The sequence below is a fragment of the Notamacropus eugenii genome, chromosome 4, assembly GCF_028372415.1.
Source record: "Notamacropus eugenii isolate mMacEug1 chromosome 4, mMacEug1.pri_v2, whole genome shotgun sequence".
NCBI classification, from domain to species: domain Eukaryota; kingdom Metazoa; phylum Chordata; class Mammalia; order Diprotodontia; family Macropodidae; genus Notamacropus; species Notamacropus eugenii.
In genome coordinates this window covers 31,323,379-31,395,467 of record NC_092875.1, presented here as the reverse complement: position 1 = coordinate 31,395,467, position 72,089 = coordinate 31,323,379, and the positions used below count along the sequence as shown (strand labels likewise).

The 72,089-nt window shown below is 39.8% G+C and overlaps 1 long non-coding RNA gene across 2 annotated transcripts; it reads right to left on the bottom strand.

The window, feature by feature from the left end:
- Nucleotides 1-31,165: 31,165 nt before the first annotated feature.
- On the bottom strand, nucleotides 31,166-58,376 carry LOC140498069 (uncharacterized). Of its 2 annotated transcripts, none has more exons than XR_011964997.1 (3): nucleotides 58,181-58,376; nucleotides 57,323-57,437; nucleotides 31,166-32,340 (listed from the first exon to the last, which is right to left on the bottom strand). It is a non-coding gene; the product is annotated as an uncharacterized lncRNA (long non-coding RNA). The 2 variants fall into 2 exon arrangements; XR_011964996.1 differs by having other exon boundaries at nucleotides 31,166-31,884.
- Between the last annotated feature and the right edge of the window lie 13,713 nt (nucleotides 58,377-72,089).

Here is a 72,089-nt window from a genome sequence, read left to right as displayed (position 1 = left end):
TAATGACTTGTCCAAGAATACACAGCAAATAAGGAAAAGAAATAGGATTCCAACCTAGACTTTCTCCCTCAGAGGCCAGTACTCTTTCTGTACACCCAAGTGAAGAATCATATTCCAGCTTGTTGGAGGCAGAGCCAAGATATTAGAGTAACAGGGAGAAAATAAAGCCAAGCTCTCCCCATACTCCTCTAAGCAGATATAGTAAATGCACCAGAATGAATCCTATTGGAGAAATACAGAAATAACGCACAGTAAGTCATTTTCCAACCCAGGTTTGCATAGGGAGACAGAGAGGGATGCAAATGTTTGGGACAAGGTCTGACCAGTAGAGCAGCCCAGTAAAGGGAGGAACTGGGTACTAGGGCAAGAGAAAGTGCCAGACCTATGCCAGGGCAGCAAAGCTTTGATCTGGGGAGGAAGCAAGTGCCAACTGGCAGCTTTGTTACTCACTCTCTAGGACCTAAATCACAGAATCTTTAATCCGGGGGTGGCATTCCAGATTGAGGAGGGATGGAAGGCCTTGTGCTGTATACCAAGAGAAGAACAAGGTAGAAGCAAGCAACAGTAGAGTCCCTCACATCCTAGCAGCAGAGCAGGGTCACAGATCTATCTACTAACCCACCCTGAAATTTGCAGAAGAATAACCAGGGTGGGAATCTCAGTCCAAAGGGAAACCTGAACTTGTGTCCCTCTGAACCAGCAGAGTGGCCCAGCTCTCAGACAGTGACTGAGTCCAGAAGCATCTACCATTGCTCAGACTCAAACCCAGGTCAAGAACTTGCAGAGCTCAGATCATGGAGACAATCAGACTTGATCTTGGACCAGACCATTTGAAGACCACTGAAAGCTTGAAGGTCCTGAGGGTGAGCTGTCCCTGAGATTCTGGCACAATACAACACTCAAGACCTCCCAAGAAGGCAGCTACAGAATTATGTCAGACCTTCTTTCCAGAAATGCGCAGGGCCCAGCCTTAACCTCAAGTCTCATCTCAAGAAGTAGACTGGAAGAATGAGTAAACAAATAAAATAGTCTCATCATAAAAAGTCTATTGTAATGACAGGGACACCAAAGACACAAATTCAGACTCCAAAACATCTACGAGCAAAACCTTAAAGAAAACCAAAGCTTGTGCACAAATTGAATTAGAATTCTTGGAAGAGATGAAGCAAGAATTGGTTTTTTTTAAGGATTATAAATGGTTTCATTTCCTCAGATCTTCAGACCATTTCCTCTCAGAGATTCTCCCACTCTCCATTCCTCCTACTTTTCATTCTCTCTCATTCTTGCTCATCCTTAATCTCTCCTCTCTCTCTCCCTCTTTTTCTTTCTCTCTGTGTATCTTTGTCTTCTCTTTTCCTCTCTTCTCTTTATTCCTGTCATTTTCTACTTCCTCTCCTCTCCACCCATCTCCTCTCATCTCTCCTCTTTCCCCTCTTCTCCTCATCTCTGCATTTCTCTCTTCTCTGCTGTCCTTTCCTCACCCCTCATTCCTATCTTCCTTCCTCTCTCCCTCCCTTTCCCTTTCCTCTCTTTCCTTCTTCTCCCTTCCGCTTTTCTTATTCTTTTCTTCTGGACCTGTGGGGTTTCATCAGTTACGGAGAACTTCCAGAGTAGAAATCCCCTCTGCTTGTGCAGATAGGTCATTATTTTGTAACTTTAAACATGAGAAAGTTCCTTGTGGCACTGATAGTAAAGGAATTGTTCCAGAGTGATAGACAGTTTGTACTTGACCCCAGCTCCTCCAAACTCTGAGGCCAGTTCTGTATACCTTAGGGGTTCAAATCCTGCCTCTGACCCTTATTATCTGAGTGATCTTGAGCAGGGCACATTGGTTACTTGGGCCTCAGTTTCCTTATCTGTAAAATAAAAGGGTTGGATTAAATGGCCTCCAAGATTCTTGCTTCAGATTAGGCCTCTATGATTCCCAGTTCCACACACAGAAATAAATAAACATACTTCTGTAGCTCCCCACATGGAAACTTGGGACAAATCTCTATGGCTACCAGGAAATATTCTGGGTTTACCCTCTCCTGTTCCCAGACAAACATATGCAACATGGCTCTATCCTGCAGGCACATCCCCCCACATGCAGCATCTTGGATCCCCTCTCCCCACCCCCCACCTCTTTCCTTTCCCAGCATTCCAGTCTGCTGGGGTTGCCCCTGTCTTTCTCCATGATTTAAGCCTTGGAGAAGGAATGGGGAAGGATTTGTTTTGACGTTTAAAGGCAATCCAGGTAATTAATCGCTTTGGCTGAGTCCCCCTCTCCCTCCATATATCTGCACAACAGTATCTATTTTTGACGTAGCTGACACGCCATTTCCTTTGGCAGTCCTAGGGAAGCTCATCTTTAAATTAAACTTGTCTCCCCAAGCCCTCAGATCTGCAGCCCTGGATAGAGGCTGGAGAATGGGGAGAAGGACTGGAGACTTTGGTAGGATGTGCCTCTGGTGATGTATGTACAAAGGGCCCTGTTACTGTGATCTGGGACCAAGACCCTCTCCAGAGCATTAACTCATGACAGAGGATGTCCCGTAGGTAGCTAATCACCTTTAATGTGCAGATTTAGGGGCCACTTTAAAGAGAGGGAGATAAGCAGGTCAGAGAAACAAGATACACACACCCAGTATACAATGTATGTGCATGTATACATTGCATACATACACATATACATCCATATATGCATACATCCATATGTACATATATACATAAATATTTTTGTAATTTCTCTACTGATGGGCTGAAAATAAACATGACTTGGAGAACAAAGGAATTGCAAGGCCCACCCAATGCCTATTGGGAGGAGGCAAAGACAAAAGACCAGATCCTTGAAAAGACCCCCAACCCAGTAATTTCAGGGCTTAGGTTGTACCAAAAGTATCAGAGAAGCTTAAGAAAGCAGTGTCCTGAGGCAGCTAGGTGGCACAGTGGATAGACCGCACATCCTGGAGTCAGGAGGACTTGGGCTCAAATCCAACCTCAGATAGCTAGTAATAGCTGTGTGACCCTGGACAAGTCCCTTAATCCTGATTGGGGGGAAAGAAAGCAGCATCCGGAACACAAAAGCTGCTGACCCAACTGAGTTGAGAAAATAATCCAATGTCATAGATTTAGGGCAAGGAAGGGCCTCAAAAACCATCTAGTTCACCATCATTTCATGGATGTAGAAACTGAGGTTGAAAGAGAAAAAATGGCTTGACTCATGGTCATGCAGGCAGACTCCAACATGGGCTCTCTAACTCCTGAGGAGTGGAGGAGACATGGCATGTCATACAGACACATGGTTGGGAGAAAAAAAGGGTTAGCATTGGAAGGGGAAAGGGGAAAGGAACAAGGCTGTGTTAAGTCCCCACTATGTGCCAAGCATTGTGCTATGCACTACAAGTGTTATCATACTATTCTTGGAGATCACAGGATCATAAATTTTTGAGCTAGAAGCGAGCCTGAAGGTCATCGACCGTATTCCCCTCATTTCACAGATGAGGAAACTGAAACCCAGAAACATTGACTTGCCAAGGGTCAAACATCTAGTGAAAGCCCAAGGATCTGAAGCCACCAGATATTCCTGACTCCAAATATAAAGATCAATAGACTTTTCTCATGCTCCTAGGATCAATAGTCTAAGGGTTTCCAGGGATTCAAGAATAAGCCCATTGTCTAGTTATCTGTCCATATATCTATATTCTGTCTATTTGTTAATTTATTTGTTTTTTTTCTTAAGACTGAATCTCTTCATCTCACCCAGGTTGAAATTTCAGTGGCTGCTCAGATACCACTCCTGATCTGCTCTTTTTGCCCTGGGCCACCCCTCCTTGGGCAAGTAAGTGTTTCTCCACGCTGGAATGCTCACTGAATTGGTAGCAGACAGCAGAGACATCCAAAGGGCTCTTTGCAGCTTAGAGCATTTGAGATCTCCAGATCCATCAGCCTTGGACTTCCTTGGAACAGAGATAGCGGCTATGTGCCACCATACCTGGCAAATCCACTTTTGAAAGAAAAGGGGGAAAAAGAAACCTTCATTTTATGTCTTTTGTTTTTGTAATGTCCTTCATTTCTAAATAGAACCCTTCCTCTCCCTTTCCCTCTGTATTCTTGACTTAATAAAGTTTGTTCCCTTTCCTTTACCCCTTCCAATGCTAAGCTGACTTTTATTTATTCTGACAATATTCCCTGCCTCATCTACTTCTCTGGAGTCAAAGAACCTGTGTTTGAATGTGCCTCTTGCCTTTACTCCTTGCATAATTGTGAGCTCACCCTGAGAAAGAAAGAAAGAAAGGAAGGAAGGAAGGAAGGAAGGAAGGAAGGAAGGAAGGAAGGAAGGAAGGAAGGAAGGAAGGAAAGAAGGAAGGAAAGAAAGAAAGAAGGAAAGAAAAAAGAAAGAAAGAAAGAAAGAATGAAAAAGAAAGAAAGAACAAAGAAAGAAAGAGAGAGGAAGAAAGAGAGAGAAAGAAAGAGAGAGAGAAAGAAAGAAGGAAAGGAGGAAGGAAGGAACGAACGAAAGGAAGGAAAGAAAAGAAGGAAGGAAGAAAAAAAAGAAAGAGAGAGAAGGGGAGGGAAGGAAGGAGGGCAGGCAGGAAGGAAGGTTCAGCAAAACCAACTGATGTCTCAGCCATGCCTGACAAACGTACAGAGAATTCCATACCCATGGTCCCTCATTTCTGTAAAGAAGGGAGAAAAGTGCATTTTCTTAACTCTTCTCCAAAGAGCCCCCCAACATAAAAAAACCTCTTGAGTCCCTATTTGGCCACCAAACTAGAGCTGGAAGAGACCTCAAGGACCATACTCCAATCCCCTCATTTTATAGGGGGAGAAACTGAGTCTCAGGGGGAGAAAGTGACTTGCCTGTGGTCTTCCAGTTAGTAAGGGGTAGAGAATGAGCACAGCTCCTTCTAATTGCATTTATATTATAGAACATTGCTTCCTCACAGAGGATTTTTCTAACAGTTTTAATTATCTAGAGCTTAACCTCCCAGTGACCCAGGCAATTATCTAAGACTCTGTTACTGATGATAGGCCCATATGCATTGGTGAAGGAAGCTTCCACACTGGGAGCTCCACACATTGCCAAATCACAAACTCAAACCCTGAGACTGATCCCTTCCCGCTCCCCCTCCAAATAGTAATTGTGTGCAGTACATTATTCTGGCTCTTAGGGAACAGAAGAAGATAGCCCAGGCATAGTCCCTGTCCTCAAGGATTTTACAGTTTAGTATGAAATCTGCCCTCACCCCAATTTCTACCCACTAATTCTATTTCTGTCCTCCGGAGCCACCCAGACGGAGTCTGCTTTCTCTTTCATGTGACAGCCCTTTAAATACTTGAAGACAGCAATCACATCTCACCTCCATCTCCTCTTCTCCCGGCTAAACATCCTCACTTTTTTTTTTTGCAGCGGGGCCTCCTATCATGCAGTTCTCTCATCGTCCTTGCTTGGCCAGCTCTGTATTCTGGAGAGTTTTGTCAATGGCCTCCCTCCAAAGAGATGCCTAAAAGGGTGCTCAATGGGTGAGCTCATCCATTTAGAGCTGCAAGACCTTAGGGGACTGCTAGAGCCCCATCCCTTTACAGATGAGAAAGCTGAGAGCCAAGGATTCTATGGGACTTATCCAAGGTCACCTATGCAGGAAGCATAGGAATGTGACTGAGAGTATTTAGTAATGGGGAGTTCTCATGACACCCTCTCAAGGGGAGGATTCTGAGGCTTTTTTGAATTCACAATCATAGGTTAGTGGCTAGGGAGTTTGAGAAATTTAAATCTAGCTCCTCTGACTCCACACTGCCTCCTAAAGAAAGAGGTTTGTTTTAAAAAGTTATTTTTTAACATCACAGCTGTCCAACAATGAAACAGTAAGCATATAAGCATTTTGAGTTTCTCATGAAAGGAAGCAATTCATGTAGGAAGTGGTTAGATTTCACCTAATATCTATGGAGCAGTCTTTCATCTTTCTGGGGGCAGTAAAGTGGTCTTCACATGCTCACCACCACACCATCCATATGTGGAACCATCAGTTACAACAAATGGAGAAGTTTTGAATGCTGCGGATAAGTTCACTTACCTTGGTAGTGTACTTTCCAGGGATGTACACATTGACAATGAGGTTGATGCATGTATTGCCAGAGTTAGCTCAGTGTTTGGGAGGCTCTGAAGAAAAGTTTGGGAGAGAAGAGGTATTAGACTGACTACCAAACTGAAGGTCTACAGAGCCGTTGTGCTGACCTTATTGTTGTATGCTTGTGAAACATGGACAGTCTTCCAGCGCCATGCCAGGAAACTGAATCGCTTCCATTTGAACTGTCTTAGGAAGATTCTGAGGATCACCTGGCAGAATAAGGTACCAGACACTAAAGTCCTTGCTTGATCTGAACTGCCAGTCATTCAAACTATGCTTCAGAGAGTGCAGCTCTGATGAGCTGGTCATGCTGTTCAAATGCAAAACATATGCTTGCCAAAAAGACTATTTTATGGAGAACTTGCCTGGAGCAGGCAATCACAAAGTGGTCAGAAGAAGCGATAGAAGGACACTCAAGGTGTCTCTCAAGAACTTTGGATTTGATTGTGCGACATGGGGGACACTGGCACAGGACTTCTCAGCATGGTATGCTCACATCAGAAAGGGTGCTGTGCTCTATGGGAAAAGGAAACAGCACAAAGGAAATGTAGGATGCACAGATTTGGAGTATCCACCTCAGATGTTCACATGGACTACCTGTGCCCAGTCTGCGGTAGAGCATTCCAAGCTCATATTCATCTGATCAGACAGTCGGGCACATTGAAACTTGACTTTATCATGGTGATGTCATTTTGGTCCTCTTTGAGAATAAAGGTATCTATTACAATAGATTAAGTGCCAGGCCTGGCATCACAGGAAGATCTGAGTTCAAATACAGCCTCAGACATTTACTAGCTGTGTCACTTTACTTCTCTCTGCCTCAGTTTCCTCAGGGTTGTTATGAAGATCAAGTGGGATAATAATTATAAAGTGTTAGCACAGTGCTTGGCACACAGTAAGTACTATAGAAATGTTAGCTATTATTTTTACTATTATTTCTGCGCTTCATTTCCTCCAACTGAAAAATGAGATTCTCTTTCCTTCCTAAAGGACAAATCTACATGAAAGCAGTTGAAAATCAACTGAATTTGATGCTTAATGAGTTTAGGCAATATGATATCTCAGTGGATAGAGAGCTGGACCCAGGGCCAGTAAGACCTGAGTTCCCATGCAGACTTCCACATTTTACTAGCTGTATGAATCTGGACAAGGCACTTCACCACTCTCCGTGCCTCAGTTTCTTCATCTGTAAAATGGAAATAATCATACTACCCACCTCCCAGGATAAAAGGGGATCATATTTGTAAAGTGCTTTTTAAACCTCATAGCACTGTATAGATATTATCTGTTATTATTATCATCATTAACACTACTATGTGGAAGGAAAGGGGTGGGGAAGTAGAGCTGGATAGGACCTGGAGCTAAAAAGACCTGAGTTCAATCCTTGCTTCTGGATTGTACATAAACTATGTGGTCTTGAGCAAATCACTGAATTTCTCATTTAAAGGCAACTCTTTATAAGGTACAGGACAAGTTTCTGATCTGTATCAATGGAGGGGGTTACCATAGAAGGAATTTCATACACGCACACACACACACACACACACACACACACACACACACACACACACCGACGTCAAAATACAAGGTATTATGTTAGGTGTTGTTATTTATTTTAAATAAAAATTTAAATTTTAAATAAAATTTTAAATAAACTTTCATTTAAATTTACTTTGAATAAATTAGCAAATTTAATAATTTAATGATAAATGAACTTAACAATTAGTTTAAATTTAATAATTAGAATCCAATTATTAATTTATTTTCAAATTTAAATAAAATTTCAAATAAAGATTAAGGCAAGATGGGGTCTTGCATTCAAGGAGCTAACATATTATTGTAAACTCACTGCATTTAGAATCCTAGGTTTGTAATAATAGTAAACACTATCATTAATCATACCCAGCACTTCAACGTTTGCTAAGCATTTTACAAATATTATCTAATTTCATTCTCACAAAAACCTTGGAGGTAAGTGCTGTTAGTATTCCTATTTTAGAGATGAGGAAACTGAGGCAGAGGTTATGTGAATTGCCCAGGGTCACACAGCTAGTCAGCGTTTGAGGCTGGATTTGGTCTTAGCTTAGATCTTCCTGACTCAAGGTCCAGGGTTCTGAGCACCATGGCACCACCTAGTGGTCTCTAGGGCACCTAGTCCCGTCTCTAAATGGAGGGGACCAAAATGGCTTGCTCTGTTGCATTCCCCGGGGGGTTCATCTCCATCACTGTCCATGTCCTTGGTGGGAAAGAGAGAAGAGAGAACTAAGACAAAACAAAGGGGCAGACCACAAGGAATTTGGTCCTGCTTCTCTAAGAGAGTTGAGTACAAACAAGTCTGCTCTACTACAGACCCACTGTTTTTGTGAACTTTGAGTGAGTCAGAGAATTCAAGACTGTCTTCGAGGCATTCTGAGAAAGGAAACCCTCTGGGCAAAATTGGAAACACTACTGAAAGCATCTAATTATTGGATGCTCTCACAACACCCTTTCAAGGAGAGGATTCTGAGTCTTTACCAGAATTCACAACCACAGCTTAGCTGGCTGCTAGGGAGGGAGGGTATCCCTATGAGCAAAAAGGCAGGATTTCTCCCATCTCCAGTTCCATGACTGTTCTCATCCTCTCTGCCCTCGAGAGAGTTACCTCTGGGCCTCAATTTACTTCTCTTTAATCTGGGATTCATTCCATATTTAGTTACATTTTAAAATACCTACTATGCTACAAAAATATCCCTGTATTTATACTTTCCATGCCTAGTCAGTGACTTAGAGCAGAATGTAGTGACATGCTCAGAACTAAGCCTGGAGTCAGGAAAACTTGAGTTCAAATGTGACCTCATATACGTAGCTGTGTGACCTTGGGAAAGTTACATCGGTCTACCTCAGTCTCCTCATCTGTAAAATGGGAATTGTTGTAGCACCTACTTCTCTGAGGGTTTTGTGAGGATAAAATGAAATGATACTATAAAATGCCTTGCAAAGCTTAAAGCTCTCTTTATATGTTAGCTGTCATTATTATTAATGCTTCTACTCCTGCTATGGCTATACCAACACAAGTCCTATAACTCCCATCACCTTCATTTTTACTAGGTCTTGCGTCCATTGGGTTCATTTCATTTTTGCGACTCAGCCAGTCACATACATTTGGTATAAAGGCTCATTTGTCCTGGCTTATCCTCCGGGCCTGAAACGTTCTCCCTCCTTTCTGCCCTCTACCTCTTACAACTGTCACAACCCCCAGGAGCAGGTGAGACAAAGACTAGAGCATTTCTTCATCTTTGTACCCCAGTATCCAACATAGTGTATGGCACATCGTAGTTGCTTAAAAAGTGCTCATTGTTGAGTTATGATACATTGGGGAAAGCACTGGTTTTGGAGTCAGGATATGGGTTCAAACTCTGCCCCTAACTGTTCCTAACCTGTGGTAGACCTTGGATACAGCACTTAACCTCTAAGGTCCTCAGTTTCCTCCTGTGTAAAATGAGGAGGTTGGACTAACTAGTCTTTGAGGTGTCTTCCAGCTCTCAATCTCTGATCTTATAAGTCTATGTGATGTTGGGCAGGTCCCTTGACTTCTCTGTGCCTCAATTTCCTTATTTGTAAAACAGCTTTTGTTATTCAGTTGTATCCAACTATGTGGAGTCATTTTTCAGTCATGTCTGACTCTTTGTGACCTCATTTGGGAGTTTCTTTATAAAGATAATGGGGTGGTTTGCTATCCTTCTCCAGCTCATTTTACAGACAAAGAAACTGAGGCAAACAGGGTGAAGCAACTTGCCCAGAGTCACACAGCTAGTAATCATCTGAGGCTAGATTTAAACTTAAATCTTCCTGACTCCAGGTTCCAGGTTCTATCCACTGCAGCACCTAGATGTCCCCATCTAGTACATGACTCTACATTTTTGATCCTACATAAGATCTCTGTGTCTCTTTGATGATAGAGTCCCAAACTAGATGAACTTGTTCTGTCTAGAAGCTCTTAAAACTGTCCTGGAAAGACAAAATCTCCCAACAGTCCAGAGAATCTTCCTCTTTTTCTTCTTTCTCTACATCACATATTTGGCACAATTCTCCTTAGTTGAGGCAATATTTACCAGAAGCGATCAAGGCATTCCTTAGAGCTAGATGTGTCCAAATATTAGGCAGTCTCTTTGAACCAAGCCCTGACCCACCCCAACAAACCACAGATTTTAAAACTGAGCCTGACAGAATACTCAGAGGACCTGATCCTGGAGTAGAAGGTCAGGGGAGAGGAGGGAAGGGAAAGAGAAGGATGCAGGGATGAGGCCCAGGCTCTGCCAGCTCTCCTCCTCCCTAAAAAAACCTTTAGATAGATGAGTATCTCATGCTTTGTTCTCTACTTTGGCCTCCTAGAATGTGAGCCAAAGCCTAAAAGTTCCCTTTATCATACTCTGAAGGTCTCTATCATTAAAAAAAAAAAATCATTTGATTCACCAACAAGAATTTACTGAGTACATATTATGTGCTTATTGAGGATATAGAGATAAAAATGAGTCCCTCCCATAAGGAATTTTGTTGTTGATATCATTATCAGCCATGTTTGACTCTCCATGACCTCATTTCTTGGCAAAGATACTGAAGTAATCTGCCATTTCTTTCTCTAACTTGACAGATGAGGAAACTGAGGCAGAGTTAAGTGACTTGCCTAGGGTCACACAGCTAGTGTCTGAAGTTAGATCTGAACTCAGGTCCTCCTGATTCTGGGTCTTGTGGGGTGGGGGATCAGGAGAAGCTTTATGTAGAAGGTGAGACTGAAGCTGAGAAAGTGGAGGTGAGGAGTGAGAGCATTCTGGCAAATGATGAACTGTCATATATGAAGAAGTGGAGACACAAGTTTGGGGCAGAACATAAGAGTGTGAAGGAAAGTAACGAACGTGGAAAGGCAGGCTGGATCCCTACTGTGAGGGGCTTTCAATGACAAAAAAAAGAGGAATTTGTAATTGATCCTCTAGACAATAGGGAGCCATTGGAGTTTCTTGAGCACCAGGGTGTCATGCATAGACCTACGCTTTAGGATTCCCAGTATTTTTCTGGTAGAATATAGAAATACAGGCTTGCAAAGAGGTTTCAGTAAATAAACATTTCTGCAAACAAAGGTGGATCAAGGAGAAGAGAGGAAGAAAAATATCCCCTTCCTGAATAAGGAAAGAAAAATCAAAGTATTTGGGGTCAGAATGTCTTGCTCTCCGAAGAATGGATTTATCTTTTCACAGATTCTTTCAGGAATTCTCAGCTAACCTCAGTGCCATTTTTAATCCCCCGAAACTGGTTTTACTTTTTTCCAAGATGGATGTTGGAGCCCGAGTTAAAACCAGGGGTCATTTATCTTCCTGCGGGTATTTTGGTCCTAGCCGAGTTATGAAGATGTGATCCTGCCATTGGAAATGTACCCCTATCCAGGACTAACTTATCAGGCCCCTGTGGTTACTTGATAACCCAAAAGAGGCAACCTCCAAGGTGCAGAAATCCACCGGGGACGCATGAGGAGAAAATTAGAAAATAAAGCAGAACCTTTGGCAACTGAAGAAAGAAGGGGAAGAAAAGCCCTCTTCTTCATGCAAGTTGCTTCCCTTCCTTTCCCTTCCCTTCCCTTCCTTTCCCTTTCCTTCCCTTCTCTTCCCTTTCCTCTTTTTATTTCTCCTTTACCCCCTTGTTTTCCCTCTTTCTTTCCTTTCCTTTCCTTTCCTTTCCTTTCCTTTCCTTTCCTTTCCTTTCCTTTCCTTTCCTTTCCTTTCCTTTCCTTTCCTTTCCTCTTTTTATTTCTCCTTTTCCCCTTTGTTTTCCCTCTTTCCTTTCCTTTCCTTTCTTTTTCTTCCCTTCCCTTCCCTTTCACCTTTTTATTTCTCATTTTCCCCCTTGTTTTCCTTCTTTCTTTCCTTTCCTTTTTTTTCTGTGCCTCACCTGCTTTAACAAACTTTGTTTTCAAATTCCTAAAGTTTCATCCCAGCTAAGTTTAACACCTTTGGAAATCTCCCTTCTCCACTAGCACCTGAGAACAGAAGGTGATTCTAGGGGCCTTCTCCCCTACACACACAGACCCCCAACACTGAAAGTCATCTTAAAGCTAATGATTGATTCTCAGCAGCACCCCACCCCACCCCAATCATTTACAGAGAAGAGATTCATTTATCTTCCAAGTCTGGGAAGAAGATTTGGGTCTTGACTTGTCCATTAGCAGACTGCTTGGTAAAAGTGCTTCTGAGTTTGGAATTGGGAAGTTCTGAGCCCTAAATCCTGTCTTGAATGCTGACTAGCTGTGTGACCAGGGGCAATTCACTTAACCTTCTTAACCTGTTTCCTCATTGGTGAAATGGGGATGGTAGTTACATGACCTAACCCTCAAGGTAATTGGGAAACTCATGGGATATAAGACATAAAGTAGTTTGTCGATTCTGTAATAATTGCAGTTTTCCTTCTTTCCTTTCCTCCCTCCCCCTCTCCTTTTCTTCTTCCCTTCCTTTCTCTAACCTTCCTCCCTCTTTACCTGCCTTCCTTCCTTCCTTTCTTCCATCCTTCCTTCCTACCTTCCTTCTCCTTCCCTTTCTTCCTCTCTGCCTCTTTCCCTCCCTTTCTTCTTTCCTTCCTCTTTTCTATTCCTTCCTTTAATTTCCCTTCCCCTCCTCTTTCCTTACTCCCTTTTCCTTCCTTCCATCCCCTTTCTTAGAGGACTAGACTTGGAGTCGGGAAAAACTAGCATCTGAATCTTACCTCTGTCACCCAGTAGATAAACAACAGGTAAGTCATTCTATCTCTCTGAGGCTTAATTTCCTCATCTGTAAAATGGGTACAATAAGCCCTCTAATACCAACTGTGCAGGATTGTTGTAAGGTCCTAATGAGCTCCTCACTATAAAGCACTTTACAAACTTTATAACTCTGTATGCCAATTATAATTATTTGCCTAAATTGAATGGCTTGGCTGAGTGATATTAAAGTCTGAAAGCCTCTGCTCCCTGGGAGGTGAGGCCAGGGGTACCTATTGGCTTTGGAATTCCGGGCTAATTCTTCATCGATGACTATTGTCAGGTTTAACCTTTAGGATTTAGAAGCCATTAGCATCCTCTGATCTCCTGTCATCAATCATCAGTCTGTCCATACACATTGACCTTGGGATTTTGAGTCTGTTTCAGAGAGGCCAAAGGGCAGGAGGCCTAGCTGTCTCATACGCCTGGTGGATAATTGACTTTGGATGCCTCATAAACATTTGTTACAATTTCTAATTAATTATGAACAATTACTGAAGACTCATGTTACTCATTGTATGATCTTTGGCAATGTAGTAGGGGTTTAGTGTTATTAAATTCCTTTGGCATGAGGAAAATAAACCAAGAGCCTTGTTTGAAGCCAAGCGGGAGCCTTTGAGAGGAAATGAATGACCAGTGATGTCTGGCTCCCCAGTGAAACAGAATCACCAGGATTGGAAGGACTGAACAGCAAAGACAACCCGCCATACCTGATTTAGAACCAGGTCTGTTCCTTCCCTCCTCTGACCTTGACAAGCTCTATAAACCAGATTATTTGGAAAGGCCATGTGGCAGAATGGGAAAACAATGGCTGGCCAGTGGAGTCCTGGGTGACCTTGGGCAAGGCTCCTCTCCTCTCTAATTTTCAAGTCCCCCATTTGTAAAAGAGGAGGCTGAACAAAGAACTGGAAACCAAGTGGGTGAATGAATGAGTGAAGAATTTAAGTGCTGTGCTAAGTCTTGGGGATTCAAAGGGGGGAAAAAAGCTAGATAGTCCCTGCACTCAAGGAGAGTACATTCTATCAGAAATGGACAATAAAGTGACATTGAATAATATATAATTAACAATTCTGACTGCAGTAAAAAATGAGGAAATGTGCCTCTTTCCTTTTGTTAGAGAAGTGGGGGACGATGGATATGAAATATTTCATATACAGTAAAAGAGAGTAGATGTATTGGTTGGTTTTGCTTAATTTTTTCTCCTGTGCAGCAAGGGAGGAGGGCAGCTCAATGGCCCAGTGGAGAAAGTACTAGGTCTGGAGTCAGAAAGACTCATCTCTATGAGCTTAAATCTGTCCTCAAACACTTACTAGCTGTGTGACCCTGGGCAAGTCACTTTACTCTGTTTGCCTCTGTTTCATCATCTGTAAAATGAGATAGAGAAGTAAAGGACAAACTCCTTCAGTGTATTTGCCAAGAAAACCTCAGATGGGATTGTGGAAAGTTGGACACAATTGGAAAATAACTGAAAAACTACAAAGGAGGGGAAGGATTATCTCTGAAAATGATTTATGTAAAAAGGCATCAATTAATGCTATTAATTTTATATGATAAATGTAACTATGTAAATATGTTTATATATAAACACAAATAAATATAAATCATATAATACTAATTAAAATAAAACTAAAAATACTAACAGAAAAGAGTGGGATGGGAATAGTTGCTCTCTTTCCCTTTTCCCTGCACTGTAATTCTCTGACACAGTTAGATGTGTGTTCCATCCATCCATGGTAGGCTGCCTATGAGCTCAGTCAATGAGGCAAATTTTTGACTCCAGCCCACAGCCCCAAGCATCTCTTCTCCAGCTGAGATCTCCCATAAACCAGGAGTCCTTCACCAGTCTGGGGGCTTTTTAAAGATTGCAGCCCTTCCCTGAAGGTCAGCTTGAATCTATCTAAGGAGGAAAAAAAAAACTTAACTAGAAGATGTACAAAAGAGTAAATTCTCAAGTCTTGGAACAGACTGGAAACGTGTATTGTGTCACTACCCTCTAGTGGCCAAAACTGGAATGGACCTCACCAGAGATTTCAGTAACAAGCTATTTACATGACATTTGGAAAAGAGGCTGGCTAAATGTGTGGAAGTCAAAGGCTGGCCATTCCTCTCTACATGAGATCCTTCTTGACTCAATAAAACACAGAAATTCATAATATTGCCCCAAATGTCTTCTGAGTCCTGTGTTTATTCAAAGAGAAATTCTCCCCCTCTTTCAGTGATCCCAGAGCCCTATACCAGAATGTCAGAGAATAGCAGGCTCCATAAGGACTTAATACAACTCACTCATCTTTAGGAGATGACCTTAGCCCAGAGAGGGAAAGCAATTGGCTCACAAGCACACAGCCAGCTAATATGAGAGCAAGGCTAGAACCCAGATCTCCAATGTTCCAATCTGGGATACTTCAATGATTCCTCATACAATCCATGTTGTTGAGGTGAAGCTGTCAGTAAGAATGAAGGAAGCCACTGTGGCAAGGTAAGGACCAGCCATGAGGGAAATTTATACACTTAAAATAACATTGTAGAGAAAAACAATTTTGAAAGAGTTTAGAACTCTGGTCAATATGATGATAAACCATAAATCCAGAAGACTGAAAATAAAACACACCATTCACCTCTTGTCAAAGAGACAATAGTCTTTAAATGCCCAGGGAAGTATGCATTTTTGTGTATGCTCAGTGTGGGAATTGTCATTTTTTCCCTCAACCAGGGTGTTGTTTTCCCTTGCTTTGAATTTCTAAAGCAGAGGTGTAAGACCCTTGGTGATACCAGAATTAGATTTGCACATCACTTAAGCTCTCATTGCCTCCAGGAAACTTCCTAAGACTTTAAGTTACAAAGCATTTACCAGAATGTATATCCCAGGACCTGCCTGCTGGACCAATGAAACCACACACGTCGTTTCCCCGACAACCCTGTCTCCCCAACCTAGACATCTAGGTGGCACAGTGGATATAGTGCTGGGTTTGGAGTCAGGAAAACCTGAGTTCCAATTCCACTTCACTTACTACTTGTGTGAAGTTGAGCAAATCACTTAACCTCTCTGCCTCAGTTTCCTCAAACCATAAAATGGAGATAATAATGCCGTCTACTTCCTCTTACTGTGAGGATCAAATGAGATATTTGTAAATTGCTTAGTCCAGTGCCTGGCATACAGTAGATACTTCTTAAATGCTTGTTCCTTCCCCCTCTACTCTCTACCCCCAACATTCCAGGCAGGCACTATTATAGGTTCTAGTCAGAGAGTCAACAAACATTAAGTTCTCACTATACACACAGCACTTTAATACAACGTCAGAAAACAAAGCAGTCCCTACCTTCAAGCACCTTATATTCAAGCTCCTTCTTTTCTATGTTGGGTCAATTCTAGAGGATGGAGAGTCTGAATGGCTCAGTGGATCCCCTGAGGAGGATTTGCAGAAGACAGTGAATAAGAGACAGAAGGCTTGGATGGGTTATGATGTGTACCAAAGCAGAGAGTGTCAACATCTGGGAGATCACAAAGTGAAGATCGAGGTTTAAATTGTATCTCAGATACTTCCTAGCTGTGCATCCCTGGAAAACTGCTTAACCTTTTCCAGCCTCAGTTTCCTCATCCATAAAATAGGGATAATAATAGTATTGTTGTGAGTATAAAATGAGGCAGTATTTGTAAAGCACTCTGCAAACCTTTAAGTACTGTATGAATGTTACCTACTGGCATTATTATTGTAATTGCTATCATCATTATTATTTGCAATCCTTGAGGGCAGGGATCTAGTCTAATTCTTAACCATATCATCTCCCCCAATATGCAAGCACATTGGTTTGTTCATAGTAGACACTCAGATGTTATCTTAAGAATTGAATATCCTCCTCCCACCACCATACATTCTAGGTTCCTTTTTTAAAAAATGTATTTTATTTTCAGTTCACAGAACAAAACAAGCATTTGTGTAACAGTACAATAAAAAAAAAAGATGATTGATTGCACATGAAACTGCTAATCTACCATGTACAACATACTATTTCCTCCAAACAGACAGCTTTGACCTCACAACCCCAGCCATTCTGAAATTCCCTAGTTTGACTTCATCAGCAGTCAGTCCTATTGAACCTCCCCAGAACTGAGGCATAATTCACAGAATCACAGAATCTCAAAGTTGGAAGATATCTCAGTGGTCAGATAGCTCAAATAATAACTAGAAAGGAGTCTCTGCTACAACATATATAACAAGCAGATATGACAAATTGTTGGGAAAGTTATAAAGAAGATACTTTTTTTTGGATGTGATCTGAACTAGAAAACCAAAAGGGATCCTTCCAACCCTGAAATTCTGTAATTCTTATTACAGGATTCTTTTTTAAAATAAATATATTTATTTTTACATACATTTATAATCTTTCCCTCCCTCTAATACTCCACCCAACTGAACAATAAAAAGAAAAACAAAACTTTACTTATAATTCTGCATAGTCCAGAAAAAAAATGACAATTCCCACACTGAGCATACACAAAAATGTATAATTCCCTGGGCATTTAAAGACTATTGGCTCTTTGACAAGAGGTGAATGATGTGTTTTATTTCCAGTCTTCTGGATTTATTGTTTATCATCATGTTGACCAGAGTTTCTAAAGTCTTTCAAAATTGTTTTTCTCTACAATGTTATTTTAAGTGTATAAAATTCCCTCATGGTTTTTCTCTCTTCACTCTGCATCAATTCATAGAATTCTTCCCAGTTAATCTTATGATGACAGTATTCCATTGCATTCATGTACTATAATTTATTTAGCCATTCTCCAATTCTTTGCCTATAAAGAGCTGTTATGTTTATTTTTGTACCTGTGGGTCCTTTTCCTCTTTCTTGGATCTCTTTCAGGTATAGCCTTAATAGTGGTAGTATTTGAGTTAAAGGATATGCACAGTTTTGTAACTTTGGGGGCATAGTTGCAAACTGCTTTGCAGAAAGGCTGGGCTAAATCTCAGTTCAATCAAGACCATACCAACATATCCCCCAATCCCTCTGGCATTTGTTATTTTCCTCTTTTGTCTTCTTTGTTGGTCACATGGATGTGAGATGAAACCTCACTTTTCATATCTCTAATTATAATTTCTTTGGAACATTTTTATATGATTGTTGATAGCTTGGATTTCTTTCTTTGAAAACTACCTATTCATAGTCTTGGAACATTTATCTATTGAAAAGTATTTGATTCTTAATCTTATAAATCTGAATAATTTTCTTATATATTTTAGTCATAAACCCTTTCGTAGAGAAACTTACTGCCAAGACTTTACCCCTTTTACTTTTCTTGTCTGTCTTCTAACTTTAACTACATTAGATTTGTCTGTGCAAAAACTTTCCAATTTTATACAATTAAAATTATCTACTTTATCTTTTATTATTATATGCATCATTTATTTAGTCATAAACTCTCCCTTTATCTATAGATCTGAAAGGTAATTTCTTCCTTGCTCCCCTGATTAGTTTATGATAAGACCTTATATATTTATAGGTCACGTATCAAGTTGGAGTTTACCTTGGTATATGGTGTAAAGTCTTGGTCAAAACCTAATTTCTTCCAGATTGCTTCCCAATTTTTCCAGCAGTTTTTTTTTTCTTTTACCAAATACTGAGTTCTCCCCCCAGTATTTGGGGTAAGTTTGTGTGATCTTGACTCTCTCTCCTTAGTACTTGAAATCTTCAGGTTTTATCTGCTTGTAGTATTCTTTCTTTCACCTGGAAGCTCTGGATTTTAGTTATAAAATTCATGAGAGTTTACATTTGGGAGTTTCTTTCAGGAGATGACTATTGGACTTTTTTTCTATTTTCTCCTTGACCTCTGGTTCTAAAAATTCTGGGAAGTTTTCATCGATATTTTTTTTAAATATAGCATCCAGACATTTTTGGTCATAAATTTTGGACAGTCCAATAATATTTACATTATTTCTCCTTAAACTATTTTTAGGTCAGATTTTAAAATAATATTTCTCATGTTTTCTTTTGTTTTTCTTTCAATATTTTTGTTTAATATTTCTTGTTGTCTTTATTAAGTCAGTGTTTTCTGTCTGGTCCACTTAATTTTCAGGGCATTTAGTTCTGGGGTGCACTTTTCCACTCTCTCTCGAGGCTGAATTCCTCCTTGCCATTTTTTCCCCTGTCATTTGCATTGCTTCCTACATTTATTCCAGTTATTCCTATGATCTTTGTGATCAGGATATTTTTTTCCTTCAAGGCTTTATCAGTGTCAGAGGGAAACAGAGGAAGAACTAGAAAGAGAGGAGGGAGGGAAAGAGAGAAGGGGAGAGAAAGGAAAGGAGAAAGACAGATGGAGACAGAGAAAAGAGATGGAAATGGCAAGAGAAGAAGAAGAAGAAGAAGAAGAAGAAGAAGAAGAAGAAGAAGAAGAAGGAGGAGGAGGAGGAGGAGGAGGAGGAGGAGGAGGAGGAGGAGAAGAAAAAGAAGGAGGAGGAGGAGGAAGAGGACAAGGAGAAGAAGAGGAAGAGGAAGAAGAAGAAGAAGAAAAAGAAGAAGAAAAAGGAGGAGGAGGAAGAGGACAAGGAGAAGAGAAAGAGGAAGAAGAAGAAGAAGAAGAAGAAGAAGAAGAAGAAAAAGGAGGAGGAGGAAGAGGACAAGGAGAAGAGGAAGAGGAAGAAGAAGAAGAAGAAGAAGAAGAAGAAGAAGAAGAAGAAGAAGAAGAAGAAAAAGGAGGAGGAGGAAGAGGACAAGGAGAAGAGGAAGAGGAAGAAGAAGAAGAAGAAGAAGAAGAAGAAGAAGAAGAAGAAAAAGGAGGAGGAGGAAGAGGACAAGGAGAAGAGGAAGAAGAAGAAGAAGAAGAAGAAGAAGAAGAAGAAGAAGAAAAAGGAGGAGGAGGAAGAGGACAAGGAGAAGAGGAAGAGGAAGAAGAAGAAGAAGAAGAAGAAGAAGAAAAAGGAGGAGGAGGAAGAGGACAAGGAGAAGAGGAAGAGGAAGAAGAAGAAGAAGAAGAAGAAGAAGAAGAAGAAGAAGAAGAAGGAGAAGGAGGAGGAGGAGGAGGAGGAAGAGGACAAGGAGAAGAAGAAGAGGAAGAGGAAGAAGAAGAAGAGGAAGAGGAAGAGGAAGGGGAAGGGGAAGGGGAAGGGAAAAGGGAAGGGGAAGGGGAAGAGGAGAGTAGAGGAGAGTTCCATCAGTACGCCTTCATGCCCTGTTACCAGGCTTGTAATCGGCTTCCCAAATTCTTTATCCATCTCTGTTTTTGTCTATTACTTGTCTTCAGGAAGACCAGGTTTTGTATCCCATCTCAGACATTATTAGCCACGTAATCATGGGCAAATTGCATAGCCTCTCTGAGCCTCAGTTTTCCCATTTGTAAAATGTGAATTTAATCACTTAGTGCCTACCTCAGGAGGTTATTGTGAAGATCACATGAGAAAATATATACAAAATACTTTTAAACCTTGAAATGTTTAAACAATAAGATAATAATTAGTTCTAGAGCTGGAAGAAAACTTATCTGTCATCTAAGCATTATAAGATTTTAGAGTTGGTGCTGAAAGGAAACTCAAAGATCTAGTTCAACACTTTCATTTCACAGATGAGGAAACTGAGGTCAAAGAAATTAAATAGCTTCCCTGAATAACACAGGTGGACTATTGTAAGAAATTTGGGTGATGTAAAAAAACAAAAGATTAATAAAATTTATTTGAAAAAATAACGAATTAGATGGATATGAAAACTATGGAGAAAGAGTCAAAAAGATTTCCAGACTGATTTGATGTGGCTCATGAACAATGGGGACAGGATTCAGTGGAAAATTCAATACAATTAAAAAAGCATCCAACAAGGTGGCTTGTTGAATTACTGGTTATACTGCATGTAAAGACATTTTTAAAAAACAGTCCCTGCCTTCTAATAACTGAGGTTACTAGAAGGAAGTTTATGCCCTCAATAGAAATTGGTATAAAGTGGACTTGGGCCTCCTCACAAGTGGCATTGATGCAGAAATCTTGGAGGACCCAGATATTTGCCTGGTGAACATCCCCTAAGTTCTGTCCGTCTTACACTTGACCTGGGACAAACTGCCGAAAGTTATTGAGTTCCCGTGACATTGAACTAGTGTATGCTGACTTGGCCATAGAGTGACAGAAAGTTTATCTTTATCCCTGAACTAAAACATCTCTCTGTGGTGTTACAAATTTTGTAAACTGGTAAATTCAATGATTTTGTGTTATGTGACTGTGTTTATTTGTTTGTTTATTTTTTTAAATGGGGTGGGAGTGGAGACCCAGGCAGAAAAAAAAATACATTAAACATTTTGAAGAAGAAAAACTATAAAAATAAATAAATCAGATGATCTTTTAACAGTTTTTCATCTTTCTTGTCCTCTCCGTAAACAAGATTTCATGCTGCTGACCACCCTTCCCCTCCTAGATATCCTCCTTCAGTTTTCTTGACACTGCTCTTTCCTAGTTGTCCTCCAACCTGTCTGGTCATTTCTTCTCAGTTCCTTTTGTGTCCCATCTCCATAGTTGTGTGCACCCCACAGATCTTTACTGAGCTCTTTTCATTTCTGTTTATATCCTGTCTCTTCATGAACTAATCAACTCGCATAGGTTCAATTTTCATCTCCATGAGAGCTCCCCTATCTGTACAGACAGACTTTATCTTTCCTCTCAGCTCTAAACCTATAATACCCAGTGCTATATCTTTAGATGCCCCATGGGAATCTCAAACTCACCATGTCTAAAACTTGTTCATTAGTATCCCCCTAAACTTATTCTTCTTCCCGATTTCCCTCTTCCTGTCTAGGACAGTCACTTATGCTCTCAACCTTGGCGTCATTCCCAGATCTTTACTCTCATCACCTACATCCAATCAGTTGCCAAGTCTTGTTTACTTTCCCTCTGCACAATGATGTCAATCTCAAATAGAAATGGAAGCCACTAAATTGTCCCTCGGAACCCCTGCGGGCTGTATATGGACTTAGTTTTAACATGTGCTCTGATCTATGCTTTATTGTATTTTTATTTATTTTGCTAAATATTTTCCAGCTAGATTTTAATATGATTCAGACTGCACTCAGGGACATTGTAGCCAGTGCCCTTTTTTGTCACCTCCATATCATCCTTTATATCCATTCATAGAGAGACAATTAGATAAAATGAAAAAAAAGCCCTGGCTCTGGAACCAGAGCACCCGAGTTCAAATCTCACTTTGATATTTACTGCTCACATTACCTTGGCAAGTTATCTCACCAACCTAAACTCGTTTCCTCCTCTATAACAAAGGAGCTGGACCAGATGAGTTGTAATGTCCCTTTTACATGCAGATCTAGGGATGTGTATATAAATACACGGGGAGATAAGTAATTAGATTGGAGGATAAATAGAGGGAAGGATGAATAGATAGATAAATAGATGGACAGATGAATACATAGAAATACACATAGATGATGAATGTGTGGGTATGTAGACAGACAGAAAGACAAATAAATGAATAGATAAATGGATGAATGGATAGACAGAAAGAAAGATAGACAGGTGGGTTGATAATTAGGTAGATATGTGGATAAATAGACAGTTAGGTAGATAAATAGATTAGATAGACAGATAGACACACAGATAGATGATAGATAGATAGATAGATAGATAGATAGATAGATAGATAGATAGATAGATAGATAGATAGATGATAGATAGATAGATGGATAGATAGATAGATAGGAAGGAAGGAAGGAAGGAAGGAAGGAAGGAAGGAAGGAAGGAAGGAAGGAGAAAAGAAAGAACAGGCATTTATTAAGCATTTACTATGTGCTGGACACTGTGCCGAGTGCTTGAGCATACATATACAGGCAAGATAGTCCCTGCCCTCAAAGAGCTTACATTCTATTGAAAGAGGATAATATATAAGGGGATGTTGAAAAGTGGAGGAAGGGAGAGAGGGAGGGGAACAGATATGACCATGAAGTGGCATAGAGACCTGGGGCTGGCAGGATAGGCAAAAACTCATGTGACGGAGAAAAGATGTCCAATAGGCAATTGGGAATGTGAAACTAGAGGTCAAGAGAGAGGCTAGGGATGGACACATAGATCTGAGAATCATCTACATAGAGATGATGACAATTCACAGGAGCTGATGAGATCTCTAAGTAAAACTGTCTAGTAGGAAAAGAGAAGAGGGGCAAGGACAAAGCCTTGGTGGAAACCCACCATTAAAGGTCAAGATTAAGGAATTGTCAGACAGGTAGGAGAACCAAATGAGAGGAGAGTCCTGAAAATCTAGATAGAAAAGAATATCAAGAGGAAAAGAGTGGCCAGTAGTATCAAAGACATCAAGATGGATAAAGACTGAGAAAAGACTATTAGATGTGGCAATGAAGAAATCATTGATAACTTTGGAGAGAGCCCCTTAAGGAAAAGGAAAGCTAGAATACAGAGAGTTAAGAACAGAGGGAGGGGAAAGGAAGTGAAGATATGGAGTCTAGATGACCACATCAAGGAGGTTGCCATGGAAGGGAGAAGAAATACAGGATGACAGCTATTGAGGAAGGGCAGATCAAGTGAGAGTTTTTGTTGGTAGATGGCAGAGAAGCAATTAGGAGACAGGGAGAAGTAAAAGATTAGTGACAAAATAGGGATGATAGAAGATGGAATGGAATGGTATCACTTGTGCACATACAGGTGGGGTTGGCTTAGCAAGGAGAAAGGACACCTCTTTATGTAAAACTGTAGTGAAAGAGAAGAAAATAGTGGAAATATTTGAGCGATGTAAGACGAGAGAAAAGGGGGAAAGATGGAGCTCTTGGCAAATAGCCCCATTTTATTTTCATTGAAATAAGAGGCAAGGTTCTCAACTGAGACGATGGGAGAAAGGGAGCTATGGAAGGTTTGAGGAGGAATGAAAAGGTTTGTGTGGTCATTAAGATAGTAAATTAGTTAGGGAGATAGATGGATTCTCTTGTAACAAGGGTCCGGGTGAGATGGTGTTGATTCAGTCAGCGGTCAGCGTGGTTTCATGATATTCTCCACTTCCTTCAGCAATAGGTGAGTAGGAGGGAAGGCAGTGGATGATGGGAATTATCCAAGTTTGATAGGTCAAGATATTGATAGGATAAAAGGATAAGGGACTGTGAAAGAATCTATGATTGTATCCTCTAAAAGAAACCAGTTGGAGTCTTCCAGTCCTTCTGTTTTATTTTATTTTATTTTATTTTGCCTTTTCCCTATTTATAGGGTGGAGTAGAGCCCAGGAGAGGGTACTTGGTCTGTAAGAAGCTGAAGGGACCCTGCGTTATGAGTTACATGAGTAAAGACACAGAGATTTGCTGTATAATACTGAATATGTGAAGGAGAGTTGTATAAGATAAGGCTAGACCGGCCCTGAATGTCAGTACTTTGTGCTGAATTGATTCAGTAGGCAATGGAGAACCACTGACAGTATTATAATGGGAACATTAGGAAAATTACACCAAAAGTACTGTGAAAGATATTTTCAAGAAGGAATGAACTGGAAATCCAAAAATCATTTAAGAGATAATTATAGTGTCCTAGAGGAAACTGGGTGCAGTGGTGGTGCAGCTCTGTGGGGCGGTGAATAGAAAGCCAGATCTGGATTCAGGAAGACTCATCTTCCTGAGTTCAAATCCAGCCTCAGATACTTACGAGTTGTGTGACTCTGGGCAAGTCACTTAACCTTGTTTGCCTCAGTTTCCCCATATGTAAAATGAGTTGGAGAAGGAAATGACAAACCACTCCAATATCCCTGCCAAGAAAACCCCAAATGGGGTCACACAGAGTCAGACATGACTAAATCGACTGAACAAAACAGAGGAAAATCAGTCAGTCCACAAGAATTTATATAGAGCTAAGTGATTCTAGCAAAATTAAAAAGAATAGTTTTGACTCAAAAGAAGACATACAGAAAGTTATTTCCAATCTTCCATTAGCAGAGGAGAGGGGAGAGGTCCACAAGTGTGACACATGGCACATATTTTCAGACATTTTTAGTGTACTGATCAATTAGGAAGATTTTCCCCCCTCTTTCTGTCTTTAAAAAATATATTTTGTACAGGAACTGGCTTTCCAGAAAGGGTGAGAGAAAATAACTTGAGGCCACTGTGGTAATATAAAAAAGGCAACAATGAAAAGTAATTTTCAAAGAAGATCTTATTAAGTGTTGACTCTGTGACATGCATTTATACTAAGTATTGGATATAAATAAATATATGTATTTATATAAATGTAAATAAATAAAATATTTAGATAAATAAATGATATATATGTGTGTATGTACGTATGTAATAGCCTATGGCCTCTAGGAGTTTACATTCATGGGTGAAGACAACATGCAAACATGAAAGAACATACAATCGATCAACACAAAATCAGTACAAGGTCATTTTTGAGAGAAGACACTAGCAGTTGGTGGGGAAAGGAAGGGAGACTAGGAAAGGCTTTATGCAGCTGATGGCCTCAGAGTTGAGAAGAGATGGGGAACCAAACTAGGCTAGATGGAATGCAAGTGGAAAGGAGGGACCAGTTGAAAGAGAAGACACAGACTATAAGAATTGATAACTGATTAGCTAAAGGGGGAAAGAGAAAGGGAAGACCCAGAGGTGGCCCAGAATTATGAGCATGAAAGGGCAAGGTTTTCTGTTTTGGGTCTTGGGATCCAGATGAAATCTTTACTTGGTTCAAATTCATCTAGTCATTTGGACATGGCCTCTTGGGCATTCTGGCTCCCAAGTCATTAGGACACTCACTTCCTGCAAGCTGGCCCACTGTGCCACTCAGACCAAGACACTAGTGTCTCTCTGATCAGCATAACATAAAGAATTGAGCTCTGGACTTAGAGCCAGGAAGACTTGAGTAAAACTAGCGGGTTAGCCTAGCTCCTCTCTAAGGTCTACCTCTAATAGTGTAGGTGCAATCTAGGGTGTGGGTTTCGGGGCTGTGCTGAAGCCAGTTTAAACCCACTAATTTTCAAAGTATTTATCCTTTAGGAATTAGCAAATGCTATAAGGTAAGGCTTAATTTATTGTTTTATTGACTTTCTAGACTTGAGAAAGTGATGAAGAAAATGCATATTAAAGTTAAAAGGATGTCATACATTCTTTTTGTTTGTTTGTTTCAAAGGCCCTATTGTTAAATATTTACCAGCATCCCCTTGGGGATAAAGGAAAAGAGAGCTAGAATTTGGAATTAAATGGACTTTGGTTCAAGTACGACTCTATCTTGCATGGCTTCCTATCTCTAAACCTCATGTTCCTTATAGTTAAAAAGAAGGGTTTATACAGATGACTGTAAGACCCTTTGCCCATCTTTAAGTTTGTAGACCAGCCAGAATGTCCCTCTTCAAGGTAATTTCAAGGGAATTTTATGTCTCCTCCAGTAGATGGTGCTATTGAGAGACCTTTACGGCCAAGGGTCTTACCAGAGAATGTTGGCTGGTTTGATTGAGAGCTGGAAAGGATCTCAGAGATCATCTAGTCCAATCCTTCTCATTTTGCAGATGGGGAAACTAACGTCCAGTGAGGTGAGGAGACTTATCCATGTTAGTGGCAGACCTGGGATTTAACTCAGTTTCTTTTTTTCTGATCCCTGACAGTTTTTCATTTCATCACACTGCCTCCCAGTTGAGAAGGATTTTTATTCCTAGTGACACCAGAAATACCCCCAAGAAAGAAGGAACAAGAAATGCTCCAGATATTCTTTCCAGAAATGCACAAAGTATGGCCAGATGTATTGAAAGGAACTATGGGGTATAAGGTGCCAGCTAGTTGAATGTTTTCCCTCTGTGCCTACTTTTTCTTATCTTTTCAATTTTTAATTAGCAGAAATATATTTTTTTCTCCCTTCTATCCCCACACCATTGAAATAAATATAAAAGGAAAAACAAATTCCCTGCAAGAAATATACAGTCAAGAAAAATAAATTTCCTTATTAACAGTATTAATACATGTGTACACACATATAGTATTGTGTATATATAAGAAAATATGATGTAACATCTAATTATATATGACAGTATATAAACTGATATAAAATATATTTATATACAAAATTCTGCATATACATATACATACATACACATGGGCAACTAGGTGACATGATGAATAGTGTACCCAGTCTGGAGTCAGGAAGACTCCTCTTTGTGAGTTTAAATCTGACCTCAGACACTTGGTGACCCTGGGCAAGTTATTTAACCCTATTTGGGAGCTGTGTGAGTCAAGAGAAGAGAGAAGAAATGAACGATGTTGGGAAGGTAGAAATGGCAAGATTTGGCAGCCAATTGGATGTGAAGGGAGAAAGAGAGTGAGGAGTCCTGTATAATATGTGGTTATGAAATTGGGAGATTGAAAGCATGGCGGTACCCTTGGTGGAAATAGGGAAGTTTGAAAGGGGGGACATTTAAGAGGTAAGGGATAATAATGAGCTTAGATTTGGATTACTGACTTAAAGTTGTCAGGTTTGAAACATCCAACAGGCAATTGGTGATGTGGGATCTAATCTCATCCAAGTGACCAGGGCTGTAAAAATGATCGAGGAATCTTCTACAAAGAGATGATAATTAAACCTATGGAAGTTGAAGAGGTTACCAAGAAAGATTATAGAGGGAGAAGGGAAGAGGACCTGAGACAGAATTTCAGAGAATAATCACAGTTAGGGGAACTGATGCTACTGATGAGCCAGCAAAGGAGACTGAACAGAAGCAGTCAGACAAATATACTGGAGGCAAATCAGGAAAGGTGGTGTCCACAAAGGTTCAGAGAAGAGACAGTATCCAGGAAGAGAGGATGGGCAAAAATGTTCAATGTAGCAGAGAGGTGAAGAGGATGAGCATGGGGTAAAGACCATCAAATTTGGCAGTTAAAGTAGATTGATTCATTTCAAGTTCAAGATGATTTTGTGACCTTAGATAATCCAAGACATTCTCTCTCTGGGCTTCAGCTTCCTCATTTGTAATTAGAATGTTGAACTAGATAAACTGTAAGAGACAGTCAAGGTTTAAAATTGGATGAATCCAAAATATTGCAGGTGGAGCCAAGATGGTGGAGGAGCAAGAAAAAGAAAAACTGGACTTCTCCTCCCCTCCTAAAACTCCTTCACAAGGATTTAGAGATGGAATTCTGATTGGTAAATCCAAGACAAAAGTCACACTGAGTCATCTTTCCAGGCAAGTGAGCACAAGGGAGACACTGAGGAAGGGTCTAAGCAAGAGAGTGCTATTTCAAGTATTCTAGTTCCTGGACACTGAAAGAGAACTGAGATCAAGCTCAATGGCAAGGAGAGATCCTAAAACTATACCAGGGCACCCTAAGCTTTTATAGGTTGTAGGAACAAGTGCCCACTGGCAGTTTTGTCACCCACTATGGCCTGAAATGGGAATTTGTGTCCAGGGATAGTCGGTGTTCCAGAACAAGGAGCAGTTGAAAGTCTTAGGCTGTGTACTGAGTAAGGGTTTAGCTCAGAAGCGAGCAGTAGCTGGGTGAATTTGACCCCAATTTCAGCTACTAGCCCAAAGCAGGAATCTCAGATGAAAGAGAAGCCTAAAATTCTGACATTCTGTCCTCCAGCAGAGCTTTCTAGCTTACTCATGGTGATTGACCAGTTACTGAAACAAAAGACACAAACCTCCTCTTACTCAGACCCACACCTACACCAGGAACTTGCAGAATTCAGACCAGAGTTACTCAGACTTTGCTCTGGGTCAGAACACTCTCAGACCATTGAAAGCTTTCAGGTCCTCAGCCTATCCATGACATCATGGAATAAACCCAACACTTACTGCCTCCTGGAAAGCACCAACAGCTCCAGTCCAGACATTCCCTCCAGACATACCCAGAGGTTTTAACAAGTCTGAAGTCAGGAAGAATTCTGGAAGGTCGCACAAACCAAAAAATAACTAGACCATAAAAAAAAAAACAAAACTATGAGAGTGACAAGGATTCTCAAGATATAAACTCTGAAGAAGAAAATGATTCCAAAACATCTACAAGCAAAGCCTTAAAAAAAAAAAAAAACAGCTTGGACACAAATTCAACAACAATTCCTGAAAGAGATAAAGTAAAAGTTTAAGAAACAGAGTGGTTTTATTAATTAAATCCAAGCACTCGAGGGAAAAAAATGGAAAAGAAATGAGAGGTAGGAAAGAAAAAAATTGGAAAAGGAATTGGCAACTTGGAACAAGACATACAAAATCTTGCCCAACCAATAAACTCCCTGAAAATTAGAAGTGATCAAATAGAAGCCAATGACTACATGAGAAAACAAGAAATATTGAAACAAAGTCAAAAGAAAGCCTATAAGTCTACCATGACTATGATATACTCATACCTACAACTATACCTACATCTGTATCTAGGAAAAATCTGAAAAGTTGCCAGTATTATTTTGCAATGTGCATCTTAAAACATATATTTGAAATGATGAGATATTAGAAAGAACTTTGATTCTGTTTTATAATTTCTTGATTTCCCATAAAGTCATTAACTTCCATTTGCTCCATTCTAATTTTGAAAGAATTATTTTCTTCAGTGAGTTTTTGAACCTCCTTCTCCATTTGGTCAATTTTGCTTTTTAAGGCATTCTCTTTATTGGCTTTTTGGACTTCTTTTGCCATTTTGGTTAGTTTATTTTTTAAGGTGTTATTTTCTTCAGTATTTTTGAGGATCTCCTTTAGTAAGCTGTTGACTTGATTTTCATGATTTTCTTGTATCACTCTCATTTCTCTTCCCAATTTTCCTCAATTTTTCTCTTACTTATTTTCAAAATCCTTTTTGAGTTCTTCCATGGCTTGTGACCAATTCATATTCCTGTTGGAGACTTTTGATGTAGGAGCTTTGACTCTGCTGTTCCCCTCTGGTTGTTTGCCCTCCTCTTCCTTGTCACCAAAGTAAGATTCTGTAGTCTGAGCTCTTTTATGATGTTTATTCATTTTCTCAGTCAAACATTTGACTTTCTAACTCTTGGTCAAGGTAGGACTCTGGTTCCAGTGGGGATGGGGATGGGTATACTGTCCAGGTTTCAGGGATTTTGTATCAGCCGCTTGACCCCCCCACCCTCTGTGAGCCCAGAGCTCTAGAAGCAGCCTCTGCCAATGCTGCTACTGCTCTGGCCAGCCACCACTGCCATCACGCCCACAGCCCCACAAGGGTTGGGGCTGGACCTGGCCAGATTGTGCATTCCTCTTTCACTCAGGTCCCGCAGAAGTTTTCCGCTGACCCTTTTGTCATCTGTGGCTTGAAAAGTCTGGAAACTGACATCGCCGCCAGTGATTCAGTCCTCTGAGGCCTGCTCCAGTACATCTGTGCCAGTGTGGTCCATGCCAGTCTGCTCCCCGTGAAAGACCTTTCCTGTAGACTTTCCAGGGTGGCTATCTCAGTTATGCCAAGGTGACACAGGCAGAACGGCTAAGCCTCCACCTACTAGAAGATCACAGCCCTTTCTTGAATATGCTATATTTCATTAAGCCTTTGATCTTTATGTCACCTTGGCATAACTGAGATAGCCACCCCCACTAACAGATAGACATGAATAACTGTATGTGGCATTTTTTTGCTTTGTACAGAATTAATAGAAAGAATAAGATAATACGTAATGGAATGAAGATATGATCCCACAGATTCTCTTAGACCAAGAGTTTTTATCCTTGGATCCATGTACTTGTTTAAAAAATATATATATTAGTAATTATATTTCACCATAATTGGCCTCCTTCATAATCATATATATATACATATGTACATAAATATGTATATATGTGTGTATGTGTGTATGTGTGTGTGTGTGTATCTTTATCAACTGATTGGGTGCTTAATAAATGCTGATTTGACATAAGCTGACTTGCTAGACAAATTTAATCTTCTCCAGTCTACTAACATGGAGACAAGAGCCTCTGTTTTATTAATGGGGAAACAAGGGAGGGTGGAATGTTCTTCACAGACAGAAGCCAATCATGACCAATGAGCTTGCCACTAAGATAATCAAGAATCATTAAGTATTGGGGTAAGGGGAGTTGTTCATTTTTTTTCCCCTGAAAAAAGAAACTAGTATACAACAGAAAATTGAAGAGACATTCCTATACTCCATTTTCCAGAAGCCTGGCTATGGCTATCGAAAGAAAGAAAGGTAGATTCCCAGATATATCTGTGAGCAGAAATTCTGCCCCTAGGACAAGAAAAAAAAATCTTGCCTCCCCCTTTCATGTAACTTCATTTCAAGTCCCAACAGGCACTGTTTCTAATGATCATCAAGGATGGAATGAGGTGTTACAAAGTCAAAAGGAATTGTGTCAGGCCCCTAGTCCCCCATCTCTTTTTCTATCTGTGTATTTTCACTCCTTCAGTTTGCCTCATAAAATCCTGACCCCTCCATGCCTGAGGACTGTGGGGAGCTATAGAGTTGATGGGGAATGGGAGTTGTAGCTGGGTAAAATCACATAAATGCTTAATGGGGTCTGTATTTGTTTCGCTCAGTAGTTCTCCAATGATAAACTAAGAGGTTCTGGTATTCGTCTTCAGAAAGAGTCTCTTTATTTCTCTATCCAAAATAAACAGTGACTTCTCCCTCCTCCCCTCTTCTTTCCCTTGCTGGGGGGACAAAAAGAATGAAATTCTTCTTAATCTCCAAAGTCATTACAGTTTTCTTTGGGGAACAGGATATGGGCAAGATTGGGTTGGGGGGTGGGTGGGATGGGAAGAGGGAGAACTGGAAAATAGAAGGCAGGAGAGGAAAGAAACAGAAGTAAACCACTCAATGAGAAAGCTCTCATGAGACTAACAGTGTCACCCCAGCTTGGACCTTGCTTACTAATAACAACTTTGATTTATATTGCATTTTGTAAGATGCCTTTGCCTCTGTTATCTCATTTGATCTTCAAAAATAACCCTTTGGGAACGGAGGTGGATGGGAATGTAGATGTGATAAACCTTCTTCTGCGGTTGTGGAAACTGAAGCCCATAGTGATGAAGTCACTTGTCCATGCTTCTGACTCCTGCTCTACTTGGGACCCTCTCTTCTGTCTCTCTGGATGGATCAGTGCATCTCATTTTCTCTTGGGTTAAAATTAATTGGAAAACAAGAGCAAAACGTTATTAAAGTTGTACTGTAGTGATGATCAGAGGAAGCCCTGATTGGTTGGATGGGTATATCTCCAATGGAGGCAAGGGTGGGGGGGCTTGCCATTTGCACTACTACTGCTTCCTAGGACTACTGGACTTTTCTATGTGCCCTGATGTTAAATTTTTCTTTCATAGCCTGTCTCCTATGTGTATGAACCCCTAAAGAGCAGGAACTATCTCATTTATTAAATTTGTACCCCCAGTATGTCACAGAGTGCTTGGCCCATGGCAAGTACTTAATATACTGAACATAATTTCACCCTCCCTGCTCAGGGACTTGTATTGATTTGAGGTAACATGGGGAATTCTCGATTGTCCCCTAGTGACTAGGACGGAGATGAAGATGATGGTTGATTGAGATTTGGAGAAGGTGCTTCTCAAAAGGAGTCCTAAAAACCAAAAAGAAACGAGATTTGGTGAATACTTGTTGGGAAGGCTAGAGTACAGATTCCTCCAAAAGAATTGGACTAATCCTTTCTGCTCTTAGATCCTGTGATTGTGTTTTGCCGCTTCTTTGGGAAGAATCTAAAACACACAACTGACCATGTCAATTTCCTCTCTGCAAATTACAATGGTTCCCCATTACCACTAGAAAAAAATATAAAACCTTTCTATTTCGTATTTAAAGATCTTTATAGCCTAGCCCAAATTTACCTTTATAACCTAATTAAACATTACTCTCCTTCACAAATTCTACAGATGGGCTAATCAGACGTTCTTCCTGCTCCTCATATATGGCAGTCCATTTCCTTTTTCCTGGCCATACTTCATTCCAAGAATATAGCCCCCCTCATCTCTACATGTTAGAATACCTTTTGTTGTTGAATCATTTCAGTCATGTCTGACTCTTTGTGACCCCATTTGGAGTTTTATTGGCAAAGATACTGGAGTGGTTTGCCATTTCCTTCCCCAGCTTATTTTACAGTTGAGGAACTAAGACAAGCAGAGTTAAATGATTTATCCAGGGTCACACAGCTAATAAGTGTCTGAGGAAAGATTTGAACTCAGATGAAAATGAGTCTTCCTGACTAAACTCAATGGTCTATCCACTGAACCCCTTGCTGCTCTGGATTCCTTTAAAAATTAATTTAAATGCTACCTCCTTGCTGAAATCTTTCATGATCTTGACCCCACCTCTTACTGCCCCCTCCTCCAAGTCAAATCAAGGTAACAGTCATTTATTAAATGCTACTATCTTTCAGGCAGCATTAAGTCCTGGGGATAAAAAGGCAAAAAATTGTCCCTGCCCTCCAGGAACTCACAGTGTAATGGGGGAGACAATGTGCTAACAGCTAGCATGTACGCACATACACACACACATATGTATATGTATATGTATATATATGGTACATTGGAGATGGTCAACGGTGGGAAGACAAAATATTAAGAGGATTAGGACAGGCTTCTTGCAGAAGGTATGATTTTAGTTGAAAATCAGTGAAGTCAAGGAAGGCAGGAGGCAGAGATTTAAAAGAGAGAGAATTCCAGAAATGGTGATCAGTCAATGAAAATGCCCAGAATCAGAATTTTAAATTCGATCCTGAAGGGGATAGGGAGCCACTGGAGTTTATTGAATAGGGAGGGAGGTGACATGGTCAGATGTAGATTATGGAAAATCACTCTAGAGATTGAATGGAAGGTGAATTGGAGTGGGGAGAAACTTGAGGCAGGAAGACCCACCAGTGGGCTATTGCAATAATCCAGGTATGAAGGGATGAGCGCCACCAGGGTGGCAGCTTGTCAAAGGAGAAAAGACATGGGAGATATCATAGAGGTAGAAACTACAGCACTTAGCACCTGATTGGATATGTGAGGTGAGGGAGTGAGGAGTAGAGGATGACATGTAGGTTGCAAGCCTGAGTCACTAGAAGGATGGCGGTACTCTTGACACTAACAGGAAAATTAGGGAAAGGGAAGAGTTTGGAGAAAATGTAATGAGTTTAATTTTGCACATGTTGAGTTTAAGATATCTATAGGATTGATTGCCCATCTATAATCTGTATTAGATTGTCTAATATCTCTGGGAGTGGGGAGGAGAGGAAGGAAGGGATAGAATTCAGAACTTAAAACTTTTATAAGTTTTAAAAATTGTTTTAACATGTAATTAGGGAAAAATAAAATAGTATATTTGTATATTCTATATGTGTGTGCATGTGTATGTATATATATTTGTGTATATATATATATATGTGTGTGCCTATACACAAACACACACACACACACACACACACACACATACACACACAGATATCTATGAGACATCCAGTTGAAGATGTCCAATGAGCAGCTGAAGATGAGAGACGTAGAGGTCAGGAGAGATGTTAGGACTAGACAAATAGGTCTGAAAATCATCTGAGTGGAATGAGTAATTGAACTGATGAGATCAAACAAATTTGTGCAGAAATAGAAGTGAAGAGGGTCCAAGGAGATATCCACAGCATATCTCAGCTGCCTTCTCCCTCCACCCTGAAATGCCACTTCTTTCATCAGTAAGTTGGTCTCAGGACTTCCATTTTGAGGAAGGTCCCAGACCAACTATTTTTCTGCCTCTGAATATTGAGATTATGTCCCTGCGGAACACTTCCTTTTTGTCTTCTATATTTCATACTCCCTTCTGGGTTGTGTTCCTCCATTAGAATCTAAGTTCCTTGAAAGTAGGAACTGTTTTCTTTTTGCTTGTATCTTTATTTTCTAGCATTTAGCACAGTACCTATCACATAGTAAGCACTTAATAAATACTGATTGTCATGTTGATGGTTAACTAGCACAACCTGGATGCAGCTCCAGCACGGAAGTATGGTCAGATGAATGGGGGAGAGCAGGTCATGATGACCAAGGGAGAATCGCAAAGTTAGTACAAGACTGATTATCTGGGAAAGACCTAAAGGGCTGAGAGATTGGTGAGGATGAAGAAAAAGCTGAGGGCTTGTAAGACAGAGAACGATGGAATGATCAAAGATTATGATCAGAATTCATGAAGGTAGAAGACAAATGGATGATGGCAAGGTAAAGGAGATGACCATCTCTGTATGCAGCTGAGGTGGGGTGAAGATAGTCGTTGGCAATGAGGAAGTTGAGGAACTGGGAAGTTAGGGTGCTTAGGGAAATAGTGAAATGTATGTTAAGTCCCTCTAGGTCTCATTATGAAAATCAGAGGGTAAGGAAGGATGGAAAAATGGAGGGTGATCTGAGGATCCATAGATAAACACTACCAGAATCATGACTGGGTGGTAGATAGGGACTGAATAAATCTCAGAGAAGAAGGTACTGAGTGGTAGATGGTAGTTGGAGGAGAGCCTCAAAGGGATAATGGCCCAAGATGTCAAAACTAGGACTAATGGGTAGAAGTAACAGAGAGAGAGATTTAGGCTTGATATTAGAGAGAAATAACAAGGTGGAATAGACCATCTCAGGATGAGGTGGGTTACCCCTCTTCGTAGACCTTCAAGCAGAGTCTAGAAGACCACTGGCTGTGGGATCCTTGTTCATTTTCCAGTTGAACCAGATGTCCATTGAAGTCTTTTCTAACTCAGAGATCCTGTGATTCAAATAAATACCTAATGTGGGAGGGTTGTAGAGATTCAGTTCAACTCTGTTCTCAAAAAACTCCATAGTTCTTCTCCAGTTCAGAAGACTTGATATTGAATATGACCCAATGGGCAATGAAAAGATGCGAGGTAGGTGTAGGAAGCCTGTACCAAGGATATACTGGAGTCATCCCGAGTAGACTCCTAGCTGATTGTTACATTTTCAGTATTCAGCATTTACACCTCATAAATCTGCAAATGCTACAAATCAGGGGTTAGTTTATTGTTTTGTTAGTTGTCTAGGATTAAGAAAGTGATGGAGTTGTTAATAATTCACACGTTAAACTGAAAATGTCTTGTAGGAACATTTTTTTGTAGTTCAGAGAGCCAGTTGTTAAATATTTACTAGCACACCCCTCACTGTAGTCAATTACCAATTATTTCTTGCATGTGGTATAAAAGATAGTCATGTTCTTCCCCCACCCAATGTATTAGACTTTATGTTAGTTTTGGTCAGAGCTCTCAGATACTTACGGAAAAGCCTTTTTAAAGGGAAAACAATCAACTTTTCATTTCTGTTATCTGGAAAGAGCTGCATTGTTGTGATGCACAAATTATCTCATTAAATGTGAATTCAATTCAGCCAACAAGTGTTTACTTTAGTAACAGTTTAGGCACTGGGAGGGAGAGTCCAAAGAGAGATTTCGATATGGATTCAAAATTGTCCCTGCCCTAAAGGAGTTTACATCTTTTTTTCTTTTTTGAAAGGAGGGGGGAACGATATGACACACACACAGATGAATAAACACAAAGTAATTTGAGCAGGGGAATTATGCTAACAACTGAAGGTTCAGGAAATGCTTAGTAGAAAAGATGGCATCGGAGCCAAGGCAAGGATTCTGAGAAGTACAGATGAGGAAGTAGGATATTGCCAGCCCAGGGTGAGCTCATCCCATCCAGAGACACTGAGCCTGCAGTTGGTATGTCAAGTTGAGAAAACATACGACTGGCATGTAAAACAGGTGAAGGGACAAATGCCAAAGAAACCTGGGAAAGTGGGAGTTGGAGCATTCAGGGCTTTAGAGGTCAAACTGTGGAGTTGTTCTTTTGGTCTGGAGGCAATAGAGAGACATCGCAGATTTTTGAGCAGAAAATAACCTGTTGACAAACCTGCATTTCTGTGATATTAATTTGGCAGCTAAGGCGAGGTTGGATTGGAGAGGGGGAGAGAATGATGGGAGGGATACCAGCCAGGAGGGCTATTATATAGAACACAGGTCATTTAATTTTAATGTAGATCTATGTACAGCCTGAGACCTTGACAAAAACATTGAAACTGTTTGACTAGTCATAAAAGAGCGAGAAAATATAAATTAAACCAAGGGCTGTGTAATTATTGTCAAGCTTGGTTCCAAACACGAGACATGAGAATAGATTTCCCATGCTTTGCTGAGGTGGAGTATGGGTATAGAAAATATATATTTTGTATATAATGTACCTGAAACACAAGAAAGAACTGCTTTTTTTCTTTTTCTTTATTTAAGAAATGGCTTTCTAAGTGGGATAAGAGGCGTGGATCTAGTGAGAAATAAAGGTTATATCAAAAGACCTTCAGCACTCCCTAGTTCAGTGCCTTATTTTGGAGAAATTGAATATGAGAAAAAAGTGGCTTGCACAAGGTCACAATTATATTGAATGGATTCAGAGCTGCAAGGGATCCTGGAGGCCACCTAGAGGCAGCTAGGTGGTGCCATAGTGCACAGAGTACTGGATTGAGAGTTCGGAATGTCTAAGTTCAAATCCAGCTTCAGACACTTATTGGTTGTATGACCCTGGACAAGTCACTTAACCTCTTTTGGCCTCAGCTTTCTCATCTGTAAAATGAGAGTAATAGGGTTGCTGGGAGGATTAAATGAGTTAAGATGTGGAAAGTATTTCACAAACCTTAAAGCACCATGCAAATGCTACCTGTTGTCACCATCCTCATCATCTTCATTACTTAACTCAGCAATTCTTAAACTTTCTTGAATAATGGCCCATTTTGACAGTTCCATGAAGCTTTTGGACCCCTTTGAGACTCGTGTTTTGTTTCCTCCATTCATGCTTAAAGGAAACACTAAATTTTAATTAGAACTTCCTGAGAATAAAGGGACGGTATTTCCCCATCCAATTTTACTGAACCCCTGAAACTTTTCCCTGGACCCCCTGAAGGTCTTTGCACCCCAAGTTACCAACCCCTAATCTGGTCCAACCCTGTCCATATTTAAAGAGAGGAAACAAGGGTAGAGAGCTGAAATGACCTACCCATGGTTATGTAAATAGTGGGGTTAAAAAGAGAAAATCTCATTCAATTCTCTCATTTTAAAGGGGAGGAAAAGATGTGAAGGCAGAGTGTGTGATGTCGGTGTGCCCAAGAGACTCCAACTCAATCTTCTTGCCTCCAAATTTCTCCTTCTTCTTCCTCAACTCTAGTTTCGAGTATGTGACTACCGCAAACATAGGAGTCTGATGTGTGTGTGTGTGTGTGCGTGCGTGCATGGTGTGTGTGTGTGTGTGTGTGTGTGTGTGTGTGTGTGTGTGTGTGTGTGTGTGTGTGTGTGAGGCACGTGTATTTTAAAGCCAAAGCTCCGTCCTGGACGCTTCAGACATCTGCCTTTCTGGGACCCCCACCCCACCTAAGGGTTCCAGTTCTCTCAGCTGTGTTTCAGTTTGCCACTGGGAAACCACAGAGTGACAGTTCTTTGGCAGCCTTCTATGCAGATGAATATTTTGGTATCTCTCCATCTCCCCAGCTTGCAATGAGGAGGGAGAGAGGGAGGGGTAACCTATCAGGGCAGGTTAATTTCTGCTGATGTCTCACCACCTGAGCCTTGGATTTCAGCCAGACTTGGATGCCTGTCACTTCCCTCCAGATCTGTGGGTCCCTATCTCTACTTGCTCCTCCCTGAGAAGTTTAATGAGTGGCTCACCTCATCTTTACTTTGTCATTTGTCAGTGTTCCTGTCATTTTAATTACCCAATCCTCTCCTTTGACGGCTCATCATCTTTGACTTATGCACTTAAATAAATTATTCTACAATTACATAAACTGATCTTATCTAAGGATTTCCTACCCTCTTTGTAACGAGGCAATTTCTTGGGGAATGTTAGGAGACTTTCTATTTTCCCTTAAATTTAAAAGAAACAAAAAAAACATTATCCTTGGCTCTCAGTGTCTTAGAATCATAGAAATCGGAGCTGGAGTGGGGGCAGGGAAGGTAGAAAAACCACTACTTAGTTCTCCTGTAGCCTCATCCCAGTCAGTTCCTTCTATGATATGGTTTTCATTTGTTCTCCTTTTTGTTCTTAATCATTTTGTCCCAATTATTCATTCATTCAACAAATGTTTCTTTTAAGAATCTGCCATGTACAGGTCAAAGACAGCTAGATGGATACAGCATTAGACTCCTGAACAGAGTTCAAAGCCAGCAACACAAACTTATTAACTATGTGACCCTGGGCAAGTCACGTAATCTCTGTTTGCCTCAGTTTCCTCAGATGTAAAATTGGGATAATTAGAGCATCTATCTCCCTGTTGTGAGATAATAATCATAGAACTCTTAGCACACTGCCTGGTACATAGAGCTATGTAAATGTTTATTATTATTATGTTAGCTATTAAGTCACTAAGAGTCCCACTAACGGCCATCATTGCTTGCCCAAAGGCAACAACACAGGTGTAGATTCAAACGACCTGGGTTTGAAGCCAACCTTTGCTGCCTTTCATTACACTCATTACCTTTCTCTCTCAAATCCAACCTTTTTCCAGACTTCCCTGTTTTAATCAAAAGGAAACACAATCCTTCCAAATTCCCAGGTTCTTTTGACTTTTCACTATTCCTCCCCCTATGTATTCAACCAGTTGCCACATCTTGCCTTTTCAACCTTCACATGATCCCTCACCTACAGGAATCATGCCTAGAAGCATCTAGGTGGTATAGTTAGAGATAATGCTAGACTTGGAGTCACACAGGTGGTAAATGTGTGAGACCAGATTTGAATGCAAGTTTCCCTGATTCCATTGTCCTCAACTGTAAAATGGGATCATAATAGCACCTACTGCCCAGGGTCCTCTGAGATATTATTTGTAAAGCACTCCAAGTATAGTAGGTGTTTAAAATGTTTATTTCTTCCCTTACATCTAATCACTTTTCTTTCCTCACATAAGTACCATCTTAGTTTAGACGCTCATCACCTTTTGCTTAGACTAATAAAATAGTCTCCAGTTTAATGTCCTTGCTTCCAGCCACTCCATCCTGGATATAGCTGCCAAAGTGATTATCCTTAAGCAAAGATTTGGTCATGTTGTTCGCTTACTCAATAAATTTCAATTACTTCCTACTGCCTCTTGGACAAAATATATCCACTGCTCTGTCTTTTAATACCCTTCCCAAACTGACCCCAATCTACCCTTCCAGCCTCATTATCCTTTACTCCCCTTACTCTGTCATTCAGTCAAACTGTGTTTCTCAATATTTCTCACATATTTGGCACTCAATCTCCCATCTCCGTGTCTTTGTAATAGTCATTCCATGGGCTTGGAGTATACTCCATCCTTGTCTCCACTAATAGAATCCCTTTCTTACTTCAAAACTAAACTCAGCCCCCCCCCCTTCTACTTGAAACCTGTTTTGATTCCTCCAGCTGCTAATGCCCTTCCTGCCTTGTATTTATCTTCCATTTATTCTGTTTACATTTGCTTTTTTATAACTTTATATAGAGTCTCTAATGTTACAGACTCAAGATCCCATTCCAATGTGTTCTCCTTAGTATTAATTACCAGTAACTATTAGTATTTTTCATGTATCATTGAGTTATTAGTACCGCAATACCATTTAATCAATCACATCAATAAGTTTTAGCAAAGGTATATTTACTGAAAGCATATAGTAAGACCAGAAGAACCAAAAATATACTCCTGAACTATGGACATACCCTGCCTCTACTATTTTGGTTCCTGGGGAAAGTTGCTCAAAATTAATATAGTCCCTACTAAATATTCAGTAATAAATCTCAGATAAGAGAAACAGATGCCACAAAACTCTCTAAAAGAGAAAAAGTCTGTACAGAGTACAGAGTAGCACACTATTTGGGACATACTAAGTTGATTTATCATTGATTTGAGTGATCTCTGCCAAATCACTTCTCTTCCCCCCAAATAAAACTAGCCATCCCAGCATCTGGGTGATTGGAAGCAACCTCAGTACAAAGGACCCAATGGTCTGAAATGGAACCCAGCAGGGCATTCCTTCCCAGACAGTCAGTTGCATGCAGGCATGTGCTAATGGAGGAGTGCCAAGGCTAACACTAGCCAGTGAAGAGGACAAGAGGTGTAGAAGACGTGGATTGGTTCTAGGAAGATCTTAAGTGGGTTGGGCTGGTTGAAAGAGGAGGAAAACTGAGTCCTTTCCTGATGCATAGTACGCTTTACTGGGCTGGAGCGGGTACAAGCTTCCTGAGGGCGGGTCATTTTATTTCCTTTGATACTTATATCAACCCTGAGAGGTGGGTGCTATTCTTGTCTCCATTTTATAGTTGAGGAAGCTAAAGCAAACTCTGAGTTTTGAGTGAAAACTAGGTTCATACTGTTTTAATCCAAGTTCTATTACTTTCCTCAAGAAATTCCTTTTCCAAATCTAAATAAATATTATTAAAGAGTAACTGTATGCATTGATGATAATATGTATAGCATCTATCATACAGAATTGTATGGGGGGAAATCTTTTGAGGGAAATATTATTAAATATTAAATGATTAAATATGGACTTCCTAGGTAAAAGAAATTTTTTTCTCTTCTATTCAATATTTCAAAAAAAAGAAAAACAACCAAACATAAATCATTAATTCAATTTGATAAGCATTTCTTAAGTGACAGGATTAGAGTTACAATGGGTAATGCAAAGATTGAAATGAAATAATTCTGGTCTTTAAAGAGCTTACGTACTACAAAATTGACTGAAGGGTATGCTTTGGAAACTTTAAAGTGCTGTAACGAAGGCAACTATTATAATTGTGATGAATTAGATTTTGATGTCCCATAGGGCAATTTCTATTTTTTGCTTTTCTTTGTATCCTTAGTGTTTAGGACAGTTCCAAGCGCATAGGAGGGGCTTAATCAATGCTTGTAGATTTTATTTGAAATAGGATTATTACATAGATTCAATGTAAAAGCCAAACAAAATCCAACATTTAGACTAAGAATTAAGTTTTAGGAATTGGAATGAGACTATTTCCTCCTGGTTCATCCTTTTAAAAACTAATTTTAAAAGTTTTAGTGATTCTTTTTTGCTGTTATGTTATGGCCATTTGTGAATATTCTCCTCTTCCTCTCCTATCCAGCAAATTGTCCTTTGTAATAAAGATTGAGAAAAAAAGTTCTAGTAAAACCAACAAAAATATTAGCCACATCTGATAGCACATGCAACATCCTCAGTCCTAGCCTCCCATTCATTGAGAGGAGGGAGGTGTACTTCTTTTCTTCTCGTCCAGGGACAAGCTTGGTATATGTATGTATGTATGTGTGTATACATATATACATGTATGTGTGTAATATATACATGCGTGTGTGCATACATGGTGTATGCACATATACGTGTGTGTATTGTGTGTGCGTGTACATATATGTATATGCACACATATATATGCACATATGCCTATATGTGTAGGTACAAAAATGCACACTTGTGACATATTGTCTAGTATATATACTCTCTATATAACATTATATATAACATATATAAGCTTGGTCATTATATCTACAACATATTGTCTAGTATATTATATATAACATTATATACATAAAACATAGCTTATTTTTATCATTCTTTCTTTCACATTATTAGAAACATTGTGTATATTTTCTTGTGGGATCTACTTGCTTCACTCTCTATCAATTTATATAAATCCCTGTTTCTTTGAATCCCTCCCACTTACTATTTCTTCTGGCATACTAATAATCTATCATATTCATATATCACAGTTTGTTCAACCATTCTCTAATCCACTAGCACCCACTTTCTTTTCAGTTCTTTGCTGTTACAAAAAAAATTCTGCTATGACTCTTTTGATGTATATGGAATCTTTCTTTCTCTCATTTACCTCCTTGGGATATATGCCCAAGCAGTTGGACCTCTGGGACAAAGGATATGAATACTTTTTATAACTGATTCCATCTTGTTTTTCAGAATTATTGGACCAATTCACAGCTATAAACCAAACTGTGGGTGTTCTTAGTAGCTCACCAACACTATTTCCATCTTTTGACATATTTGCCAATTTAGTGAATATGAGACTGATTCATTCCTTTATAAAGGATTTTTCTTATCTATTGAACTTCTCCAGGGGACACTGAAACAGAGAGAATCAGAATTTTTATTGATCAAAACCAAAGGAGAGAAAGGATGACAACAGCTCTTTTATTTCCAAAGGGACTGCCTGTTTATAATCTCATTTGATGCTCACAAAATGACTGTGAATTGAGGGATCACATAGATTATCATTCACTTTTAACAAATAGGGAACTGAGGTCCAGAGTGATGAGCTCATAAACTCACAAAAATCTCAGAGTTGGAAAGCATGTTTGGAGATCTTTGAGTCCAAATTGTACTTAAGTAGGAATGCTGTCTAATAATAAAGAAGAAATGAGTTTCTCCTCATTGGAGATCTTTTTTAACTTAAATTTTATTTGTTATTTATTTATTAGCAAAAAATCCATTTTTTCTTCCACTTATCTTCTCCTCCACTCCCATTTAGAAGAAAGAAAAGCAAAACCCTTATAAGCAAATATGCACAGTCACGCAAAATAAATTTTTAAACTGATATGCCCAAACAATGTATATTGCAATCTGCACCTCAGTATATTTCTCTTAGGAGGTAGGTAACATGTTTCTCCCTTCGTCTTCTGGAATCATGGCTGGTCATTATGTGGATCAGAGTTTTTAGATCTTTCAAAGTTGTTTGTCTTTAGTATTTTGTTTTTATTGTATAAATATTCTCCTTGTTCTTTTCACTTCACTCTACATCAGTTCATGAAAATCTTCCCAGGTTTCTCTGAAACCGGTCCTTTCATCATTTCTTACAGGACAATAATATTTCACCACTCTCATATAACATAATTTGTTCAGTCACTTTATGTTGGCATCCCTATGTTGCTATAAATATTTTTGTTCATAGGTAATGTTTTCCTTTGATTTCCTTGGGGTATAAACCTAGTAGTGGTTTTGCTGGGTCAAAGAATATGTACAATTTACTAACATTTCAGGAATGCTTCCAGATTGCTTTCTAAAATAGCAAGACCAACGTATAGCTCCATCAGCAATGTATCAATGTGCCTGTTTTCCCATAGCCTTGCCAGCATTTGTAATTTTCCTTTCATTAGTCAACTTTGTCAGACTGATGGGTGTGAGATAGAACCTCAAGTTTACATTAGTTTACATTTCTCTAATTATTAGCATTTTCCCCCAACACAACTATTATAAAAATCGACAGCTTGAATTTCTTCCTCGGAAAATCATTGATCCTTTGACCAACTGTAACCTCACCAAAGGTCTTCAGGCAGGGGTTAAATGATGACTTGTTGAGTCTGCTCTCATGAGAATTCTTGTTCAAGGTATGGGTTGGGCTAGATACCCTCTGAGGTATCTTCAGTTCTGAAATTGTAATATCAATAACTCACATTTAAATAGTACTTAAAATTTTCCAAACCATTTGCATATATTAATACATTTAGTCGTCACAATAACAGTGGTAGAAGCCATTGTTATGTGTCTGTACAGATGAGGAAACTGAGGCTCAGAGTCACCTCAATAAGTATTTAGTAAGTGTATATATGTGTCAGGTATCTGGGGATATACAGAAAAACAGAACCAATTCCTGCCCTCTAGGAGGTGAAAATTCTAATTTAGAGACAACATGGAAACAAATATATGCAGACAAGGATAAATTGGAGATTATTTCAGAGAGAAGACATTAGCAGTAAAGGAGACCAGAAAAGACCTCTTATAGAATATATGATTTGAGCTGAGGTTTGGGAAGCCAGGAAGTAGAGATAAGAGAGAGAACATTCCAGTCTTCAAGACTTGCCAAACATCACAGAGCTAGCAAATATTTGAAGCAGGATTCAAACCCAGGACTTTTCTGACTCCAAGTCAAGTCAACAAGGATGTATTAAGTGCCTACTATGTATCAGGCACTATGCTAAGCTCTTGAGGTAAAAAGAAAGCCGAAAATCCCATCCTGTTCTCAAGGAGTTGACAGTCTAAAAGGGGATAAATTGGAGATTACCCTGAAATCAGTCACTTAGATTATGGAGGCTTAGAAACACCACCTTGCAGAAGGAATGATTTTAGTTGGCACGTAGAGGAAATCAGGGTAGCTAGGTGATACAATGGATAGACCTGAGTTAAAATTTGTTTGCCTAGGAGGCATCTAGATGCCTCAGTGGATAGACCTCTGCTTCTGGAGTCAGGAATCCAGTCTCAGACACTTACTAGTTGTATGACTTTGAGTGAGTCATTCAACCTGTTTGTCTCAGTTTCCTCATGTGTAAAATGGGGATAGCGATAGCACTACTTCCTAGGGTTGTTGTAAGGATCAAATGAAATAACAATTATAATGTGCTTAGCTCAGTACCTTGTAAGCACTATGTAAATGCTAGCTATCATTATTAGCCAGGAGGCAGAGATAAGGAGGAAGAACATTCCAGACATGGGACGTAGCCAGTGAAACTGTTCTAGATTGTGAGATTGAGCAGCTTGTATTTAGAATGGCAAGGAGGCCATACTGTCCACTATACCCCTGCTGACTCCCGAAGTGAACATCTAGTCTTTGTCCGTAAGCCTCCAGAAAGAGGAACCTGCTACCCAAAAAGCAGCCCATCGCATTCCTCAACAGCTCAGAAGGCTAGGAAATTCTTCTTTACAAGCCAATTAAGCAATCATCAAGCATTTATTAAATGCCTACTACATGTCAGGTACTGTACTAGGTGCTAAGGATAAAAAGGCAAAAAAAAAAATGAAATAATATCTGCCCTCAGGAAGCTTACACTTTAGTAAGCAGACAGTTGTGTCTGACTCTTTGTGACCCCATTTGGGGTTTTCTTGACAAAGATACTGGAGTGGTTTGCTATTTCTTTCTGCAGCAGTTTTAACAGATGAGGAAACTGAGGCAAATGGTGATGTAACTTGCCCTGGGTCACCTAGCTGCTAAGTATCTGAGGCTGGATTTGAACTCAGGTCCTTCTGACTCCAGATCTAGTGCTCTATCCACTGTGTCACCTAACTGTTCCTTTTAAAGTATATATAAGTGAATAGTTACAAAATAAAGTTAAAGACAAAGTTACTTGGGCAAGAGCGTATCAACAGTTGAAGGGAGGGATCAGGAAAGAATTAAGGTAATTTCTCCTTCTTTGCAACTTCCACCCATTGGTTCTGCCCTCTAGGGAAAAACGGAACAAGCCTAATCCCTCACCTCTCATAGTCTTTCACATGTAACTATCATTCCCACTCCCACATTAAAGTTTCTCTTCTCCAGTCTAGTATCTCTGTCCTTTCACATTCTTTGTCTTTATGATAGATGGTGAGAGAGAGAGAGAGAGAGAGAGAGAGAGAGAGAGAGAGAGAGAGAGAGAAGTGGGGTGGGGATAGACAGACAGACAGACAGATAGATAAGATAGATAGATAGATAGATAGATAGATAGATAGATAGATAGATAGATAGATAGATAGATAGATAGATAGATAGATAGATGGATGGATGGATGGATGGATGGATGGATGGATGGATGGATGGATGGATGGATGGATGGATGGATGGATGGATGGATAGATGGATAGGTAAGTGGGTTGATAGATATAGGATAGACAGGCAGATAAATGGATGAATAGATAGACAGACAGACAGACAGCTATAGACAGACCACGTAGATTAGATAGAAGGATAGATAAATACGCATGTAGATAGAGATATATAGATGTAGAAAGATCTATATACATTTATGCATATGTGTGTGTGTGTGTAACACGTTTACATGCTCTTTCCCCTTTTAGAATGTAAAGTCCTTGAGGAGAGGAGCTGTTTCGATTTCTTATCTTTGTATCACAAGGGTCTAGCACAATGTCTTGCACCTTGTGATAAGATCAGGAGCTGGTGTTCTAATTTCATTAGTATAGGGAGAAAACTCTCCAGGGAAGAATCTTGCCTCTTCCAAGGTGGGCAGACACCTGTTCTGCAATTTATAATCCCGGAAAATGACCTGGGAATCTTAGAAGGGAAGTGAATTGGTGAGGGTCACATACCTAATATCTTCCAGAGTCACACCTGAACCTATGACTTCCTGACTTAAAGTAACCTCGATTTCCTTTCCTCATCTGGCACATGATAAATATTTGTTGATTGACTGGTATGGCATATTCTTTAGTTCTTTCCCCTTACCCAAGGCCGTGCAGTGAAACCAAGGGCTATACAACTATGATCTCTGTCTCTGAGTCTACCAGGCTGTTAGACTGTAAACAATAAAGTATCCAAGACCCTTGTCGTGCTTCAGTATTTGATTATGAAAACCAATGCCAATGTTGCATAAGAGTCTTTCAAGGCATTTCATAACACATCGTTGTAGTTGTGTCTTCCTCACACTTCTGCCATCAAGGGGCCCAGTTTAAAACAGAAAATGGTGAGTGAACAACAGTATACTCCTGTCTTGTGTCTATCCCCACCCCTGCTACCCTATTCCCTCCTTTGAAAAATATATTATTAATTGGAAAAACATAAAAAAGAGACCAATACCAACCCTTTAAACCAAAACCCAGCTGTGACAAAAACCAAGTGGGTGAGAGAGGTGACTTTTGCTCCTGAAACAGCCCCTGGGGGTAACTCCAACCTAAGCCCACAGTTGATTCTCCTCTTGCTGACTAAGTACACAAGTCCATTTGGATAAGCATAAATATTAAAGACATTCGCATTAATTATGGTGCCATATTGGACTTGCTAAGAACCCAGATCCCAAAAATAATGAAACTCTGCCCACACAACGCTATCCATCCTCCTGGACTATTTCTCCAGCTGGTAATCTGATATTCCATCCCCGAAAGCAGCCAATGTCAGCATTCCTTAGGCAATCCAATTTCCATTTTCCAGATTTATTCAGGCTGGCCTGTACGCTCCATCTCTAGACAAAGGTCAACAACTTCTCTGTGGCCACGTTCGATTCCAATTCAATTCACAGAAGCATAGAATGTCTAAACTGGGAGAGACCAGAGAATCCCTTTATTCTAAAGCATGTCTAAACAAAAATCCCCTTTGTACGAGGACATCCACTGAACGACTGAGCAAAGAACACAATCTAATTTTTTGTTTTTTGTTTTTTCCCAATATATCGAGTCAATTATCTGTCTTAGCAACTTTCATCCATCATTCCTAGTTCTGCTCCCTGGGGCCAAGCAGAACAAACCTAATCCTTCTTTCAAATAACAACACTGTAAGTATATGAAATCAGCTATCCTTTCTCCTCTGAATATTCTCTTCTCTAGATTAAATATCCTTATTTACTTCCACCTTCTCTTCAGCAAAACTTTGTTGTCAATTATAAGATGAGTGAGCTTCATTCCATGCCCTGACAGAGCATCAAATCTAATGAGGTAGATTTAATGAGTCTTCTCTGTTTCATTCTCCAAGAACCAGGCCAACTCTATCTGTCTCTCAGGATTCTAGGATCCTCTAAGGGGTTGGGGGGGGGGGGGTCATTTCTTCTTCTGCTTACACTATTTCAAGCCTCCACTATTTTTGTTCCTCCCACTGTTGAGCACTAGTGATTACTGCCATTTATCCACTCACCATCAATTAGTTTTTAGAAAAGAATATTTACTTTGAAGATCTAGTAATAACAAATGTATAAATATTTTTCACAAAACCCTTGAGAACACATTTTCCCTCAGTCCTGGGGAGGATGGGCTCAAACTTAGCTCAGTTCCTACATAATTGTTCTTATCCAAAGGTAGTCTCATGTTCTGCCCAATGAATACTTGTCTCAGTTACTGCTGGTCTGTGTCAGGAAGTCACTCCTTGCTTCTCAGATCATTGAGACTGTAAAACCCAACCTAGGTTCCCACTCCTGGATTCCTGTGGCTCACTCACCTGACTTGCAGATTAATCTTCTTCACCTACAACAGAAAAGAACAAACCTAGAAGCCAAGGACTTAACTGGCCTCAGAGGGGAAAATAGACTAAGGCTTTCATGCCTGAAGCATTTTCTCTTACCCAATAACATCAGCAAAGGAGGTGGTCAAAGAGAATGAAAGAAGGGATGAGACTACGGCTGACTCAGGCTTTTTTACAGTCAACCCCAGTTCTAGTTATGCCACTGTTCACAATAGTCTCTTCAACTGTGCAGACCTGAACCAGTTGTAAAGTCTATGCCACCTCCAGTCTCTCCAAAACATTTCTATTAAACATCTTCAGGATTGGGAATTAGACTCCTGAGCCATCAGAGGCACTTTGAGAAGGTGTCAGGCACTCCCTACTCCCCCTTACAGTTTTCTCTGTCTCTCTGTCTCTCTCTGTATCTCTCTGTCTCTCTCTGTCTCTGTCTCTGTCTCTCTGTGTCTCTCTGTGTCTCTCTGTCTCTCTCTCTCTCTCTCTCTCTCTCTCTCTCTCTCTCTCTCTCTCTCTCTCTCCATCTGTCTATCTGTCTCCCTTTCCTTATTCAGTATGGAAGGAAACACATTTTAGGGTTTACCATGCATGTGCACTTCAGAAATAAAGGAGAAATTAACTTTTCTTATCAAAGGCACATCAAAAATGTTATAACCTTGTTGATTGAAAATCAATTAGGAATTCATGGAATATTGCAATGATATAATTTAGTAGGGATGGAATGGAGTGGAGACTGGCTAAATGAATGTCCGGTTCTTAGTCTTTCTATTCTTTAGCACCTTTCTAGTGAGGAGGAAGGAGAAATGTTGTAAGTCTCAGAGTAGGGAGAGAGGCAGATAAGCACAAATACGCAGATAGAGATGTTGGAAGAGAGAGAAAGAGGGAAGGAGAGAAGAAGGGAGAGAGGGAGGGAGAGAAGAGGGAGAGAGGAGGGAAGAAAGAGAAGAAGGAGGAGGAGGAGAAACAGGAAAAGGAGGAGGACAAAAAGGAGGAGAAGAAGGAGGAAGAGGTGGTATTCATTTGTTAGGGCTTTTTGAATGAACACTCAGTTCCAAATGAGGAACCAATTTCAAAGATCTTTTGTCACCAAGTCATAACACGAAAAACGTTTTGAATTGGGGAAGAAGATCACACATTTTTGGAAGCAAGCACAAAAAGATTCCATTTGCATTGGCAGAACAAATTGTGTATTCTCTGAGGATTGAACCCCCACTAGCCATCTCCATCTCCCTTTATAATAGTTATTTACTTAATATTCCCCATATTTCCCTGGTGGTAATAATGAAGGATGAACAACCATAATAGTAATAAGCTAGCATTTATATGGCACTTTATAGTTTGCTATACACTTCATGTATACTATCTCATTTGATCCTCATGATAGCCCTGGGAGGTAGGTCCTATTATTATCCCCATCTTCCAGTTGAGGAAACTGAGACTGAGAAAGGTTGAAGATATTTCCTATCACACAGTTGATATGTGTTTGAGGCAGGATTCTAACTCATGTACTCATGACTCCAAGACCAGCATTCTATCCCGTGTGCCTCTTCACTTCTTCAAACCCCATGAGTATACACAAACTCCAGATAGGAAACCTTTGCTCTACTCCATGAAGAAAAGTAGGGAGATAAGAAGAGTACCAGAACTGTGTGGAATTAGTCCATTTATTCATGTAGTCTTATATTATTAGCACAGGACGGAGAGTAGTGGGTGGCAAAGTTGGGAATGGTACTTGGAGCAAGTCTATAGCAGACCCTGCACATCTCAGCTATCCTAGCAAAGACCAAGGTATGAGCAGGGGAAAAGAAGGAAAAGATGAAAGAGCAGAGCACAAGAAAATGGCAAGAAAGAAAAGATAGAAAAGATGGGAAAGGAAAAATAGAAAGAAAAAAGAAAATGATGCAGATGAAAGAGCATTGGCTATTGGAGTCAGGACTTACATTCAAACCTCACAGCAGGTGATTACTACCTCTGTGACCTTGGATAAGTCATGTGATTTCCTTGGGCTTCAGTTTGCTCATCTATAAAATGGGAGGGTAGAACCCTCAGAGCTAAACAGAGTCACTCAATTTTAATTTTTTGTCTTTTTTTTAATATCACAACCCACCCATTCGATGAATGTTAATTAATCATGAGATTAACTTTTCAAGCTATTCCTTGTGCTGTTTTTCCTTGTTCAGGGGAGTTCATTAACATAGACCTTAGCAAACCAGTTGATGGCTTCTTCCAGAAAAATCAGTATCACATTCTGGTTCTTTCCCACATATTTAAGTGTATTTTCAAATATAAAATTCTGTCTGAAATTATTATAAAATTATTAATGAAATTGAGTGTATTTTACACATAAAATTACACATTTCCCACACATGAGCATTCTTGCACCCTTTAAAACTTGACATCTATCAATTTGTGTGCCAGCATGCTGAATCTCCCCTACTCTACTTGTGTCTCCTCAGGATGGGCAGACCAGCCAGAGTAGAAAGAGACCTGGACCAAGAGTCAGCAAGTCTTTTGTCCTGACTTCAACACTAATTAATTGTGTGACATTAGGCCAGCCTCATAAACTTCCTCAGAGTTGGAAGAGAATCTATAGAAAGTACTTCCCCCTCATTTTACAGGTGAGGAAATAGAGGGGGAGAGAGAGCAAGGGATTTGGCAAAAGTCATCCAAAGAATCCATAGCAGAAGACTTGAATGAGCTGATGCAAAGTGAAGCAAGCAGAACCAGGAAAATAAAGCATCCTGTGATCAAATCATCCAAAAAAAATAATACCGTATGAGGGGTAATTAAGATGCCCAAGTCTGATGCTAGGGAAGAAATGAGAAAAATTTCCTTGAAGGGATGGGGACTGTGGGTGTGGAACATTGCATGTTTTGTCAGAATTGGCTTGTTTTGCTATCCCGCTTTTTCTCTTCCTTTTCCATTCTGTTATAAAAAACAGTTCTCTGAGAGGAAGAAGCACAAGGGATATATTTGGAAATGAAGGTGATGTAAAAATAAAATGTTAGATCTCTGAATGAGGAAAGGGTCTATGATCAAACAAGTGAAAGAAAAGATCATAAGAGATAAAATAGGTAATATTGATTACGTGAAATTAAAAGAGTTCTGCACAAACAAAAACAATGTAGTCAAATTAGAAGAAAGCAAAAAATTAGGAAAATATTTTTACAATAAGTTTCTCTGATGAAAGCTTCATTTTTTCTCAAACACATAAAAAACTGATTCAAATTTGCAAAAAAAATGAGTCATTCCTCAATTAATAAATGGTCAAAGAATATGAATAGCACATTTTCAGAAGAAATAAGTTATCAATACTCATAGATATACTCATATAAAAGTGCTCTGACACTAATAATGAGAGAGATGCAAATTAAAACAGCAACGAAGCACCTTCTCGCATCTATCAGATTAGCTAATATAACAAAAAAAGAAAATGACAAATTCTGGAAAGCATGTGCAAAAATAGGGACATTAATGCACTTCTGGTTGTATTGTGAACTGATCCAACCATTCTAAAGAACAATTTGGAACTATATCCAAAGTGTTTTAAAGAAAACTGTGCATAATCTTCAACTTACAGGTACCGCTAATAGACTTAGAGCCTGAAAAATATCAAAGAAAAAGGGGTAAAAAGAACCTATATGTACAAAAATATTTATAACAGCTCTTTTTGTGGTGGAGAGGATTTGGAAACTTAGACGATGCCCATCAATTGGGGAATGGTTGAACAAGCTGTGGCATATGAATGTGATGGAATACTACTATGTTATAAGAAATCAAGAGCAGGATGATTTCAGCAAAAACCTGGGAAGATTTATAATAACTGATGCAAAAATGAAGTGAGCAGAACCAGGAGAACAGTGTACACAGAATAATCAACTGTGAAAGACTTGGCTACTCTGATTGATGCAATGACCCACGGCTATTCCAAAGAACCTATGTTGAAAAATGCCATCCACCTTCAGAGAGAGAACTGATAAACTCTGAATGCAGAGTGATGCATTTTTTAAAACTGTCTTTGTTTTTCTTGCTTTTTATTTCTTTTGCAATATGACAAATGTAGAAATATGTTTTGTATGACTTTATGTGTATAATGGGTATTTTATTTCTTTGCTTTCCAATGGGTTGTGGAGGGACAGAAAGGAGAGAGAGAATTCAGAACTGAAAGTAATTTTTTAAAAAATTCATGGAAACCTGCAAGGACTTATATGAACTGATGCCAAGTGAAGTAAGCAGAACTAGAAAAGCAGGTACACAATATTATTCTAAGGATGATCAACTATGAAAGACATAGCCACTCTAAACAAGGCAATGATCCAAGACAATTCCAAATGATGAAAAATGCTACCCACCTCCAGAGAGAAAAATCTGACGGACACTAAATACAGATTGAAATATACTTTTTTTTTTTACATTTTAAAAATTTTTCTCAGGATTTTTCTGTCTGTTTTCTTTTACAATATGACTAATATGAAAATATGTTTTTCATGATTTCACATATCTAGTTGATATCAAATTGCTTTGCCTTCTCAAAGAGGGGAAAATGGTGAAAGGGAAGGAAAGAATTTGGAACTCAGAATTAAAAAAAAAAGAATGTTAATTTTTTACATGTAATTGGCAAATATTTGATGAAATAAATAAAAATATATCAGGGGGAAAAATTCAGGCAGGATCCACATCTTTAGATTTTCCCATCCCACAACCTTTTCACTATTTCCTAAGTTACTTCAGCTCCCTACACTTCAGTTTCCCCATCTCTATGATGAGGGGTGGTGGTAATAATACTCACCTATCTCCCACTGTGGTTGTGAGAATTAAAACAGATAAAGAATTTTAAAACCCTCTGAGGATCAAGAAGCTCTATATGAATAATACAGAGTAAAGTAGATAGAACCAGGAAAATGATACACCCATTTGTATCCAAATGCTGGAAATGGAGAAGGCACCTCCCTTTATTTATTTGCAGAAATGGGGGACTCTGGATAAGAATACATCCAACTCTTTTGACAAGTTGGTTAGTTTTGCTGAACTTTTTAAAACTCTTTTTAATTCTTTGATATGAGGGATGGCTTCTGAAAGGAGGAAAGGAGAATCAGAAAATTCAGAAATGTAGGTGTAGTAGAAGCGAAAGATATCTGTAAAACTTATTTTAGAAGAAAAGAAAAGCATCTAGTCTTAGCAATATATGAGATAATATTTCTCGGGGACTTTTCATGTCCTTCAATTAAGACTTTGCCTTTTCTCTCTGGTCCAAGAAATATTTTGTTGCTGAGAGCATGTGGTGGTGCTAATTTCTTTTATCTGTATAAGTAAGGTGATCTCCAAATCCCTTCCAGCTCTGACCTTATGTGTTAATAGAATCATAGGTTCATAGATTTAGAGCTGGAAAGGACCTTACAAATTAGCAACTCTTCATTCCTCAGATGAGGAAACTGGGACACAGATTGGAGGAGTGACCTGGTGAAGCCACTAAATATCTAAGGCAGAATTCTCCTGACTCCTGATTCAGTGCTCTCTCTTCCTCCCTCCTTCCCTCCCTCCCTCCTTCTCTCTCTCTCTCTCTCTCTCTCTCTCTCTCTCTCTCTCTCTCTCTCTCTCTCTCTCTCTCTCTCTCTCTCTCTGTCTCTCTCAACCCTCCTCTCTCTTTCTCCATATAGATAGGGATATAGATATAAATATAGATTTGCTAGAGATATGGCTATGGCTATAGATGTGGATAGCAATATAAACAGAAATATAGATATACTACTAATTCAAATAGGTCCCCTCTTAAGACCCTGTAGATGTTACCTAGATAAGTCTGTCTAGGATAGAGTCAAGTCCTGCTATAGAAGTCTTCTTCCTAGCCATCCAGGGTGAAATGCCTGTCTACAAGCAGCACAATATAGCAGAAATAGTACTGATTCTGGAGTCAGAAGAGCTGATTCAAAGCCCAACTCTTCTGTTTACTACTTTGGGTAGGTTCCCTCACCTCCCTGGAACTCAATTTCCCCATCTATGAAATGAGGGGGTTAGATTTGATGGTCTGTGAAGTACCTGCCAAATCTAGGTCTATGATCTGTGACCACTAAGCAGATTTAGAAAAAGAAGATCACCTGGGGAAAAAATTGTTTGTTAATTGAAAAAAAACTGTAATTGAATTTTTTAAAAAAAGATCAGAAATCCACTCTTGGTAAGGATTGGAAGGATAAGAATATATATATGAAGGAGATAGATAGATAGATAGATAGATAGATAGATAGATAGATAGATAGATACATACATACATACATACATACATACATACATACATACATACATACATACGAAGGATAGGGATAAAGAGAAAAAAATTAAAGCTGGTAGAAGTTATTCCACACGTCCAAGACCACACAGTCAGTGAGTAACAGGGCCAGGCTTCAAACCCCAGGTCCACTTCTAGACTGTCAGTGCATGAAAGGCCAAGAAACTCCAGATGTTGAAAGCTACCATGACTCCATTGTGCACTGTGGGTCTCCACATTCTGCAACACTGTGTGTTTGTTGGCAGTTCCTGTGCCATAAAACTTTTAAGAAGGGAAACACCGGTAGCAGTTCTAGTACCTTGATTCGATTTTTACAGAGCAGTAACTGACCCCCTGACCAATCAATGCACTCAGCCAACCGTGTATTTCACACCTTGTAAAAATTCATATATAGGGTCTTGTGTGAGTACATTGTACAGCTGAAAAGGGTGAAGAGGTGAGAGAAGGGTTAGTTTAATTTTTTTTTCCTCAGCAAGAAATTGATTTCCCAGAATGCTCTGTGATTATCATGACCAAATGTTGGACCTGGAGAAAATAATCCTTCCTTCCCTTCTTTTACAGAAGTAGAGTACCATGAGTGTGGAATGTTGCCCATAGTCAGATGGATTGATGTGCTAGTTGGTTATGTGGAACATTTTTTCTTCTCTTTTTTTTTTTTTTTAATTGTGTGTGACAAGGGATGTCTCACTGCATGGAGGAGGGGAGGGATCTATGTGGAAATAATGATGATGTAAGAGCAAATGTTATCAATAAAATTAAAAAAAAAAACAAAGACATTGGTTTCCAGTCCTCTCAGTGGTAGATCTTTTCAACACACACACACACACACACACACACACACACACACACACACACACACACAACAACAACAACAACAACAATCAGAAAAAACTAATTCCTCTGGAGAGACTGAGATCATTGAATCTAAAAAAGAACAAGATGTTTTTTTTTTTTAATGATGCAATTATATCACTTTGAGTGGTGACCAATGACACTTGATCCTTTTGGAAGCATCTAGATTCCTGGGTCAATCAATCAATGGATAGATAGATAGATAGATAGATAGATAGGTAGGTAGGTAGGTAGGTAGGTAGGTAGAACTGTGAAGTCAATGATGTTCAGCCTGGAAACTGATAGAGGGAGGACTAGGAAGAAAGAGAGGCTCCATGTGGAATAATGGTACCAGCATCCCAGGTCTAGAGCAGAAAGGATTTCAGAAGCCAGTAATCCTTTAGAGCTAAAATGCCTCTCCCAAAGTCACACAGGTAGTATTTTTTAATCAAGTACTTATAAAGCATCTACTATGTGCCAAGCACTGGGCTAAACACTTTATGAATATTATGTCATTTGATCTTCACAAAAACCCTTGGAGGTAACTGCTATCATTATCCCCATTTTATAGATGAGAAAATTGAGGCAGAGGGCAAGTGATTTTCCTAAGGTCACACAGCTAATCAGTATCAGAGACAGAGTTTTAAAGGAGGTTCTCTGATCATAAAGCCGGGTTTCTCTTATGGCATCACACCACCCCTCAGGAGGCATATGAAGATTAATTAGTCCATGTTTATAAAGTGCTTTCATAAAGATTAAGAGTTATAAAATTCTGAGGTCCAGTACCTAGACTGTGAGGCCCTCGGGATCCTCTGCTCACTCAAATATAAACAATTAAGAAAAGGTTAACATTGCCCCTTTAAGGGAAATAGATTACTATGCCAACTGAAGAAACACAGGCTCATGCTTTGCAGACTCACCTCCCTTCCTCCTAGAAGACAATATAACTGTGCAACAACATCTTGCCCACAGGACGCAGGAGAAACCACCCATAAACTAGACAGTCCCTCGTACCTGGACCTGATCAGAATCCTTTCCCCCACCTCCATCCTCACCCCCACTATCTTCTCCTCTGATATAAAAGGCAGGACTAGATGACCTCATAGGTCCCCTTTCAGCTATAGAATTCTAAGATGCTGTAGGTGTGGATAAATACAGATATGGGTAGCCAGGTGGCACGTGGATAGAGTATTAAGCTTTGGAATCAGGAAGTTTTATGTTTCTGAGTTCAAATTCAGCCTCAGACACTTACTAGTTGTATGACCCTGGGTAAGTCACTTCACCCTATTTGCCTCAGTTTCATCATCTGGAAAATGAGCTGGAGAAGGAAATGGCAAACTACTCCAAGAAAATTCCAAATGGGATCATAGAGAGTCAGACAGGACTGAAACAACTCAACAACAAATATAGATACAGAAAGTTCTAAGATGATTTCTCTTACCATTTTAAGAAGCAGCCTAATGTTTCTCTCACCTCCGACTAAGGCAGACATCAGAGAACCCCAAGATCTCACAGTTGGGAGGGATGTCCCCAGACAACAAGTACCTGGCTAGGAAGAATCTCTACAGCTTTTCTGACAAGAGTTCTTTCAACTTTTGCTTGAAGACCTCCTCCAAGGCCCACTGCCTCTTGGGGATGACCATTCCATTTTGGGTTAGTCCTAAGTGATAGATTTTTTTTTTAATTTTATATATATCAAGCCTAGGTTTCTATTTTTTTTTTGAAATTCCCAACTGTTAATCTTTGTTCTGTAATCTGGGGCCAAGTGGAATACAGCTAACCCTTCTTTTGCTGGCAAAGAAAATGGCAAACCTTTGCCAATAAAACTCAAAATGGGGCCACAAAGGCTGAAATGACTGAACAACAATATCAGCAATTCCTCTATTGTGTGACAGCCCTTAATGGTGATCTGACATTTCCTGTCTCCAGTCAAGCAATAAGCATATATTAAGCACCCACTGGATACCAAAGACAAGTGTGAAATAATCGCAGCCCAAAAGGAGTATACATTTTGTTAAAGTAGACAAGCACGTATGGGAGGTAGGCAAAGTATAAGCAGGAAAACGATTCCCTAGGTAATTTGAGGAGGGGGAGGTCATTAACAAATGGAGGGATCAAGGAAGGTCTCCCATATAAAGCAGAAAATAAACTAAGCTTGGAAGTAAACCAGGGATTTGACCAGGCCAAGATGAGGAGGGGAGTACATTAGGAGGGAAAAGTTCATCAGAGTCAATCTGTTCAAACACAACTCTCTCTCTCTCTCTCTCTCTCTCTCTCTGGTTTCTGTGCCCTTCTAGGCCCATTCTCCAGTCTGTGTCCCCTCTCCTTGTCTCTCCCTCTTTTGCTTACTGTCCAACTCCCACTGTGCGGGAACTCTGTACAAAGCCCTTGCTCACTTCTTACCCTTTTGGAGATGTTCACTTTCCCTTCCCTTTTGGAGAAATAACTGTCCAGACTCTCTGTTCTCAGGAGCTCAAGTAGTCAAGCAATGAAGACTTTATTTCTGCCATCAAAAACTGTTCTCCTATATCCTAACACAGTCTATCCCAAATCAACCTTCCATGTTCTAAAGCTCCTCCCAGTTCTAATGTTGCACGTTCTGTGTTCTTTCCCAGCTATGACATTCTGTGTTCTAACCCCTCTCTGTGGTGACTCCTTGTTCTAAGACCCCTTCCCTCCCTTGACAGTCCATGTCCTAATGCCCTTCCCAGCTTTGACAATCTTTGTTTCAAGGCTTCTTCCACCTCTGACATTCTCTGTTCTAAAATCCCTCCCAGCTCTGACATTCTTGGTTCTAAGGCCCACTCCAACTCAAACATTCTAGTCTATGAGAATATAGATTTTTTTTAATTCAGAAAATGCAATTACTACCCTGTGCCTTATTTGAAACAAAGAACTCTTCAATTTTGTGTGAAAGGAGACAGTGAAGACATTAGTCAGTCAGTGGATATTACCAAATAGTCCGTGTGCACCTCTTAGCCGTCCAGGTGTATGTGGGAAAAGGACCCGGAGGAAATGTTTTAAAGAAGCAGGAGATTCAGTGTCTGCCCTAGAGGAATATATTATCTTAAGATCATTTTGAACCAGTTGCACTATATCTGTGCCAGATGCACCCAGTGGTGAACCTTGAACTTCAGTCCAAATCTTCTGCTTTTAAAGCCATAGAGATTTTTACTGTAGCACACTAGACTGTGAATGAGTTAGAATACATTAATTTTGTCAAACACATTTAGTTACCAGGCTTTCAAATATTAGAAAGTAAGCTAGACAATAAGCTGTTCTAGATATTTAATAGTAGAGGTAGCAGCAACTAACATTCATATAATGATTTATGACTTACAAAATGTCTTCCTTTACATGTGCCTTACAATAACCCTGAGGTGTATGGGGGAACAAGCACCTTCAATCTAGGGTCTTGCCAAGCTCCTTTTCAGGGCTGCTTATCTACCTTTGGTGTATACCTGTCACCCAGTTCTCACCTGTGACTCCAAGAAGCTGTAGTATGTACAGTGGCCACATCCCCATAAGTCATCTCAGTAGATGGGCTAAACCATGTTGAGGGTAACTGATGGATGGGCCTCAAACCTGTCAGTGAGTTGAGAGTGATATGGGGGTATCTACCCTAAGCATGTGAAGAATTTGCCTAGTGTCATGGGCAAATCAGAACAATTTGTTCCAACAGCCATGAAGGTGGATGAAGTAGATGCTACGAAGAACTTACGGTTTGGTCAGACATCAAAGAGTCCGAGGTAATCTGATGTGTCCTAGACCATCACTCGACTTGTGTTTAGTCACTGGACCTCGATGACTCAAAGAAAGAGTGAGGTTGATGAGTTTGGGCAACTCTGCTTCACTTTAAGCTAATTCACCTCAAGACAACACTCCACGAAGTCATTGGTCCTCTTTGAAAGCAAAATACAGACAACAAAACCATCAGGTTGAGGTGGGAAAACAAATTAAAAGTTACTTCATAGATCATAGAGTGCAAAAAAAAAGATTATAACCCTTTCTCTGCCCCTACCTCCAACATCATACATAGACCATACAGGTATGTTTCATGGTTTTCCATGGTAAATATTAAAAAATGGAAAATATTAATTAATTAATATTTTAAAAGTTTATCTCCGGCCATTTGAAGATAAACTTCTCTGAATTTAGCTAGGCTGGTTCTCATATAACACCTTTTGTCCATTGCTGATCCCTATCTGCAGGCTTTCTAGACACTATAATAAGTGAAAGTGGTCATTTTATCATCTATCCTACCCGACTGCAAACTCGCTGAAATCAGTATGTAGAAGCAGTAAGCATTTATATAGCACTTTCCAGATACTGTGCTAAGGATTTTACAAACATTTTCTCATTTGATCCTCTTAACAACCCTGGGAGGTAGGTGCTACTATTATCTTCATTTCACAGTTCAGAAAACTGAGGCAGACAAGTTAAGTGAGTTGCCCAACATCATACAGCTAGTAAGTATCTGAGGCAAAATTTGAACTCAGGTCTGCCTAACTCCAGGACAGCATTCTAGTCATTACCCCACTTAGTTGCCTCGACCCTAGTGTTATATCTTCTTCACAAGGAAAAGAGGCTAGACTTCTGATTTTATTGCCATGGGAAACTCCTGGGTAAGCAGATTTCTTCTTGTAATGCAGGTCATCATGTTCTCTTTAACTAATCTTCTTAGAGTAGCCTAGACCACTGAAAACTTTAGTGACATGTCTAGGATTAAACAGTCAGTATGTCTCAGAGGAAGATCCTGAACCCTTGTCTTTCTGACTCCCAAAGATGCTGTCTGTCTGCTATGCCAAATTGCCTCTTATAGCATAAATGGCTAAATATCCATTATCTTCTTTACAATTAAATGAAACAAATATTTTTAACTGTTTTCTATGTGCCAAATATTTCTCTAGGTACTGGAGATACTAATAAAACACTGGGTGGCATCATTAGCCCCTCACCTGATCCTGTTGAATGGAAAGACTTAGACTCTGAGAGTCCCACTCTCACAATGTTGCTCATTTCACTCCAGCCTGGCAAGTGAAAACAAGTGATAAATGCTAAGCCCTCTATAGTACTCAGAGAATGGATGCCCTTTCTCTTTCCCTTGCCTCATGTTAGTCCAAGAGGTGTGGGTTAGTATAGATTTACCCAATTAGAATCAATTCTTGAGTCCTCAATCTGCCAATCCCATCTCTTCCCTAAATTTGCTGTATTTCACTGAATCTTAGTCATATGACTTTGGCATAATGGAGTCAACTCTTCATAGGAATGGATAAAAAAATATTGTATATGGTGTTTAACTCTTGGCATAGACTCGATAAAGTCAATATTAATAATAATGAATAATAAAATTAATAAATAATGCATAATAACATATAGGACATCAGTATTGTTTATTGTGTTATATAAATGCTGGCTATAATGATTTTCATTATTAATGTCATCATCATTTTGACTTATTGCTGGGCTATCACCCTTACAACCTCTTCCAGATTTGAGTAGTTTTCAGTTAGTAAAGTGGCCTCTCAGAACCCATGAGTTATAAGGAATGCAGAGTTTCTTTTTGCTTGGTCCCTATATCTCACCTGAAAGTAGACAAGAAAGCATTGTTCAAAACTCATGTTTGCCCCCCATATGAACCTTCATCCTGAAGCCAAGATTTCAGCTCCAGCACAGCAGCTCAGAGGACATAGACATAAGTTCTTGTGTCTTTATGCTCTTTTGTTGTCAGGTACCTCCAATTTGTTTTTGCTGCAGAAAAGTCATCACTTGTGGATGAGGGGATTGAATTCAGTGGTAGGTCCTGAAGGAGAAGCATGTCACTTGTTATTTCTGTCCTTGGAACTTCTAGTTCCAACTTCTAGTGGCCATGAAGAATGCCCTATGTCCCTGTCCATCCAAGTCTGCTCATCTTGGTCATGGTGTCTCCCATTTGGCTGCCAAGTCTCATCACTGGTTGAACCTTTTTTTCTCTACGTTTAACCAAAATCTGGCTGCTTTGTATAGAGGGAGCAGAGTGGGATTAGAGTGGAGAAAGAAAGGCAGAAGAGAACTACATGAAGAGGAAAAATAGCCCAGGAATTATGCTGTGCATTTTAGGTATTCCTCAGCAGAACTTTGTTGTTGTCAAGTCCTATTGATTTTATTTCAAAATGTCTTTCAGATAGGATCCCTTCTCTCCACTGAAACTGACACCACCTTGGTGTAGGTCCTATGACTTCATGCCAGGGCTATTGCGATAGTGTGCTAGTGGGTCTGTCTGCCACAACTTTCCCTCTCATATCTCATACTCCACTCAGCTATCAAAGTGATTCTCCTAATGTATAGTTCTGACTATGTCACCTCCATGTTCAGTAAATTCCAGTGATTCCCTATTACCTCCAGGATCAAGTACACAATCCTCTGTTTGACTTTTAAAACTCTTCACAGCTTTCTTCTCCCATCCCTTTTCTGTCTTCTTCTACCTTATTCACCTCTGAGTATTCTATGATGCTATGACAATGACTTCCTAGCTGTTCCTTGAACAGGACATTAAATCTCCAGACTCTGGGCATCTTCACTAGTGGTTCCCATGCCTGGAATGCTCTTTTTCCTCATCTCACCCTCCTAATGTTCAGGTAAATCTTGCCTTCCACAAGAAGCCTTTCCCAGTTCTCCATAGTGCTAATGAATTAATAATGTGAATTCAGAGACTACATCTCCCACATAGAGGTTAAACTTTCTCCAGAGCTGAACCCTGAGTTATCCTTGACAGCATGCAAAGGATAAGGGATTGGCACAGATTATCAGACCATATGCCCAGTTAACTACTCTGTTAGACAGGGAAAAAAATCATATTCTAATAAAAAGATGTGGGAAATTTGGGAAGAGGAGAAGGTTTAGGGATGAAGATGATGAGTTCAACTTAGAATGTATTAATTTTCAGAAGCCCACAAGACATTTTTTCAGGTAACTGGTGATTTAGAACTGGAGTTTAGGATAAGGATTCAGGATGGGTATATAGATTTGAAAGTCATATTCATGGAGACGATAAATGGATTCAAGAAAGCAAATGAAATATTCAAGGGAAAATTTATATAGAGAGAAGAGAGCTCAGTGAAGGGATTCCCACACTAAGGGGGGTTAAAGGTGAGGGATGAGTCAAACAAAAAAGATTGAGAAAGAGCGAACAGAAATATAGATGGTTGAACAAACAGTAGGATAGAAGCCAAGGGTAGACTGTGTTCTTGAGTGGGTGATCAGCAGCGTCAAAAGCTACTAAAAGGTCAGGAGAAAGAGGGCTGAGAAAATGCCATAAGAAGATTCAACATTGAAAATATCGTTGATTACCTTGAAGAGAAAAGTTTTGGTAGAATGGTGGGGTTGAAGGCCATATTGTAAAGGGTTCAGAAATGAGTGAGAGGTGGTAAAGCAGATACAATAGTAGTAGATGATTCTTTGGGAGAGTTTGACAGGGTAAGAGAGAAAAGTTATTAAGAAAACAACTTGAGGGAATGACAATGTCAAGGTAGAGATTTTTTAGGGCAAGGGGCTGCTTGAGCATGTTTGAAGGGATTAGAGGAGCCAGGAGATAAGGAAGGGATGAAGATGACAGAGAGAGGGAATGATTGATGGGGCAAGCTTCCAAAAGTAAGAGAGATTGCAATAGAAGGCACAAGTAGAGTTCTGGGTCTTGGCCACAAGAGCCAACATCTTTTAGAAACTTGAGCACAAGAGAAGAAGGCGTTTAGATCAACAAAGGATCTTATAATCTATAGCTTCTAGTTTGTCAGTAAAGTAAGAGGTAGGATTTTCTACAGATAGGGGTTTCATCATACACAGAGTGGTGGCCTGGAGTTTGAAAGACCAAGGTTCAAATCTAGCCTCAGCTACTTAATAGTTGAGTGACCTTAGGAAAATCATTTAAAAAAACACACAAACAAACCTCTCTGAACTTCAGTTTCCTCATCCGTCAAATGAGGATAATAATAGCACCTCCCAGGTACTCCCAGGGTGGTTGTGAGGATCAAATAAGATAATATTTGTAAAGTGCTTACTTAACACAGGACCTGACACATAGTAGGTGTTTAATAAATGCTTGTGTTTTTTTTTTCTTCCTCTGCTGTGAGAGAGGAGGAGGTGAAACAAAGGGGTTTTCAGGAGAGAAGAGAAGGTTCGGAACAGCTGATAGGAAGAGTAGGATAGAGACCATCAGGGAAAAATAAAAGGATTGTCTTGCAGTGAGCAGGGTCCAGTGACCATTGTGGGGAGGAAGGTTGGGACAAAAGACTATGTGATTTCAGGCTAAAGCCAGAGGGGAGCCACTTGGAGATCAAGGCAAAGAAGGATTAAGGTTTGGAAAGAACTTGGCATATAATATCTTATTTGATGCTTACCAGCAACCTTGGTAAGGTAGATACGCCAAGAATTGTTCAAATGTTAGTCATCTCATCAATTTGAATGTTCCCTCCAATGATACATGTAGCACCCTATTCATGCTCAGCCATCCTGTGTGAATCTTGTCCATGTTCTCTAATCATTTCACCACAAGATGTACCCCTAATTGCTAAAACGCTTCTCCAATTTCACCTGATATTAGGAGAACAGCAGTGGACCACTTGAACCTGTGACCCTTCACCCTACCCACCTGATCATCTTCTTTTGCTATTGTAGGGCATGTGTGTGCCACGTGGGCATGACATCTGATCCTTCTTTCCTCTCTGAATTAGAATTGGTTTATTCCTTCAAGTTGCATTAATGCTTGGAGGTTGGTGGCTCCCAAATGGGTCAGCCATAGTGCTACTACTCATTTCAGGGTCCTAGGGCTAACCCTGTAATGGAAAAACTTATAATTCTACTACTAACTATTGTCATGCCCGAATGGTGTGTATGTTATTCCAAAATGGCAGTCAAAATGATACAGATGACTCTTCACCAGATATGCCCCAAACAGAAGGCCAAGTAAAAATAATGAAAACGGAATTAATTTTCTTCTTCTTTTTTTTTTTTTGGAGGCAAATAAGGGTAAGTGACTTGCCCTAGGTCACACAGCAAGTGTCTGAAGCCAGATTAGAGCTCAGATCCTCCTGACTTCAGGTTTAGTGCTTTGTCCATGTACCACCTAGCTACCTCAAAACATAATTAATTAAATAATTTTTTAAGCAGTTAGAAGGTGCCACAGATAGAATGCTGGATCTGGAGTTAGGAAGACCTAAATTCAAATCTGGTCTCAGGTACTTGCTAGCTGTGAGACCCTGGGCAAGTCACTTGATTGTCTGCCTTAATTTTCTCATCTATAAATTGGGATAGTAATAACATTTGCTTCCAAAGGTCGTTGTGAAAATAAACTGAGGTAATATTGATAAAGCACTTTGCAGACCTTAAGGCATTATAAAGATGCTGCTGCTGCTGAAGGTGATTAGCAATAACAGCTGCATAGAGCATTGGACCTGGAGTCAGGATGACCTGAGTTCAAATTCAACCCTAGATATTTATTAGCTCCTTTACTTTGGGCAAATCACAATCTCTGTCTATCTCAGTTTCCTCATCTGTAAAACAGGGATAATAATAGCACTTATCTCACAGGGTTGTAGTTGAGATATTTCAGTCATGGTTGACTCTTTTGGGGTTTTCTTGGCAGAGCTACTGGAGTGTTTTGCCATTTATTTCTCCAGCTCATTTGACAAATGAGAAAACTGAGGCAAACAGGGTGAAGTGACTTACTTGCCCAGGGTCACAAAGCTAGTAAGTGTCTGATGCTGTATTTGAACTCAGGTCTTCCTGAATCCAGGGCCAGAGATTTATCTATTCCAAGTGCTGGGCTTGGTGTCAGGAAGACTCACCTTCATGAGTTCAAACTTGCCCTCAGACACTTGCTAACTCTGTGACCCTGGACAGGTCATTTGACTCTGTTTGCCTCAGTTTCCTCATCTGTAAAAGAAACTGGAGGAGAAGATGGCAAAACACTCCAATATCTTTGTGAAGAAAAAAACCCAAAGAGAGCCATGAAGAGTTGGACACAACTGAAAATGACTGACCTCACAGGGTTATTATAAGAATCAACTGAGATAATAGACAAGAGATAAAGTAAGATTAAATTATAAGTTCTCTGAGGGCAGAGAGTTCTTTCTCTTTTTGTATCCCTAATGCTTGTGCCTGGCACATAGTAGGTACTTGATAAAAGTTTATTGATTGACTAATTAAAGTGCTTAGTGGAGTGCCTAGTACATATTAGGCATTTAATAAATGCTTGTTTACTTCCTTTTCCTCATGATTTCTGCAACTATTATAATTAAAACATTTGACCTATAAGCTTGTGGCACACTGCCCCACTGATGCGTACTGTGTCCTTCAGGGAGAGTGGACACAAACTTTAAAAAAAAAAACCACTAAATGAAGGCACATAAGTAGGGAACACATATCTAGGGAAACATAATTCTAGACTTCAATCCTTAATGTCCTTGGTATCCTCCAGGGACAGTCTCCACTGCGGTTCACCGATAGACAGCCATTCCTTGTCTGTGCCTTTCCTATTGGAAGTGGATATTTCTTTGCTGTGTCTTCTTCTGCCCTGACAAAGTAGTGTTACATTTTTGCTTTGTTTTTAAGCAAAAGGGAAAGCCTAACTCTCTATAGAACCTATCGTTTGACTGTACTCTGAAGTAATGTCACTCTGTTTCAATGGAAAAAAATTCTCCTAAGCCTGGGATCTGCTGAGCTTTGCTATAGCTTTGCTATAGCTTTTGGCTAGACTCTGAGAAGATTTCACCTCTCAAACAGTAGATGGCAATGTTGTTGTTGTGTTTGTCCTTCGTTATCCAAGAGGACCAAGACATCAGAGAGAGATGATGCTGTGACTTGCTGTTGACTCTGATTTGAGTGAGGGAGTGCTATGTAAGGTCACTAGCCTCACTTTCTCCTCCAGAACCATCTGAATCCAGTGGCCAAATATCCATCAGGACCACCGGAGATGGCCCAGGATGCCATGGGAGACCCTGGCCATTGTAGGCTAAGGTCTTTTCAGACTCTCCCTTTGAGGAAGATAGCACCCATTCAGTGAATAGACCTCTTTAAGGAGTGAGTCAAAGGATGGCTCCTTTAATAAAAATAAAAATAAATCAATCTGGAAGGGGAAGATGCTTAGGGTTGCTGGTCAAAAGAAAAACAGTTTAGACCTTTTGCTTCCCATCAGGTCAAGAATTTTTTAAAAGAATTTATCATGTGCTAAGCATTGTGCTAGAAATGTAAATATAAGTAAAAAGAAAAGTAGTGTCCTGACGTTAAGGAGCTTATATTCTAGTGGGGAAAAACAATACATGAAAAGAAGCTGGAGAGGTGGGAATTGGCTTGCTCCTGAGATATCCAGCTTTGACCAAGTGTACTGTGCTAAGGAAGAGATGCTTATGTGAAATGACTTGCTTCTTTCTCATGAAGAGAAATCAAAATCTACATTTCTGTCAGCTAGGCAATATACAATTGTCCCAAAATCTCCAAAAGTTCTTTCTATTGGAATTTTCCAGCTATCAACCTGAAATTCCTCATGTCAGTCATGGGAAAATTAGATTCTGAGGGACTAGACACTTTGGTCATCTTTGCTTTGAACGAACATCTGTTTTGTGGCAAACACCTCGGGCAAGCATACTTCTCCCTGTTTTATGCCTTGCCCAATGTTGATGATCAGAGCATTGTTGAACAGAAGCTCATTCTTTTGAGAATGCCTTGGAATCATGTGGAAGTACTGCATAAAGATTTTGTATAGATGGAATAGAGGCATGAAAGTCTCTAGTTTCTCTGAGTAGCCTGTTCAGCCATTTTCAGTTGTGTCTGACTCTTCATGAGCCCCATTTGGAGTCTTCTTGGCAAAGACACTGGAGCATCTCCTCCAGCTTATTTTACAGATGAGGAAACTAAGGCAAACAGTGAAATGTCTTGTCCAGGATCACACAGCTAGATAGTGTCTGAGGCTGGATTTGAACTCATGAAGATGAGTCTTCCTGACTCCAAGCCCCACATTCTATTCACTATGGCACCAGCTAGCTGCCCACTTAGTGGTCTTTATTTCATAATAATAATGTCTGAGATTTTTCCATGCCTTTGGTATCTTTCTCTTCTTTAAATACATTGTGAAGTGATTCTCATCACCTAATGATATTACCTCCAACACAGAATTCTATAATTCTTAGTCCATTCCAGCTGCTTTCCCTATCTTTGCTCTCTTTGTGTCCTTTCTACCTACCACAAGAACTTCTGGAACTATCATGCTAGAGTCTAAATGTAATGAGTTCTCTGTCCTTGAGCAAAACTGGTGAAAAATTTGTTATAATGATTCCCACAAATCTTTTCCATTTTCCTTCAGTTCATTATCGTTTAAAAAAAAAAAATCTTTCAATGACCTTGGGATGACTTTGCCTAGTTAGATAATTTGCCAAGCTTTCTTTAACTAGTTGTATTTTCCACTGGTTTTCTATGTTTATGGGGCAAGACTATTCCTAATCAAACATCATCTTCCTTTGCAAAATTTTACAAACAAGTTTATATTCTAATGTGGTGTTGCCTTAGGCAGTCATCTCTCTCTCTCTCTCTCTCTCTCTCTCTCTCTCTCTCTCTCTCTCTCTCTCTCTCTCTCTCTCTGTCTCTCTCTCTCTCTCTCACTCTTCCTTTGGCAAGCAAATCCTATGCTTGCTAAACAAGGTACTTTCTGGCTTCTTTTGGTCTCCTGGTTGTGGCAATTAACTTACATAGGTTAAATGTCCATATATAATTCTAGTAAACAAAGTAGGTTTCATTCCTCTAGTCCCTTTCCCATTTTTGACTATCAAGTACTCATTTACATAGTCCACTTGCAAATTGTAGACTATATATTCTTTTCTCAATCTTCTTTTCTTTTATGATAATTTAATCTTAGCTTTGGCAAATTTATATTCCAACTGTATAGTCTGTACGGATCTGATTTAGGGATATATAAGACTCTACTAGAATGCTAGCTGGCCTTGGAACCAATCCTTGGGGTGTGACCTGCAGTAATTCATTTAACAATTCAGTGATCTAGACAGTTCCCTAAGAGAATTGCAGAGAAGGTGTCAATCTGCGTTGATAGTGAGAATTTCCTTATCAATGTCAATGAGACTGCCAAACCTTGATCCCATTATTTCCCCAATTTTACAGTTGAGGAAATTGAGGCTCCGAGAAATGAAAGGATTTACTCAGATTCATTCACCTGGGGCTAAAAATCAAGATAGGAATGCAACCCAAATCTCCTGCCTCTAGTTACAGAGTATTTTTTATTACAGAATTTCTACTGCCTTTTCACCGGAGAACTCCAGAGCACATTAGCATCCTGATTTAACAGAAACCAAAAGCCTTTGCTTATCTTAGCAGATGGAGCCTCTAGAAGGTAATTAGGGTGGGAGAACCCTTTAAGAATTAGAAATGAAGTGAAATGAATTTGAACTCCTTGGGGTTAAGCCATGGATGTCTTTCATTCTGAGTCTTGCCCTGTTTTCATTCATTTGAAATCAAAGACAATTTCACAAAATGTTTCAAAGCCAGCTTAAACTATAAAACCCCAGAACAGCAGAGAGAACAGAGAATTCAAAGAACTAAATAGAATTCTTTTTCAAAAATTTAATATAGTTATAATCAAACAACACCTGTGCTAGAGTTTCTTTCAAGGGGAAGACTCTAGACAGGTCACTCAGTTTTAAGGACTGAGACAGAGGGGGAGAAACCAGAAAATAAAAGGTAGTCTCTCTCTCCCTGCCCCTCTACCATGGGAGTGAGGCAACCTACTTCTTGGCTCTTTCAGGCCCAGCCATGCCTACTGGGCCTCTGAGGGGCTAGATAATAATAATAACTCATATTTTTAGGGCACCTCATGCCTGGATTATTACAACTGACCACTCTGCCTTAAGTCTCTCCACACAACAGTTTCTCCTTCATTCAGATGTCTTCCTTAACCACAGGTTTGATCTCTCCCCACTATCAGTAAACTCTGCTGGCTTCCTATTGCTTCTAGGATCAAGTAGAAAATTTTCTCTTTGACTTTTCAAGACCTTTATAATCTAATCCCTTCCTACGTTTCTAGTTGTATACCTTACTTCCTTCCACGTTCTTGGCTATCCAGTGACACCAGCAAGACTCCCACAAGACGCTCCATTTCCAGACTGAGCATTTTCCTTGCCTTTCCCCCATGTCTTGCCTGGAATGTTCTCCCACCTCATCACCATGTTCTGGCTTCCCTGGGTTCCTTCAAGTCCCAGCTAAAACCCCACCTCCTATAAGGAACCATTCCCAGTTCTTAATTTTAGTGCCTTCCCTCTGAGATTATCTCCAGTTTACCCCTCTGTAGCCTGTCTGTATATAGACATGTTGTCTCCCCCATTAGACTATGACCTGGAAAGAAGGGACTAGAAAATCCCCAGTACTTAGCACAATGACTGACCCATACTAAGTGCTTAATGGACAGATTTACTAACATTTTAAGGCTTACAAAGAGCTCTGTGTGGTAGTCAGGTCAAATTTTATTGCCTCTGTTTTACACGCGAGGAAACTGAATCCTAGACAGGGCAAAATGACTTAAGAAGGCCAAGTGCTTTAAAAAAAAAAAAAAGCACATCAGACCCAGGGATGTTTATTTGGGGGATAAGGCAAGACAGTGAAGTAGAAAGCATGATGGAGTTGGAGTTGGAGTTCCTGAGTTCAAATCCAATCTTTTGCTTCCCACTATCTTTGTGACTTTGAGCAAATCAATTTACCTGCCTGGGCCTCAATTTCCCCATGTGGGAAATAAGAGACGTGGATTGGATGAGTTGTATAAAGGTAAGGTCTAGATCTATGAACCTATGATCTTGCACTGACATGGCTAGTCCAATTCTATTCACAAACCCTAGGTTAGGGTTTATCTTACACTCATATGGGAAGACAAAAGTAGTTCCAGGGACCTACTAGAGGACTGAGTCTTTAGTCTACAAATTTGGTGGGACCCTAGTGATACCAGTTCAGACCCCTTGCTCTGCTATACAGGTCTCAGAAATGCAGCAAGGCAAAATGAATTTATTTGGTTCCCAGGACCAGTTTGGGCAACTTCAAAGATGCTCCTTCATTTATGAGTTCCACATCACATTTTGTTTCAAACTCTCAGTTTCATTAGAATAGCCATCCTAGAGGCAAGTCATATGAGTCATTTTGAGTCAAAACAAGTCCAAATATAAGTTGTTTTGCATTTAGTAAAGTCATGGTGCCATGATGTCCACAATGTGGGCATTCCCTCCACCGTTACAGGTCCCTACCCATATCTCAGTACCTTCTTCATTTGCCAGTGTGAGTCTTGACCATGTTATCTCACAGATCTTCCAAGGGTCCCTAGACAAGATGCTAGAGCTCTTCTTCTGGGTGCATCTGGCTGTCCATCTCTGGTCACAGGATCAGCCCACTTCCTTTTTCAATCAACTTTGTGCCATCTCTCATACACAAGGTTTCTTCACTTATTTTGTGTCCTGGATCTCTTCAGCAATCTATGAACCCTCTTCTCAGAATCACATCTTTAAATAATTGAAAGAAATGCTAAAGTTTAGTGAGAAATTAGTGAGAGAAAATATGGAATTTTTTCCCACCCAAGTGAACAGGTGTCCTAAAATCTATTCATTGGGGGAATATGTTGACTCCAAATTAAGAGCTCCTGACCTATAGGAAGCCTTCTTAAATCATTTAAATGCTAATGCTTTCTCCTATATCTACAAATCATTCTGTGTGTGTGTGTGTGTGTGTGTGTGTGTGTGTGTGTGTGTGTGTGATCCTTTTGGTAGAATAAAAGCTCTTCAAAGGCATGAATTGTTTTTTATTTTGTCTTTGCAACCCTGGCTCCTGGTTCAGCACTTGGCATACAGTAGGTGCTTAATAAATGCTTCTTGAATTGGAGATTAGATCAATGAAATAACAATTACTTATTAAGCAGCTACTCATTCCAGGCATTATGCTAACCCAAGAAATATGTATATGTTAAATATAAATGTATAAATTACATATGCATGTGTATATGTGTATCTAACTCTATATGTATATTGTATTTCTATCTCAATAGCTTTATCAAGAGGGAAAGATAGAAAGGAGAGGGGAGGGGAGGGGAAGGGAGGAGAGGAGAGGAGAGTGGGAAGAGAAAAGGGGGAGAGGGAGAGAGAGAGAGAGATAAAGGAGGGAAGGATGGAGAGACAGAGACAAAGACACAGAGACAGAGAGAGAAAAATATACAGAGAAATATCTACCATCAGTGTAGGAAGCTCCTGGTGAAGAACTTGCCCTACAATGAAGATGGGAACCTTTTCTGCAGCACTCAAGG